Source organism: Fundulus heteroclitus, chromosome 1 (assembly GCF_011125445.2).
Source record: "Fundulus heteroclitus isolate FHET01 chromosome 1, MU-UCD_Fhet_4.1, whole genome shotgun sequence".
NCBI classification, from domain to species: Eukaryota; Metazoa; Chordata; class Actinopteri; order Cyprinodontiformes; family Fundulidae; genus Fundulus; species Fundulus heteroclitus.
In genome coordinates, this window is record NC_046361.1 from 38,877,052 (window position 1) to 38,949,140 (window position 72,089).

The window sequence follows — 72,089 nt, forward strand, 5'->3', positions numbered from 1 at the left end:
ATTTCAAGCTCTGTTGTCCTTTTGGATAAAGTTAAGGAACTGCAGTTGGATTTTGTGATGTTACGTAATGACCTTAGAGGACAGCTGTGGCCTGTCAGTGAGTTCTCAGGAGCAACACAGTAAAGCGTTTGCCACCTTATCTAGCCACGTTTGTTGGCTTATAGAAAAATGGCTCTAAAGGGGAAGAAACCTTTACTATGTGCAGCATTAGGTAATGTAATGTCTATGAGTGTGATGCTTTTAATGCACTCCTGTTTTGCGCAATTGATGCGTAACAGCATCATTTTTGAGATGGTGTCTTGTTTTATTTATTTTCAGATCACATATCTGTCAGGAACGGCATATGCAGGACCCAGTATTCAACCGGACAAGCAGAGGTTTGTATAAAGGTTATTTATTAAAGAGGTGATGAACAGGCAGAACAAAAATGGGCATCAAGCCAAAAACGGGATGACAGCATCCTAAACCAGAAAGAGTCTGGAGCCGACAAACGGCAAACTAAAAGAATCAAAAACAGAGAACAGGCTTGCTCCAATGTCCAAAGACAGGTCCGGTCAGACAACAGGCAGGCAGTCAGAATCAGGCAGGAGAAAACAGCTAATACAGGGATCAGGCTGGCTCAGATATCCGGAGGCAAATCGGGTCGGTATCAACAGGACAATCAACAATTAGAATGCTTGATAAGACTCCCCGAAAGGCTCGTAATAATCTGGCACAGAGCAGAGGATAGAGGCAAGTTTAAATAGGAGACTGAACAGGTGAACAGAGAAGAAAACAAATTGCTGGTAACAGGTGGAACTAATGAAAGAAAGGGTGGTAACTGAAAGTAAACTGAACTGATTGGCAGGTGACAGGGGAGTGACAAACTGACTGGGTGGAGATAGAGAGGTGAAATATTGCTGGCAGGATAACTGGCTGGTGAAAACAGGTTAAATAAAACACAATTTAAGAATAAATCAAGACAAAACCAAACCATGACAGAAACTAAAACTATGACAGAAACATAAATCGTGACAATATCCACCCTCGGCTGGAAGTTGCATGCTCCAGATGTGCAGCCTGAATAATCCAGTAAATATCTGGGGCGCTCGACACATAAGAGGAGCTTCATTACATTGTGTGGTGGTTAATTGCTGCTTTTCTAGGCATTTCTAGGAATCTGGACAATTTGCTGTATTAATTTATTACGCATTTTGAAGTATCATATTAGAAAAGGTTGATGGAAACTGCAAAATTCAAATTAACCCACAAAGTTTCTCAAAAGAGGTTTTACGCTCGCTCAAGGTGTTTTTTTTTTACTCTTTTGAAAAACATAAATGCGCCAAAAATTTTAGGGAAACACATTTGTCGAATAAGTTCTGATGTAGTGTACATTTCCCTCAAATGACTGATCAGCTGTTTCGGCTACCAGCGTCTTCCTGAATGTGTAACGTCCACAGCTCTGCTGTTGTGTGCTGTTGTATGTTGTGTGCGCCCTGCTCCCTGAGCTACGACTGCCTACACCTGTGGCAACTATAATTACTGGAGCTGTCAGGCCTGTATGAGCCCTACTTACACCTGGCTCTCCCAGTGTGTAGGTGCCAGATTCTCAAAAACCATTGGTGTGAGTAGACCTGCCAGCGTTCCTTGACTGCCTTCCTGGGTGTGACTCTGATCAATCAGTGGATTCCTGCCTGTTTGCTTCTCTCCTGTTGGACTCTCTTGTTTGGTCTACAGATTCTGGACTATGACCCAAGCAGCTACCCTGACTCTGCCTCAGTCCTCCTGTTACCTCTGCCTCTCTGAGCCCTTTCTGGACTGGACCCTGGAAAAAGATTTCTGGATTCCCCCTCTGATACCTCTGCCTGCCTCTGACCTCTCGTACATGACCCTGGACTGTTCCCTAATTAAATCTGCAGCTTCTGGCTCTGGCGGCGTGCTCCCTCAGCTGACAGACTAACAAACACCGACCACATGGATTCTGGCATGTGGGCATGTGGACCGGAAGAAGAGGCTGGAGGGTTTTTTAGGTTCATCCATGAAAGAAACAGCAACACATTTATTGAATCTCACTCCAATACCGATCTGTGCTCCATGCTAGTTTTTAACCCCGACTTCCTGTTGATACAGCGTAATGTCAACGTATGAAAATGCTTTGCATCGGCTGGTTAATTCACTACAAACCACCTGATGGAAACACGTCTGATTCGACATTTTAAAAGTTCCCTAAAAATTCAGACGAGAATTGGATGGAAACACGTTTTTGACAGAAAGTAAATTCTGCTCTCTACTAAAAGTCTGACAGTTTATGACCTGAAGCTCAGGCTCAGAAACATTAGGGGTTTTCGAGTGGCCTAGTTAAAGTCTGGATTTAAATACATTGATACTGTGTCACGACTTCCATCCATCCATCCATTTTCAGACCTGCTTAATCCCTCATGGGGTCACGGGGGTTGCTGGTGCTTAATCTCCCTAGGTCACGACTTCAAATTGATAATTTACTCTGAAAAAAAATCTGATGTGGTTGAATAAAAATAGTACAGTATATTTATATAAAAGACTTGCCAGTTATGCTTGATGGGAGTTGTTGCCACCAGGAGTGGAAATACTAGGTTGCTGCATCAATCCCCCAGACCACTCAGGTCTTCTGGTTCTGGTCTACTCTGCAGAGCCAGAACCAGAACCAGACATGGAGAAGCAGCATTTAGTTCCTATCCATCATCCAACACGTCTATCCCTTGTGGGGTTGTGAGGTGCGCTGGTGCTTATCTCCAGCTGTGAATGGGTGAGAGGCGGGGTACACCCTGGACAGGCCGCCAGTCTATCACAGGGCAGCATTTAGTTCCTATACTCCACAAATCCAGAAAACTGCAAAACAGCCAAAACACTGAGTTTCTTTAAATCCAGACTGAATATGACCTGTTTAAAGCTGCTTTCAGCCATAATAACAGGAACACTGACCAACATATTTGATGTTTATTGATGTTTTCACCTGATACAATAGAATGTTTGTTACAACCAGTGACTGTTTCCATGAGTTTATGTTTTTATGTTTTCATGATGTACAGCACTTGGAAACGCCTTGCTGCTGAAATGTGCTACATAATTAAACAGGAGGACGGGCCTCCATGTCCTAAAAACAGCAGCGCTCCAACTGCAGGTTGCTCAGTGTGAGCCACCGGGACTGCCAAAGACTCCTGGATAGGTGTAGAAACGTCTTCAGAAAACTGAGCGAAAGTCCGGTTGCCTCCGATTTAAACCAGTTTGCTATACAAATAAACTTGACTTGACTGGTTTGTGGGTTTAGGAGGCATTCACTTTTTTACACACCCAAGTTAGTTGGGATATGTTTTTTCTCTTAATTAATTCATCATTTGAAAAATGCACTTTCTATTTACTCAGCTTTCTATAAACAAGTTTGAAAAATCTAAGTGTGACCAAAAAAAAAAAAAAAAAAAAAGCAAAAGCTGATGGAATCTGTAAAGGGACAAACAACCTCAGCTGGTCTGTGAACGCCACATCACTGGTGAAGAGGGCACAGAAACAACTGTACTTCTTGCGGAGGATGAGGAAAGCCCACCTGCCCCCGCCCATCCTCACGACCTTCTACAGAAGCACCATAGAGAGCATCCTGACCTACTGTCTCTCTGTGTGGTGTGGAGGCTGCAGCGCCTCCGACTGGAAGAACGTGAGGAGAGTGGTGAAGACAGCAGAAGGGATCATTGGGGCTCCTCTTCCCTCCATCAAGGACATCTCATCACAGCGTTGTGTGTCCCGAGCCCGTAACATCATCAGGGACCCCTCAGACCCCCTCCATCGACTGTTCTCCCTGCTGCCTTCTGGGAAGAGGTTCCGCAGCATCCGCTGCAGGTCCTCCAGGTTCTGCAAAAGCTTTTTCCCTGTTGCCATCAGACTGTTGAACTGCTGAAGCCACAAAAGGGACTCTGTACCACATTCGTATATTACACGGTTTTAGTAATACTCACCTGTACACTGTGAATTGCACACTGTCTATTTCCCCTGCATTGTTTACATTGTTTACATTTCAATTGTTCACATAAATCACTGCTGCACCTTATCCTGAAATTTACTGCAACTTACTCTGATTTTTCAAGCTGTATGCAAACGAAATTTCGTTCTGTATGCACTTTGTGCATACAAAATGACAAATAAACTTGTCTGAGTGTAAATACTGTAAGAAAAGTGAGTCTCTTATTTTACATTTAATCTTCGACGAGGATTGAAGATATTTTGGCCTGCAGGAAGTGAATCAAGGATGAAAAACACAAAGAGACGCCAAAGGTTTGGTACATTAGCTGTCACACCTACAAACACTTACAGTAACTCTCAGCATAGACCCTGATGCTGCACACACACACACACACACACACACACACACACACACACACACACACGCACACACACACGCACACACTAATGACAGCACGCCTGAGACAACAGTGGTACGCGGGAGAAGTTCCTGGTTGGTTGAGCAGGAGGTTCTGAGACGCCACAGTAGCCTCCCATGGAGCTGGGCGTCGGAAGGGAAGTGTGTGTGTTTGTGTGTGTGTGTGTGTGTGGGGGGGGGGGGGGGGGGGGTCTGTTATATTGTAGCACTGGTAGGGCTTTGTAATAGTTTTATGAAGCTGAGCAGAAAGGATGGTTGAAACTTTGTTTTACATCAGTGTGCAAGAATGAATTCTAGGCGAAACTTAGAAGAAAATGTTCAGCTTTTATTATCCTCAGGGGATCCACATAAATGCAGCATCTTCCCCTTTCTGTTTTTATTTGACTTACCATTTCTGAGTGTTAACATGTAATCCATGAGGTTCCACCGTCCGCATGCGCACACAGCTGTTAGAACCAGCCGTCTGTTTTCACCCAGATAAATACTCGAGTAAATGAATCACACCCTGCAACAAGTTACCTTTTTCTTTACGACCAAATGTGCATTAAAATGAAAGCTGTACCATCAGACAACATAATGTCCCAGGCGTCATCACCGCCGTGGCCCCCTCCACCACCACCGCCCGCCTCCAGGTCCCCCGTTTTCCCAGTGAGTTGTTGTTAATCCCAGCCACTAATCATCTCGGTTGGGACTGTGGGTAGCTGTGACCACTGTCCTTCCCTCAAATACACACACTCACCCACATATTGGCCTGTAGTAACACACAAACAGCAGATTTACATGCCATTACTAAATGTGTCATTGTGCTCCCTGTCATTTGTTGGCAGGGTTGATTATAAATGTGACATCTGCTAGTTCTACGCTGCACATTAGAGGATGTGTGTGTGTTGTTTATGCCGTGCATGCGTGTGTGTGTGTGTGTGTGTGTGTGTGTGTGTGCGTGTGCACCCGTGCATGAGACGCTTCAGTCTCAGTTGGGCAGAAACAATAGAAACTCTCTGATTACATCTCCCTGAACGGGCGGATAGGGTGTGTGTGTGTGTGTGTGTGTGTGTGTGTGTGTGTGTGTGTGTGTGTGTGTGTGTGTGTGTGTGTGTGTGTGTAGTTCCTAGGGGGAGGAAAGGGTGGCCGTTGAGAAGGAAAAAGGGGGAGGCAAAAGTTTTGAACCCCCCCTTAACTGCATCTCACACTCAGACTCATTTCTTTCCCTCGCAGCCGCCTGGCATCTCATTGGTTAAGCTCCCCAGCTATATATTTATCTGATTGGTCAGGGCGGGGTATATATACACAGCGTGGGTCGGTTAAATCTGGCCACAAGTTTCAAAACTTTCAAACATGGTAGAGAGACGCAGAGACGGACTGTCGGACGGCCTCGCTGACTGAGTGAAATCAACTACTGAACCACAGAATCCAAACAAGAGCTGTTGTCTTTTGGGAAAGGAAGAAAAAAAAAAAGAAAGTGGACAAAAGGCAGAGTCACTGTGGATTTTTTTTTTCTTCTTCTTCAGAGGGAATATCCTACACCACAACTTGACTCTTTTTTTTCCCCTCCTTTCTTTCTCCTCTCCCCTCTCCTCACAGAGCTCCATGCTTTATTTTAGGATTTGTGCAGAAAATCCATCTTTTGATCCCTTAATCACTCGCCATTCGAAACATTCTGAGCACTTCTACCAAACCAAAGCGGACAGAAAGCTAACGCTGCACTGGGATGAATTTAACCGAGCCAAACCTGCCCAGAGAGACTTGTCTGCATCCCAGCCAGATGCCCTTTGGAGGCCGCTGGACGTCAGAGACCCCGAGTCCTGCTTCCGACCCTGAAATGGATTTTGAAGGAAGCCTGTCGGCGGACTGCAGCTCTCCCGACGCCCCAGGAGAACTGAGGAGAGCAGAACCGAGGATGGCTTTGACAGTCGGCTCGAGGGGACAGAGCCCGGATCGGAGCCATGGAGGCGGCGCAACGGCTGGGGCAGGTGATGGAAAAGCTTCAGGGGCCGAGCAGAGGATCCGCAGACCAATGAACGCCTTCATGGTTTGGGCTAAAGACGAGAGGAAGCGTCTGGCCCTCCAGAACCCTGACCTGCACAACGCCGTGCTCAGCAAGATGCTTGGTAAGACAAGCAGGAGCATCAGCTTTTAATAAGCCAAGCATCTGAATGCAAGTCTGTACTAATGTTTGTGTAAAACTCACAATTGATGGTTGAATCTCTGAGTGGATCATGTAGTTCATGAACTTTACTTTTTTTCATTCTGTGGGCTTAAACTGGTTTAAGAAAAGTCAGTAAACACCAGTAAAGGCCTGATTTTGCTGTTGTTCCGTTTTTCATATTTATTTGATTTCTAAACCTTCATTTCTTTGTGGGTTTAAAGATCTAACATGCCAATTCTAATTCTGACAATATAACAAGAAATAAGCCACACATAATGGTGACAGGGTCAATGACAGAGGTGGTAGTTTTGAGTCTAACAGAAAATAAAGGAATCACAAGATTATTCTTATTTATTCATAAATATAGCTTATATATAAACCCATATTTAACTTGCAGTGATCTCATGACATGTGAATTATTGTCCATGCTGCTGGTTGATGCATTTAGAGAATGCAAATTGCAGGAGTCCTTAGTTTGGAAACATTTAATAAAATATACATTTTCCCCTGTGACCTGAAGATGACCGATCTGAGCTGATGAAGGGAACACTGACGAAACATGTCTCTTTAGTTAATATTATTACTTTTTTGTGCTGATATATTTACATTAAAAGAGTATTTTGCGATCTTTTGTACATCTCACATTCTTTGATTTGCAGGCTGTTTCTGTGGTTAAAAATGTGAGCTAAAATAATGTTACAAAACTCCTCAGAGAATATTGACTAACAACTCCTAAATCAATGAACTGTTGTCCTTTACTATATTAATTATTACTGTGGATACTCAAAAGTAAACTATGGAACCCAGTGGAAGATAAACTTAATATAATCTTTGATTTAACTAACATTTTTTAATCACTCGGTAGGTGAGGACTGCTGCAAACAAACAACAGCAGGGTTGCTGGTTCATGTCACTGTGTTACGGACAGAGATTCAAACTATTTACATCAGCTAAAATGTTTTGTTAAAAATCTGTGTTTTATTGTAGACTTTCCATTTGTAAGCTGAACTTCCAATGAAAAACTTGGGAGTTGCTCAGTGCAGTCCCACCGTACAGCTGGAGTTCATCTACAGCTTGAAATGTTCAAAGTCACTCAAATACAAACCGCAAGTTTCTGGAAGAAAAAAAAAAAGTTTGTTTTGCAGATCTGGAAGCAGCCAGCGTTTGCCACCACAAGACAAACTGTAAATATGTACACTTAATGCACAGCATAAATACATGCAGCACAACGCTGGGAACAACGTTTTTAACAAACTGACATGGAGAAGAGGAGCGCGTCTTCCATCGAAACGACGTGAAAACGGTGCAGAAAGTGAACGGTAAAAAGATGTCTGCATGGAGACGTCTGCTGGTGTCTGAATGTGGTTGGGATTGATCAAACAAGCCAACCAGCCCTGCTTTCAGGGTCTTCGTTTACACCAGAAGTACGGCATTCATTGCATTTTTTATTGGCCCGACATAAATGGTTATTAAAAACATATCCATGAATTAAGTGTTTGTATGTTAGGCCATAAAATGATTGTAGGTTTAGGTGTAAAACGAGATTCAGGTTTCGGGATGTGAGAGTGAAAGTCTCCTGCAATGTGAAGAGGGCCTTCCAGATCAGCTACATTTCCTTAATTTGACAGTTTAAGAAGCCGTTCCCATGAAAGGTTTATTAATTTTCCCTTGTCCACATCTCGCAGGTCAGTCCTGGAAGGCCCTGAGCGCCACCGACAAGCGGCCGTTTGTGGAGGAAGCCGAGCGTCTCCGCGTCCAACACCTCCAGGATCACCCAAACTACAAGTACAGACCCCGACGCAAAAAGACCACCAAGAAGCTGAAGCGAGTGGAGCCTGGGCTCCTGCTGCACAGCTTGGCTCAGGGTGGGGCCCCTGGGCTTGGTTTGGGTCCTGGCGTTGGCCCCCTGGCTGCTGAAAATGTGTCTGGTGCTTCTGCTTATGGGCACGCCGCCCACCACCACCACCCCCACCAGCTGCTGCCGTCTTTGGGCCACTTCAGGGACCTTCCAACCCCGGGACACGCGGAGCTGGAGAGCTACGGCTTGCCCACGCCGGAGATGTCGCCGCTGGACGTCCTGGAGGATGGCGCCGGGGAGTCCGTGTTTTTCCCCCAACACGTGCAGGACGAGGCGGGGATGGGAGGCTGGAGCGGTTATCACCGCCTTCACCATCACAACCCCCATTACAGCCAGCACTACAGCAGCCACAGCCACCACAGCTCCATCAGCGCCGGTTTAAACGGCGGGATGAACGCAAGCCTCAGCCCAAGCAGAACTTCCAGACTTGATTCCAGGATAAGTTCTGTTGAATCAAACATGACCTCAAGCATTAGCTCAGTTAGCTCTAAGTTAACCCCGTCCCATGCGTTCAGCCATCAGGTCCCCTTAAGGACTCCTGTGAAGTGTCCCCAGCTTCTACCCGATTCCTCGCCCCCTGTATCGTATCCCCGTCCTTCCTTCAGCCTCCCTGAGCCAGTAAAATGCCAGCAAACAACTCTGAGCACAGCTCCGGCAGGCTACATGAACCAAATGTATGCCAGCGCTACCTCTAGTGCGACACATTTCCCTCCTTCCCATCTTGGACAGCTCTCTCCTCCTCCTGAAACGTCCTCCTCTTCCTGCTCGTCCTCTTGCATCCTCCCTGTGTCCTCCTTTGGCCGCTCGGCGCTCTCAGACCTCTCCAGCCTGGAGGCCGGTGGCCACATGGGCTCTTCCTCCGCTGAGTTCTGGTCTGAGGTGGACAGGCATGAATTTGACCAGTATGTCAACATGGCACGGAGCCGAGAGGAGCCCTACGGACTTGTCGGAGGGTGCGGAGGTGGGTCTAAAGTCCTGGGTGGGTGCACCAGCGCTGTTGGAGGCAGTAGCAGTAACAGCATTGTCAGCAGTATTATTAACAGGGACGGCAGCGGTATTATGAGTGGTGCCGGTGGCTGTGATGATGGGAGCAGCCCTCTGATATCCGCTCTCTCTGACGCCAGCAGCGCTGTTTATTACAGCGCCTGTATAACTGGATAAATGCAGGATCTCTGATGCAGTATTTTATTTGCATTTTGTTCTGTTTTCATCCCTATGAACACTTGGGACATGATAGGATAAAAAAGACAACGCTAACCCTAAAAGAAGACATTATCGTGTCATATCCCACTCTAAAATGAAATGGTTTAAGTTTTGTTTGTAAATTTGAAAAAAAAAAAACATTTCTGGTTTCATTTTGTTCTGAGCCTTTTATCAGACAAAATTATTCTATTATGTTCTAACTGATCTGTTTGTTAAAGTCTCAGATTAAATAGAAAAACACAGTCCTCATTGCAACAAGGTGATCAGAAAATAGAACAAAACCGTCCAAAATTGTTCTAAGAGCTGCAAAAACATTTAAAGACTTCCTACTTTACACAAAGGCCTCACCGTTTCCCTCACTCTTGTGTTTTTGGCAGATAAACTTTGTGCAAACAGCTAAATCTGATCAGTCAGTGCTGCTAAATTTGGGAACTGGAGTCACCAAAGATCAAAATCTGCATCCGTGTGTGGTTTGGAAATTGTCATAACGGCTAAACGTAACCTTCACTGAAGAAAACAGTTCAGCATGCGGAGGTAACGGCCTCATTTGGTCCACACGGCCAGGGGTGTGTAAGTGACCCACATCCACAGTGACCCCAAAAGGCATTTAAGTATCGGTGTTTCAAGCAGGGTGATAACGTTACAATCAGTATTTGACCGTCAGTTAAATCTGTGGTGGCTTCTCTGTGCCTTATTATTTCTTTCTGAGTGGGCAGTTCCCGTTTTAAAACACAGCTTTGCTGTCACTGCAATGTCTTTCAGAGGATTCCAGCGTCACAGAGCTGATACCACTAATTGTTTAATGACAGATCCTACCAGGACTCAAACAACATTTCACCAAAACTTTAAGTTTTAATGTCAGAAACTTGCCGTATGAACTGTAAAAGGAAGGAAAATAGATTCAGTGGGGGGGGGGGGACTCTGTCCTGTCTCCTCATATGTCTCAGAAGTGCCTTCAGAACGGCCTGGCCACTAACCCAGAACAGACCGCTGATGTCTCCCACAAACCTTCAGGACGTTTCACAAGTTAGGGTGGCTTTTCTTTCGCCATGTGATGCATCCCATTCCCGTCCTCGGCTCAGTTCATGTCGGGGTCTCGTACCCATAGAGGCAAATATAATATTTTAAGATTTAAAACATTTCTTTGTCCATCGACATACAGATATCCTCTGATGATGATTTAGAGATTTGCTTTATCTCACCACAAATTCTCTTCAGTGTCCCAAACAGATCACTTGTTCAAACAGAACACAGTTTTTCCAACTTAGGTCTGCAAATGATAAAAGCTCAGGATCTAAAAATACTTCTGGAAAAGTTTCAGAATAGTAGATTATGAAAATATCTCACAGAAAGTCCTGGTCTCTTTTGCCAATTAGTTAGAATCCTCCTCATGCAACCAGATATGAGCAAACATCAGGATTTTTCTTTTTCTGATTCTTCATTGTTTATTTCTTTTGGAAAGTTGGTTTCATGTTGTCATTACTGTGTATATTGATTCAGTGCTTTTTGTGAAAAGAGAGATTTAGACTATGAAATGTTCTCTTTGCACTGCATTAAATGTATTAGCTGTATAGAAGGTATAATACTTTCTTTAAGATAAAATGTCTATTGTTTGAAATATGTTTTTGTACAGAAAGGATTAGGTTTTGTTTTAATTTTTCTGAAAGGAAGCTGCCATCTTTCTCGCTGGAAGTGAGTCTAGCATGTCATTTTTTATGGATTTTTTTTTTGTAATTATGGTGCTAGTTAGCCTAGGATGGCTAAAGGACAAAAACTAGAGAAATAGCTGCACACACCTGCCTTTCAATATATATATATATATATTTAAAATTGTTACAAATACCAGCAGTGTGCCCTTGTTTTCTGAGGATTTAAGAATAAACAGGTCATGCAGAAATGCCCCGCATTAGCCAAGCTAATGGCTAACCACACTCTGAAGCTGTTTTTTAATGAAAATGTCTTATAAAGGAAATCTTCTTGAAACTTTTCAGCCCTTTTTGGCTTCATTGACTCACTTGTAACTCAGTAACTTTCCTGTTGTCACCGTTTGATATAAAAGATTAAAATATGTGTTTTTGTCAATTAAAAATCTGCAGTTGAGGCCACTTTAGCGTTTTCTCTGTCCTGCAGTAGTTTAGTGTACAAGGAAAGGAAAACAAGAAGTCTCCCGTGGAACTTTGAGCCTGCATCTGTTCTGCGTTAGTCTTGTCGACACTGCTTGTTTCTTGTTTCTTCATGTAAATGAAACGGTGGAACAAAATCAAGTATCTCTTACGGAGCCACCGGCTACATTTGCCATACCATTCCTGAGCAATAATTACAATTTCTTTTAACTTTTCTTTAGCAAGATAGACTTACTGGGAAGCCGGAGTTCGACTAAACTATTAAAAATAAGTTTCTACATCTGCATTTGACATTCTTCTCTGTTGACACCAAGCAGCCTTTTTTTTCCTATTTAATTTACTGTGACACAAAAAGACTTCAGAGAGAGACAGGCGTTTTTTTTTTTTTTTAGAATCGTGCAATAACTTTGGGCCTTTTGGTAATAATTATCTGAGAGAATAAAGAAAACACCCAGGACTTTGGGATTAAATCAAAGGAAATTTTCTCAGCAGTCATATAACAAATTAAAACCAGGATTTTCCCAGAAGTGTCACAGGGATGCTTCTAAATCTGCCTGACAGGGATCATTTTTAGATTTTCTACAAAGGAAAAAAAGGGTTTTCTTTATGTGTTTGAAAAATTGTGTCCTTGCTGTAAATTGATCTGTTTTGCTGTATACAAAAAATGTTGCAAATAAAAACCTTTAAGAATTTACTCTGGTTTCCGACTCTCTGCAGCAATAACACAAAAATCTAACTCTTTCATTTATTTCATTATCAAGGTAAATTCAAGATGGTTATCAAGAGGTTTTCAGCTATAGGTCAATATATTTCTAAGTCTGTGGTGTCAAAAGAAGAAGCTCTGGCATTGCGAGTTAAAAGTCCCTTTTAACTCCCCATGCTGTGGTGTTGAAATATAGAATAAAGCAACAGCAGCCGATATACCAGTACTGCTGCGGAAAAGCATGCAGCACATGAGATCTAACTAACGTATACTTCAGAGTCTCAGGACAACCCTTTTTGGTCAGAAAAAGCTATAAATGACCCAGATAAATACGAAAGTAATTTGTAAATAAATAGATAATACGGAAAATAAGAATACTGAGAAATACATCTGTTTGATTTCATATCTCTGGGGATCATTCTGGGGCTAAGGGTCTTGCTCAGGGACGCATAGTGTCAGTCAAAATACCAATTAAAAAGTGGGAGGGGTAGCCCAGTGGTTGGACAGGATTCTTCCTTCAAATCCCAAATTTGGGCCCTTAGCCCTGATACTCCCCAAGCACCACACAATGGCAGCCCACTGCTCCCTAAAGGGTGGGTTAAAAGCAGAGGACACATTTCATTGGACAGTATATTGCAATGATAAATAAAGATGATTGTTATTATATTTTCACATAGGAAAGGTACTTTAAGAAACCAAATCTGTGCATGCGGGGAGGCAGGTTTAACAGAAGAACTCCATATGTATTTTATTTCTTGATCAAAATAAGAACTTAGAGTATGACGTGAGAACAAAGCAATGGGCAGGAAAGAGAACAAAATAGTGGAATCTGACAATCAGGAGTGAGAAACAGGTGCTGCATTGGGTGTTCACTGGTTCACATATCACCTAACACCTTAAGCTTTATGATGTGTCTACCACATCTTGGAACAGGTTTACATTTCCGTTGTGTTATTTTGTAATTAATGATCCATATTCTCTACGTTCTTAGTCTTAGTGGAAGGACTTCAGAACCGGGTCCATGTTCTCTACGTTCTTAGTCTTAGTGGAAGGACTTCAGAACCGGGTCCATGTTCTCTACATTCTTAGTCTTAGTGGAAGGACTTCAGAACCGGGTCCATGTTCTCTACGTTCTTAGTTTTAGTGGAAGGACTTCAGAACCGGGTCCATGTTCTCTACGTTCTTAGTCTTAGTGGAAGGACTTCAGAACCGGGTCCATGTTCTCTACGTTCTTAGTCTTAGTGAGGACTTCAGAACCGGGTCCATGTTCTCTACGTTCTTAGTCTTAGTGAGGACTTCAGAACCGGGTCCATGTTCTCTACGTTCTTAGTCTTAGTGAGAACTTCAGAACCGGGTCCATATTCTCTACGTTCTTAGTCTTAGTGGAAGGACTTCAGAACCGGGTCCATGTTCTCTATTTTCTTAGTCTTAGTGAGGACTTCAGAACCGGGTCCATGTTCTCTACGTTCTTAGTCTTAGTGGAAGGACTTCAGAACCGGGACCATGTTCTCTACGTTCTTAGTCTTAGTGGAAGGACTTCAGAACCGGGTCCATGTTCTCTATGTTCTTAGTCTTAGTGAGGACTTCAGAACCGGGTCCATGTTCTCTACGTTCTTAGTCTTAGTGAGGACTTCAGAACCGGGTCCATGTTCTCTACGTTCTTAGTCTTTGTGAGGACTTCAGAACCGGGTCCATGTTCTCTACGTTCTTAGTCTTAGTGGAAGGACTTCAGAACCGGGTCCATGTTCTCTACGTTCTTAGTCTTAGTGGAAGGACTTCAGAACCGGGTCCATGTTCTCTACGTTCTTAGTCTTAGTGAGGACGCGGGCAGCAGGTTCTGGATCAGCTGCAGCGTTCTGATCCACTTTTTAGGCAGACCTGTGAAAACACTGTTGCAGTGATCAGTTCTACCAAAGATAAACGCATGGATTAGTTTTTCCAGATCCTGCTGAGACATCAGTCCTCTGATCCTGGAAATGTTCTCCAGGTTCTAGAAGGTCCACTTTGTCTTTAGATGGAGGTTCAGGTCTGAGTCCATCACTACTCCCAGATTTCGGGCCTGATCAGTGGTTACTAGCAGAAGCAGCAGAAACTGTGTGCTAACTTTTTATCAATTCTGTATTGGTTCAAAAATTATTACTTCAGTTTTGTTTTTTATTCAGTTGAAGAAAATTTTGGCACATCAATACATTGATTTATTCTGAGCATTTACTCAGTGCTTGAACTGGTTCATAGTCACCTGGTGACATGGTGATGTAGAGCTGTGTATCGTCTGCATAGTTATGGTACCTGATGTTGTTTTTTTTATGATCTGAGCTATAGGGAGCATGTAGATATTGAATATTAAATAGGAGGAAACTCAGGATGGACCCTTGGAGAACCTCACATGTGATTTTTGTCGTTTCTAATGTATAGTTACCTACTGACACAAAAAAGTCCTTTAAGTAGGATTTAAACCAGTCAAGTGCTGTACCAGAAAGGCCGACCCGGTTTTCCAGGCGCTCTAATAGAATGCAGTGATAGAGAAGGAGCATGACCAAAGATTGACGTCATGTGTACTGATTTATGATGGAAGACAAGTGTGCAGAGTTGCAAGCTGGCAGAGCTAAAGAAATAGCTGGAAAATGAACAGAAACCAAAGAAAACAACAAAAGAACTTCATAAAATCTGACATAAAACCTCAACAGCGTTATTAATATCTTAACTGATCAGAATAACCCACTTTTTAATTACCTGAGTATTTCTGTAGCAAACAGAAAGCCAGCTAGCTTTTACATCAGCATTTTTGAAAACCATTAATATATGTAAGGTAATCACAACCATACGTTCATTGTTTAGCTGGCAGCTGGCATTGATGACAACGATCAGAAAAGCGACAGAAAAATAATTGCACCAAAATATTCTGAATTTTCTGACCAAATTCTCTAAAGATTGAAGCTTTCAAGATGTTCAAAAGGCAGTAAACACTTTCTAATATTCCTGCTATTTTCTGGTTGATTTGTTTCCTATATTATTTAATTTTACATTTCTAAAACCACTGCAGTAAATTTTCATTTGAAAGGAACATTTGAACTTTGTTACTGGTCTGCAAGAGATTACCAAACATTGTGTGGTATGGAGTTTGGGCTTGTTTTCCTACAGTGAGTCATGTACTTGCTTAGGTAGCTGACAGGAATGTTAGTAACAAGGAGGAAACCCCTGTGGAAGTTTGGGATATTCGGAAAGGGTGTGTGTGCCTCTGTATGAGTGGAAAGTGAAAAGGGGAAGAGGTGTATATTTTTGTGAGAACACCTCACCCGGCTGCTTGTTGCCCTGACTGGAAAAGAAAACAGGCTGGATTCCCGTTCCTGAAGCTGGAAATGAACGAATGTCAGATTCGGTGGCAAGCGTGTGAAATTCCCATCCTCGAAGCTGAGGGCATGAAAGGTTTCAATCAGTGCTTTAAGTGGGGAAAAAAAGAAGTGCTGGTAGGGAAAGAAACATGGGTAACGTCTATATATCGATCTATAGATCAATAGGTTTATTGTACACAAATTAAAAAGCACAAAAGGACGGAGCCAGTTCTAAATCAAATCCACATGAGCCAAATTCAATGTCATGAAGTCACATTTACTAACTTTGTAAATACAGAGGAACTGATATGTGTGTTAATATCGAATAAAGTGTCACACATCGTCTAGTATGTGAACATATTTTCAGAAACATTGATATTACGGTGGCCAAGAGGTGCAAACACACTGCAAATAAATAAATGTGCTGCAAACACAAAAAAGACGCTAACACACAAAACACAACCAAAGGCTAAATGGTGCGAGTAGCATAAACAACTGATAATTAGGAAAAGCTGCAAAGCAGCTCCATATAACAGAAGTGCTCCAGACCACTAGGGGGAGTCGATCACCAGCCAAGTCGTAATGGACCAGACACGGCGGCCTACAGGATGCCCAAAGGAAACATGGATGGAAGAAAGAAAAGGTCCATTTACGTTTGTGTCTTTTTAAACACTTAGTCTTTTACAATATTATAGAACAATATTATAGTAGTTTGCATTTTGATGTGTCAATCACTGCAGTCTGAGCTCTGTAGACGGTAGACCATTGTTGTGGGACAACGCTGACAACAGCCTAAAAATAGAATAACCGATAAAGAAGGCATAGATGTTGAGGTAGAGTTGTTGTCAGCTACTTGTTGCGTTTTGACTTTGTGTTAACCTCTTTTTTTGTGTTTGGACTATGTTTTGTGTTAGCAATGCATGTATGCATTTGCAGTGCGTTTGCATCTCTCAGCCACTGTATGAGATAGATAAGAAAATAGACACAAGAATTAAAAAAAAAACCTGAAATCTCAGGATGTAGACAAATAACTTGTTGTTGAACATTAAACAAAATCAGCAAGGAGGGAAAGAAAGAAAGAAAGAAAGAAAGAAAGAAAGAAAGAAAGAAAGAAAGAAAGAAAGAAAGAAAGAAAGAAAGAAAAAGAGGGATTTTCCAGTCTTGCCATGTCTACCCTGTGTTTTATTGGCTGCATGTGGTTAAAAACTTAGATCAGTGACCACAACCACACACTGACACACCAAATGAGTGTTTGTACCTCTGGTCATCCATGTGTGTGTGATTTTACACAGTCTGATTAGAGATGACAGTCAGTTTATCCTGTAAATGTATTTGTGAGTTTGGGCTTTTTTGTGTATGTTTTGCTGTAATAGTGTTGGATAAGACTTTGTAAAATAGTTTTCTGTGAATGCATTTGCTCTGTTTGTGCATGAGATTGAAATAACTATTTTCTAAGAGTGAAAAAAGAAGCCCAGTACGGCCTACAGCTTAATGAAACTCTGAACTGAATCATTTTACTGCTGAATTTACATTGTGATTCATGTGCTAAACGTGTGAAATGTGTATTTCAATAGATTTAGCTGATTATACCAACAATAGTTACTTGAGTCATTTGTTGAGCCTACTTCTCAAACTCCAGCTTCCAATCAGGGGCGGCCTGGGACTCCAAACCAAGCCCCCGGGCTTTCATCTGATCCCATGAGAGACGCAAGTAGAACCAAAAAATGAAAACAAATACTTTATTTGCAGTATAAAAACTCATGTTTTTTCAAGTCAGAACTACTTGCCGAGTTTTGAACTGTAATTCTCAGATCTCAAGAGGTTTAATTCTTTGCAAAGACCTATTGCCAACCTGGTCCTGCATGCTACACCTGTACCTGGTGCTGTTCTTTTCTTCGTTCCTGCTCCACTTCCTGCGTCTTCATCGCTTTTTACTGCTGGGAGCTCTCTTTGGGCAGGAGCAGCAGATCCAGTCGGCTCCGTCTTATTTACAGCCATCTAGCTGTGGAAACAGAGTGGTAACCTCATTGTTCAGTGGGTTATAACAGTATATGACACTTGATTGCTCTCCTGTGCTATCCCAGCCTATGTGATTGTTTGAACACCATTTGCCTAATGTGAGGATGATCAGGTCTGTTTTAACTCAATTCAAATAAACGGCCTGGTGGTCCAGGTCTGTCGGCCAGCCTCGTTTATTACACAGAAAGGTTTGCAACAGAGGACATGGCTACATTTACTTGAAGCAGCAGCATTGCCAATCACAGAGTTGGAGCCTGGTGCGTACTGTGGAGCAGAGAGAGCAGGTGGATTGAGATATTAAGAAATTACTGGTCAAACCTAAATGCTGACTTCAAATTACCTAATTCTAAGTTAAAGCTCATTTCTTATTCAGAAGTCAGGTGGAGGATTAGTTTCTATTTTATTTTCATTTTATTTAGAATGACATGCTGAAATGTAGTTTTACTTGTCAATATTGAATATTAAAAGACTAATGCATCCTGGTGATAAAAACAAGGGTGCAAGAGAGGACAGAGATTGCAACAACAAACTTTACTTGAGCATTTTATCCGTTCATGGTCACTTGTCTGGTCTGTTCAGTCAAATCCAAATTCCTTTAGTCACTTTCTGTTCTCCTGCAAAAGCCTTCGGAATTTATTATGATTTAGATAAAACAAATTTTATTTTATTGTGCCATTCTCTCCTTTCCTTTGTTTCTGTCTGACGCTTCTGTTTGCATTTTAATGTTTGAGTGACATTCACACTTGTGTCACTAAGCTGCCAGGGCTGTGACTTTGATTGGCAAGTATCAGAAATTAATCATCCTGGATCAAGAATGACAAAAAAAAAACTCTGATTAGTCACAGGTGCAGAGAGCTGCACCCCACTGAGATTCTTTAAGTAAGTTATTAGAGACCAGCATGAAGTTACATGCAAGCCAAACATTTAAAAACATACACACACCCTCATCCCCATGGCGCTTAAAAATATGACTTACAAGGGGGGAAAAAAATCCTCAAATAAACCCAAAATGGAACACATTTTATGAGATAATTACTTAATTATGATCCCTTTCATTTCATAATTTATGTTTATTGTGTCTACACTTTTTTTCTTGCAACGTTTATGGTTCCAGCACCCTAGCGCCCCCTATTGACAAACTGCCACTGGTTTAAACTCTAAAAATGTAACCTATAAAACTGGTCAAACTTATACCAGATTACAGCAGCTGTTGTTTGTTACATTTTCCACCCAGTTTTATCACTTTTATAAATTGTATCATACAGGATATACTGTATGTCACAGTAGAGGTGGGAGAAGTCAGCGTGCAGACTTTCTATGTTCATTTCTATATTTCTATATATACCTGAGCATTGCATCCTTTATTGTGAAAATTCTCAACATCTTGCTGAACACAAAGATTACAAGCCTTTGAGATTGTTGGATAATGGATGTAATGGTGAGAGTGTGTGTGTTTTTGTACATGCAGCTGAGCGAGGACTGAAAAAAGATTCTCACTTTTTTGTGGGCTAGAGGTTAGGTTTAGGACTGCGGTATAAATTAGGTAAAGGTTAGGGCTAGGGTGATGAATAGGAAATAATAAGACTTGAAGATGAATGGAAGTGTGTGGCAGTCAGGGCACGGTCCTCACTATGTGCATTAAACAAGGCTGCGTGTGTGTGTGTGTGTGTGTGTGTGTGTGTGTGTGTGTGTGTGTGTGTGTGTGTGTGTGTGTGTGTGTGTGTGTAACAGGGAGCAGGGGTCTTTCCCTCTCGGACGCAGGATGTCAGGCTCAGTCTTGTGTTCCCCCGCTGCTTCCTGTTTCCTGCCTTTAGAGGAAGTAGCAATGTATTAATTTCCTCTGATAGGAGCTGCTAGGAAAGAGGACAGAGAAAAGGTTTGCTGAATTAAAATTGGACACGTCTTTGTTTTAAACCTTTTAAGGACATACGATGGTTTGTTTGCAACAAATTCTGAACGTAAATTTTTAAAAAATATATATATAAACTACAGAGCCATGTTTTAAAGAAAAACATGAAAGAACAGCAATGAAACATGAAAGGAAAACATCAAAGGTGAAGCTGCACCATAACTCTCAAAGCTTTTTCCAGACTCGCACTTACAACAAAAGCATCCAAATAATTTTGCTTCAGAAATGTCTTTTTGGCAACTGTAACCTGTTAATAGCTGGTCAGATTCCACATCAAGCAGGAAAGAAAAGTGTCCTTGGATCAAGGATCTCTGAAACTGTTTTTATTTTTAAGAGACACCAGGGCTTGAATAATATTATAAATTTGGCTTAGATGCATATTATCTAAGCCATTACAAGGCCTTTGTTGGGCAGTACTATAAAGCTTGCAACTCCACACTACTCTAGACATTTTGAATTGAGAGAGCTTTCTGGATAGGAAGTGAAACGTCTTCAAACTTCGGGAAAAAAAAGTCCAGTTGTTTTGTTTTTTTAACTTTTTTGGAATGACCATGACCTGGATGACTGAGAATCTTTACCAGTATATTTTCCAGGTTGCGTCATTTTGGAGGTTCTCAACCTATGTCCAATAGGGAGAAACATACTGGGAAGACTAAGTCCCTTCTGACCTGGAGAGACTTTGATATCCACTAGAACGAGCTACCATAACCTGATTTTGGATGTCATAAAGACGGACAGATGGATGGAAAAAATAATTGGGAATTATTGTATTGAGTAGCAAAAGGATTACCAAACCAAAGGGTTTTTGTTGTATTTTTCTTTTTTGTCAATTTAAGTCTTTTTTCTTTCCAGTCTTTTTTCGATCCAGGCATAGATTGTTTTGTAGCCTTTTGTTTGTTCATTTTTGTCAAAACTGCAACTACAGCAGAGCTATTCTGTCATAGGATTGGCTTATGATGTCATTGTCACATTTCATCTTGTTAATAATCTATGGCACTTTGATTCAGGAACACTGCAGCTGGTTGTTAGATTCAGCATTGTTTTGCAGATCAAAAATTAAATGTCTGTGTCGGATCCAGGAAAACACAAATAAGGACTGTTTTGGATACTCCTGCATCAAATGCAACATGGCAACAGCAAACAGGCTTAAATCTGGGACAACTGGACTTTCACACCTATCCAGGAGTCTTTTTCAAATGTAGGCCACCACAATTAACAAAGACTCCTGGGTAGGTGGCAAAACATATTCAGAAAAAGTGAGCGAAAATCCTGTTGTCTCCGATTTAAGCCGGTTTGCTGCCGACTGCTTTGGATGCTTGCATAAATAAGTCAGGCTAGATTCTCACTTCAGGCAGTCATATTGTCTGTTACCTTATTTTTATCACTCTTTTCCTCAGCTTCTTTGAGTCGTTTTTTTTTTTTTTCAGTTGTCTCCTCGCTGTTCTAGCCCTCCCTTTTCGGTGGGAGCCAAGGTGTGGGTGTTAAACCTCAGAGGTCTGTTGATTTGGTGGCCTTGGCTTGGAAGGGCTTGTGGGTTGTGGGTTCAGATCCCGGGCAGGCCTAACCACTAACATTCGGAGGTGGAACCCATCAATCAGCGTGGAAAGGGTCAATTCAGCCAATCCCAGTGCCAGATTGTGACTCAGCAAGAACCTAGGCCTCAGGTTCAGTTTTTATTCTGTCCTGATCATCTGTCTAAAGTGGTGCTTTGCACCTTGGGCCAAAATGACCATGTTGAAAGTACTCAAGAGGTATGTTTGTTTCCAATAATTAAAAAAAGCAAAATAATCTTACTGTGAATATTGTTTTACCTGTTCTCCAATAAATTAAATATGTTATATACAATGTTTTAAAGGAACAAAGGAGAAAAGAAGAAATAGCACAATTATTTGCTATTTTGTTGGTACTTTGCCAGCAACAAAAACTTTCTTCTTAAACTTGCTGAATTTAAGTGTTTTGCCAAGTTTGATAAATGTCCATTTTTGACTGAATTTCTGTGGCTCTACTCACTATGATATTAAAATGAAGGCACAGAAGCATGGTTAATTAAAGAAATAATGAAATGTGCATCAACACATTTTACATTTAAGGGAACAAATGTGTCATCGGAAATCTACAATATGACTAAAAGTATTCATGGATGTCAGTTCTATTTCCTGGAGAGACAAATATGTCCTATTCTTAAACTGCGGTTGTGGCCACACAAAATTATTTAGGGCCATAAATGGCCCCCAGTCTGCACTTTGGATAGCTCTGGTCTAAAGTGTTAGTGTCCACTATTTTAGGTTCTTGTTTTTTTCTTCTTGATTTTGTTTCTAATTTCTGATTTTAATCTGAAGCCTGCCACAGAGGTCAAAGGAACTAAATATTATCACATGAATTTAATGGGCAGAGCTGCATATTGTTGATAAACTTTGACATTTGAAATCCACCAGTTTCATTCTACAGGGGATTTTGACATCCTGTTTCTGTGATGGACCAATATGCACATTATTTACAAAAGTGAAAGTTTCACATTTTGTCCCATTATGCTACGAACTTTGAACATCTTGCAGAACGATGTCCAATCCATCATCTGAAAAAGGAAAGAGTATAACAAAACTCTGAAACCTGCCAAGACATTGGTGTCCACCAAAACTGACAGGCTGGGCAAGGAGATCATTAATCAGAGAAGAAGAAGAGAGCCACTACTCATATGTTAACAGAATAAGTATTACTCATGCACTCCTCAAATCTGGCTTTTATGGAAGAATGCATTAGAGTGGTTTGGGTTTGCTACAAGAAATGTAGGGTCCACAGCAAACAAGTGGAAAACGGAGCTCTGCACAGATGAGAAGAGGATTAAACTCTTTGGCCTACATGCAAAATGTTTTGGGGTTTTTTTGTGGAGAACAGACAATATTGCTCACAACCCTGAATGCACCACCCTCAAGGTGAAGCATGTTGGTAGCAGCATCATGCTGTGGGGATGCTTTTCCTCTACAGGGACAGGGAAACCAGTTAGAAGCTGCAAAATAGTTTATATTGGAGCCAAGGTTCCCCTTCCAGCAAGATGATGCTGAACGTTCAGCCAGAGCAACAATGAAATGCTTTAAAGCTAGCCTCGGGGATTTTCCCAGAAGTTCCCCAAGTCCCTGTTTGAATAACTGCCCATGCGCGAAAATGGTTTTACCTGCAAACTCAGTTTGCTTCTAGCGACTCTCAGCCATGTTCAAAGTCAACGTTGAGAGCAGTGTAGCTACAATGAACGGATAGCACCGAAGCTAACCATTAAGCTAACTGCTAAGCTAACCGGATACATAAACACTAGAAGTGCAGAAACTAACAAGGAACGTTCACGCACACTGGTGTTACGTGAGCGCATCAGAATGATGGCATGTGGGACAACTAATACACTGCAAAAAGGGAACTAAAAGTCTGTCCGTCCGTCCAGATAAATAAGATTATCTGATAATAGAATAAGATTTTTGTAGGAACAACTCATCTCCATCATCTTTTTTAAGTGCAGTATATCTAATTATCTTATTTTAGGGGTAAAAATGTTCATTACCTGCCCAAATCAAGGACATATACACTAATTTCAAGAAAATTGTACTTAATTTTAGTTCCCTTTTAGCTGTGTAGGCGATACCTTTGGGGGGGGGGGGGGTGAGCAGGAACAAAGCTCTGACATATCCATTCCTTTCGGTGCGAAGAGCAGGGATTTGTTAGAGTTTTTACATGCCAGCAGCTCCCACAGAGATCGATTTTTTTAATCTCCTTTTTCTGAATACATAATGCTTTATTACTTAAAGAAAGATTTTACCCAGAATAACAAAAAGTGTTTCTGAACAGGATTATCGACTTTAGCTTTACATTAAAGCAATTAAAGCATGTTCATATATAAGAATGGCCCAATTGAAGTTTAGACATAGGTGTGAGAAGCTTTGTGACGCACAGGTGTTTTATGCAGTCATGATATAAACAGCTTTGTTCGTTGTATTCAACTCATGAAATCAAGAGATGCAGCACATCATGATATTCTGAAACAAAGAGGAGTGGACTGAGATAAAGAATGACACTAGAAAGTGGGGAAAAGGACGAGGGTGATGGGATAAAGAGCAGAAAGAGATGAGGAGGGGTCCAGTTGAAGTTAAGGCAGTTAGAGTCGGGTGAAAAGAACATCACAGATCATGAATAAAGGCTGAACTGGGTATAAGTAGAACTCTGGGTGATTAGAGGACACTTTAGCTAATCTGTTTCCCACAGTTTTATTAACTTTTTTTAAATTAATATAATTACTTTTCATGAAGTTCATTTCATGGCCATTTTAGGTTCATCCCATTTTCTCCCCATTCTTTCCTCTGAAGGTCCAATGTGTGAGCTACATGTAAAAAAAGGTTCCAGAGTTTTATAAATAGAAGAAAAACATGCTGAACAAATGAAAAGGAGAAACACAGAAAAATCATAGCAAACAAGGACAAAGAAGAGATCCAAATTTAAGATGACAGCCTACAAGAGCAGATGAAGACATTTTTTTCTACAGCTACAGACGCTCTGTGGTCCCATGTGTCTCCTTTTTAACCCATGAAAAAAGTACCCATGCTATTTGGGGATGACTGTCTCCAAAACTTTATAATTCGGTGTATTTATCTTTCTGGCTCCCCTGGTTTTCCTGAAGCTGCATGGATGTCTAAACATAGGGTTTACGAGAGCAGCGCTGATGTGGAAATCTCCTGAAATTAAACAGAATTTTAGCCCACTTTTATATATTTGTCTGTTGTTGGTTTTGTTTGTGGCATTGTCACTATAACAGGCACTGACGCCGCGTGGGAGAGTGTGTGTGCGTTGGCCTTTGTGACCCAGCATGACATCGTAGTGAGCGTAACACATGGCTGCAAGCAGACAGAGAAAACAGGGGTGTGGGAAAATGGAAAAGAAAGAAGGGAGAGAAGGTGACGCTGAATAAAATAGAGAAGAAACAAGAAAGATATGGAATGAATAAATAGTTTAAAAGCCAAATATACACAGTAAGGAAGGAAAACTTTAATTCACCAAAGGGGGATAAACATCAAAGAATAAAAAATAAGAAAATAAATTTTATTTTCTAAAAGACACTTTTTATTACAAGCTTTTATTACAAACTTAAATCCAATGGTTCTGCATATCAGGACATGATTATAATGATCTGATTTGTAAAAGGTTCTAAAAGTGACTAAATTTAATCCCAAATATACAAAAAAAAAAACACAACAGACTCCACATCCAAATTCAAAGTCCAGTTTAAGGAGCATTAATGGGTTGCGTGAGATCTGCAGGTCTGAACATGTTATTAAACGGCATCAGTAGTGTCCAAACTTTTTGGCCGCCATCCAAAAGTGTCCAGCTGAAAGTACATACAGGCTACCAATTTTTTTATTCAATTACATTTTATTCATATAGCGCCATTTCATGATACACATCATCTCAAGGCTCTTTCCAATTAAATTTTATTCATATAGCGCCATTTCATGATACACATCATCTCAAGGCTCTTTCCAAAGTCAGACTCCATCAGATCCTCCAGGTTGGTCAGAAAGTTTCCTCTCTAAGGAAACCCAGCAGGTTGCATCAAGTCTCTCCAAGCAGCATTCACTCCTCCTGAAAGAGCCTAGAGCCACAGTGGACAGTCGTCTGCATTGCTGATGGCTTTGCAGCAATCCCTCATACTGAGCATGCATGAAGCGACAGTGGAGAGGAAAACTCCCCTTTAACAGTGTGTATAATGTTTTAAATTTCCTGCTTTTAAATTTTGACAAAACAGAAGTTGTAATCTTTGGACCAGAGTCCTCAAAAAATAAACTTCTTAATCAATCACTTAATCTGGATGACATTAACTTGGCCTCTCGTAATAAAGTAAAAAATCTTGGTGTTATTTAAAGACATATAATTTAAATCCCATAATAAACTGGTTTCCAGGGTGCATCTGAAATCCATGTTGAAGAAACAAGCACCTTGTTTTTATAACAGATTAAAAGCTGATGGGTCCGATTTCCGATACCTCGACCAGTGGTGGCATGCATTTGTTACTTCAAGGCTGGACTATTGTAATTATTTACTATCAGGAAGTCCACAAAGTGCAGTTCAAAGTCTTCAGCTGATCCAAAATGCTGCAGCAAGAGTTCTGATGAAAATCAACAAGATGGACCGATGCACCTTGTCCTACTTTTGGCACCTTCTTCTGATTACTGATTACTGAGCCGATGTGAGATCAATAAAGCCTATCTTATCTTATCTCTTATCTTATTTCTCCAATTTTAGCTTCCCTTCATTGGCTTCCTGTTAAATCAAGAATAGAATTTAAAGTTCTTCTTCTAACGTATAAAGCCCTTAATAATCAAGCTCCATCATATATCAGAGCTCTGATTACCCCGTATGTTCCTAACAGAGCACTTCGCTCTCAGACTGCAGGTCTGCTGGTGGTTCCTAGAGTCTCTAAAAGTAGAATGGGAGGCAGATCCTTTAGCTATCAGGCTCCTCTCCTGTGGAACCAACTCCCAGTTTTGGTCCGTGAGGCAGACACCCCGTCTACTTTTAAGACTAATCTTTGTGACAAAGCTTCTAGTCAGAGTGGCTCATGTTACCCTGAGCTATCTCTATAGTTATGCTGCTATAGGCTTAGGCTACTGGAGGACATCAGGGTCCATTTCTCTCACTCTGCTGAGTTCTCCTACTGCTCTCCAATCTGCATTGTTTGTTGTCATTTCAGCTTTTAACTTTATGTTCTCTCTCATTTTTCTCTTCATAGAAGGTACACCTGGTGTTCTGTTAGCTGTGACATCATCAGGGGAGGCAGATCATCCTCTATTACCATCTAACATAGAAAGTACTCCTGGGTCAATGTGAGCTTCTGTGCTTTCTGTGTCTCTGCTCTGTCTTCTCTAAGCCCCAGTGGGTGGAGGCAGATGAGCGTTTTCACTGAGTCTGGTTCTGGTTCTGCTGAAGGTTCTCCTCCCTGTTAAAGGGGAGTTTTCCTCTCCACTGTCGCTTCATTCATGCTCAGTATGAGGGATTGCTGCAAAGCCATCAACAATGCAGACGACTGTCCACTGTGGCTCTACGCTCTTTCAGGAGGAGTGAATGCTGCTTGGAGAGACTTGATGCAACCTGCTGGGTTTCCTTAGAGAGGAAACTTTCTGACCAACCTGGAGGATCTGATGGAGTCTGACTTTGGAAAGAGCCTTGAGATGACATGTGATGTGAGTTGACGCTATATAAGTAAAATTGAATTGAATTGTTTTAAAGAAAGCTTTTCTTTTAACGTTGAAAAGTTAAATCTATGTCTGTCCTTCCATGTTCCTTTATAAAAGTCATGGAAATGTCCTCCTGCTAGTGAGCAACTGAACATTAAGAGTACATAAACAATGCAAGAGTCTGAGTCAGCGTCAAAGGCAGTGCAGCAGACCGCAGCTCTGCATACATTTTAAACTTCAACAGTCTGCACAATATAAGCTAATCCTTAGAACGTAACAAACTGCAAAGGCAGAGGAGAGATCTTCCTGCATGTTCTCTGACACAAGATAACACCCTGGGCAGGTATGGAGCCAGGCCCCTGCCTAACCAAAAAACAGAAATGTTGAGTTTTTTGTTTTCTTTTAGGCTATACTTAACTCTGGGGCTTCATAATGTTTAAAGGGGTTAAATTACTGGGAATTGCCCGGAATAAAATCTGGAAAAAGTTGAGGTTAGACTATACTTTTTTTCCCAAATAGCCGCTGAAGGCAAGTCTCATGACGGCACAACGATCCCAAACGATCATCACTCAGCCAGCATGCTTGACAGTTTATTTGACGTGTTTGGTTTTCTCCAAATATGGAGCTGAGCATTATGGCCTGATCTGCGCAAAGGACATTGCTTCACATTTCCAGCAGTTTTTATTTAAATAGAACATAATAACCAATCGTTTATGTGCGAGTGGGCGCTGGTGCCTGCATTCGATTGGCAAGAGGCAAGGTCCACCCTGGACAGATCGCCAGTCTGTCGCATGACGACATTAAGAGGATCTAAGGTTGACCAAGTAACCTAACAGGCATGTTATTTGGACGGTGGGAGGAAGCCAGAGTACCTGTGGAGAACATGCAAAAAGACCCCAGGCTTGGATTCAAACCCAGGACCTTCTTCCTGCAAGGCAGCAGAGCTACCAACTGCTCCACCGTGAAGCCCCAGACTGAAATAGATGGAGGAAAAAAAGAAGAAATGAGAACAGAGTTTTGATCTTTTCAGGTTGTTCTTGTTATTGTGTTTTTTTTTCTCCACTTTGGTTTAGCTTTCCCCTTCTCAGGTTTCCCCCTCACTAGGTTTCCCAACATATCATTGGCCTTACTGTGTGTGAGTGTGTCTGGAGCCATTGGATGAAGTGTGTGGTTACCCACTGGTGTGACCAGGGACACAGGGGCACCTCTCTCATGGCTCCCCAGTCTGTCATTTGTGCAGCCTCCATCCCTCTCACTCTGTGATGTGTTAGGTTTGCTGAGGTCATTGTGATTCTGTGCAGACGGGAATGCATCAACCTTCAAACAAGAAGGTTTTTATGACAAAACGCAACATATTGTTGACAAAATGATTGGAAGCGATAGTTCAGATGGGTTCGGCGGAGTTGTTATCTGTAGTCACTATCAAACCCGCAGATCAAGGCAGTGGCTAGTTGGAGCTGGGGCTTCTCCAAAGCATATTTCTGCCATCTTAAGACAATTCCTGTATCACAAATATAACATAATTATGATTATTTATTTTTTTGTATGATGCAGTAGCCACCCGACAGAAGATATGTAGTCTCCACCTTAAATTTGAGTTGATAAGGCAAAGATTTACAATATAAACAAGATATCTGCAGACACAATATGAAACACTGTGTGGAATTTAATCAGCCCAAACCGTTACTGTTTTAGCTTACGTGTGATTATTTCTGTTTGTTAAAAGCAAGAACTACTCCTCTATTGCTCCCCGTCTCCTCCATTCACCCTCAAAACTGTCTGCAGAATGCTTGCAACTGTTACTATGCATTTGGCAAATATAGGGATGCAAGCTTCCCAGCGCAAACATCCCACCTCAAGCTTCCAAACACTCAAACTCCAAATTAACTATTTCTGAAACCGACGGTTCGACCTGCTGGAATGAAATTTGCTCTTGGGAGACCACAAACTCCAGGTTTCTGGTGGTGGGAACCTTTAACCAGTGAGCAGAAGTCTAACTAAATCAGCAGATCAGGTGGGAGAGTCTGAGATAAGAAATACAGCTTATTGTTTTTAAAGAGGCCTGTTTTTTGCTCTAGTTCCACGTTTTCTGTTTACTTAATGTTTCGGATTAGGTAGTACAAAACAAAACTGAATACTGTTATAATTCAAACTTAAATTGATCTTTTTCATGGAGCTGTTGCATTCTCAGGGAAAAAAATTAAACATAAAGGAAAAGTTGGTATTTCTTCAAATAATATTGAAAAATTAAATAAAGCCCTAACATCTAAAGCTCATACATTACAATGCTCCAGGTGACACATATATGGATGCAAATTTATCAGTTTATGTCTTAAAATAAGTTAATAAGGTAAGAAATCAAACCTACAATGACTCGTACTAAAAAAGGCTCGGGTTGCATCTTGAACCACGACAACTTTTTCAGATTCAAGATCAATTTAATCAATTAAAAGAGAAATATGAGAAAATGTTAATGTTTTTTTAGATTACGCCTCTAGGAAATCAGACGTTGTTGTAATATTTTGGGGTTTCTGGGTTTGGTCGACGAATATTTCAAAGTACAGATTTGAGGTGCCTCTTTATTTCTAGAGAAGGATGTGAATTCAGAGTGGATGATTATTTAAAGTATTTTATAATTCCTTAACTGCTCTTTCTTATCGGCCAGAATTTCCCCACTCTTTAGAAAATGGAAATAAATGAAAACATCCTTTCTTTAATGTTTTTTTATTATGATTTTTAATCAAGGTTTTTTTTTCTTTTTAGCCAAACAGCATCTGTCCTGTTAGCTTTGATTTATGACGACATAAAAGGTTCTTGAAACCCAAAAAACCTGAAATCCTGCAGGAGCTGCTGTGTTCCTCCTGTGGTTCTGAATGTGTGGTCCGCTGCTTCTTTTGGCAGAGAAACGAGCAGCAATAAAAACTTGGACCTTTCAAGAAGCACAACACAGAGAGCAGAAGAAACCAAACCAGAACCAAGCAGCAGCTGCTGCATACCAGCGTTCAGCTGTTTCACTAAATGCTTTGCTCTGAAACTAAATGGGATCAATTCTCCAATATGCGTCGATTTATTTATTGCTTTGGAGGAAGAAATGCCACCGCAGGCTGCAGTGGTTCCACAGGCCACCAGCTGACTGCTGTTTTAGCGCAGAAAAAGTGAATTAATGCAGTAATTCTGAAATAAAACAACACTTTTATCTATTTGCAGTTTTTCCAAAATAAAAATTCACTGCAATCTGACAGGAAACACCTTTTCTTTTCTTTTTTTAACAACTACCTTAAACAGTGGCGTCTCTGACATGATAAGTTAAGTGAGGCACAAAACTCAACACCAATTAGCAACAACTAATATTTTGTGATGCATACAACCTGACTTTGATCAATGTTAAATTAAACAGACAGATTAGCATAAACCATCACACTAGAAAATCCGTATTATATAAGATAAATGTAATTTAATGTTTGTACATAAAATTACAAATAAAGGCTCACTAATAATATTAGTTTATTGAACAGAAACGATTCACATCGATCCTTCAATGATGCAGCAAGGACAACCAACACCAGATTAATATTTGCTTTTAGTTTCTATTTTCCTATGTTTTATTTTGATGTAAAGAACCTTGAGATGATATGTGTTGTGAATTGGTGCTATATAAATAAAACTGAATTGAATTTATAATTGAATTTTCAATACAAATTTAGTAAATGGAAATAGAATAGAAATTTGCCCAAGCTATATGACTGACCAAAAAGGTTTAGTTTGATTTAATCTGATTTGTTTTGCAGAGGTTTAAAATCCACCCACACACACTGGGGGGATGGATCAACTTAACCAAAATAGCATCATGACTTAGATGAAATTTAATGAAAAATATTATTGTATTCAACTTTTGCCATGACAAGACTTATTTCCATACCTTTTCTGACAGCTAGCTTTTAAGCTAATTAAAAAATGTAAACCCAATTTTTTCTCTCACCAGTTAATCTTGTTTTTCATTTAGAGATTGATTCTTTCTATTTTAATGATTTTGTTTTTCAAAGAAATGACATTGCTCTCTAATCTGGTTCTTAGGAGGGATTTCTAAACACTTCTAGGTTTGAGAGTAACCTGGAAAATCGGTAGTACACAACATACTGCATGCCGGGCCGCATCCGCCCCACAGCACACAAGCCTCAGCGCAGACCTCTCTGCAGACCCACAGCTGTTATAGCAGGTTTCAGGTTCTGAGGGTCATAATTCTCAAGTCCCAAATCATAAACTATGGTTTGAAGATCCAAACAAGTAAAAGTCGTGTGGTTTGAGTCCACACCTGCAGATGTGTGACTAAAGAAGAACGTGTAAAAGCAACAGTTCGATTTTTACGTTTAGAGAAACAAATCTGTCAACTTGACTCTTTCCACTTAGCTCCAGTTTGAGAAGCTTTTAGCTCTCATTTCAGCACATTTGACTTCTTCAGAGGGTGCAATTTAAACTCGTAATTTCAGGCAGCAGGGAATAAGAAATACCAAACAAAATGAAAGCACTTAAAGTACTTTCAACTGGTATTTTGGTCCTGGTTTGGGCCCATCCAAAGCCCAGGGTTTGAAGCCATAAGAGCTTCGAGAAAGATCCAGGTTTTTATTGCTACTTTGCTGAAGCCAAGAGAGATCCACCAGACCAAAAAGTGACCGGTAGACTTGGCAGTAAATGACAGAGGACGGTACAGTATGAGGTAGGACTGGTTTAGGTCATGGGGGTTTTAACATGAGCTTTCAACTTAATAATTATATTATTAATACTGACAGAAACAAATATTAAGAGTCATCCAATCAATCGATAAAGGCGACCAAAGTGGTTTACAATTAAAATGTGATACTGACCCAGACCGAGAACCAGATATTCCGGACAGACATGGTATTGTGCTTAAAATAATTGTTAAAAATAAAACAAAATGCAAAAACTGGATGCAGGCAGTCAAAAGTCCAGAAAGGAGCAGGAGACCAGCAGGTGATAACCGATTGAACAGAAGGCAGGAATAGGTCTGAAGCAGCAGACTTCCCCAAACACCAGTCAGGCTGAGCAAATAGAGACCAGAGATTAGATCTTTGAGACAGGCTTGAGTCATATACACAGTGACAGACAGAAGATGGCAAACAGGTCCAAATGGCTGGGCTAGATGCTGGACCGAAAACGACCCTGGTTGTTTCCAGAAGTCAGAGAGCCAATGAAAAGGCAGAGCGAGGGCTAAGTGGGACTGGAAAACTCAAAAACCAGAAAACAGGGTCATGAACAGGCAATACAGACAAATAACCATATAGAGCTACTGGCAGAGACTGGCTGTGAGAGGCAGGTATGTAAATCAATGAAAAGCATACAGAGATAAATAGAACAAAACATAGAACCAACAGAACAGGCAACAAAGATTAAAAATGAGGAATAGAATCTCAGATGGCTACTTGCTTTTAACTCAGCCTGAATAAATTGGTTTTGAGAGCCATTCATCCATCCCTCTATCCATCCACCCACCCACCCACCCACCCATCCATCCATACATACATACATCTACCCATCATCTTCCACTTATCTGAGATAGGGTTGTGGGATCAAAAGGATAGGAGAGAAATCCAGACCTCTATTCTCCCCAGTAAAATCCTCCAGTTCATTCTGGAGGATCCCAAAGTCCCCAAAGGGAGGCTTGCTCCTTTCAATGTGGAGAAGCAGTGGCTCTACTTTCAGTCCCCGTCGATTAAACGAGTTCCTCACCTCTGTTCCTACGGCTGAGCCCAAACACCCACCGCATGAAGCTGAATTTGGTCGCTTTTACCTGGGATCTCGTTCTTTCGGACAAGATCTGGACCTTATGACCGTAAGTGAGGGTCGGAACGTACACGGACCAATAAATCAGGAGCTCTGCTTTTTGGCTCAGCTTTTTCTTCACCACAACAGACCAGAGCGGTGCCTGCATTGCTGCAGATGCAGCCCCGATCCACCTGCCCATCCCTGGTCCCATCCAACCATCACTGATGAACAAGACGCTGAGATGCTTAAACTTCTCCACTTGAGGAAGAGACTGACCCCCAACCCAGAGAGGGCAATCCACCTTTTCCAAGTATTGAGATTTGGTTTAAAATGACTTAGATGAGTGGGGGAGCGTAGATCCAGAGGGAGCTGGTACCACAGTCTGGGTACTGCCGCTGAGGAAGCCCGATCCTCCCAGTGTTTGGACATGTTCCCTGGTATGTCTCATAAAAAAAACATCTCAAGACCCCAAAGACCTGCCGGGCACATGAAAACATATTGATTCAAACAAAAGGGGAGGGGTAACCAAGACAGGCAACCAAGGTAAAAAGGAAAATCTCGTTTGGAGGAGGTGGTTAGAAGACAGGCTGCTGTATTTTTGACACGCTGAAGACGACTAAGGGATGACTGAGAGAGACCAAAATAAAGGGCACTGCAATAATCAATTAGAGCAGATAAAAACCTGGATAGCCTTCTCCAGGTCAGGCCGATTTAGAAAAGGTTTAACTTTGGCTCAGACTCTGTTTTCCCCTCATAAATCTTAATCTTTATATTCCAGATTGATTAAGCATCCTGGAAACTAAGACAGCACTGTTGCTACTGAATCTTCATCACGTGATGTGATATAATTCTAAGTACAACGAGTACAGCAAGGCCTTGCATCAAAACACTGAAAAGGTGTTTTTATACTAAAAAGCAGGTATAAGATTCTGTAGACCTCATTTTCACCAAACAAGATGAAAATTGCCATTTTGGCAAGCATGAGAGAGGAAACATGAAGCAGCATGTACTGCATGTCATTGTGTTAGAAAGCCTCCAGGTGGCAGTGCCAGTTACAAACATCCCAACATGTAGCATGTTTCATGTCTAAGTTAAAAAAGACAAAGTTCTGATTCAGATATTTTTAGGGAGGGATTCTGTTGAGCAATTATGAAGGGTTCCTGTCTTACCTGCAGTTGATGAGCTTTTTAGCGTCTATACTGGTGATACAGATTACTTTCACAGCTAATGGTCTAAAGACAGACTTCTGTTATGTTAAAACAGCATTACTCTCAAGAATTTCAATTTAAACACTGTTACATAGACCTTTAAAAGCGTCTTCATATTTGCAATGGGCATTTTTAAAACTCTGTGGTCCATGATAACTTTCCCTTGTGAAACGCAGTGTAGAAAATGTAATGCTGGCTGGCTGCAGTGGGTCTCTATTGAATTCAACTGAACAAATATGTTGGAAGGAAAGATTTAAAACTTTGAATATTGATAACATAATTTCAGTTTGCAAAGGCTCTTGAGCCAGAAAACACTGTTTGAAAAGTACAGACTTTGGAAAAACTATGGAAATGCTGATTGTGAACGTTTCATGTTTATGCCTTCATAATTATTGATTTTCTAGCACTAAAATATGAGCAGTTATGCACTTTCAAATGCAACTTATACATTCACATTAAGGAAATCCAGCAGAGACGGATAGAAAGAGCAAAACTATTATTCTGAAAAAGTGTTTTAGGTCAGCAAAGTCTGACGATACAAAAACAGCTACAGTCTAAAATAAATCAACACTCCTTTTTGTCTTATAGCGGCTTTGTTTATAGAGATACTTCATGTATTTTCATAACTTTAACTTTTGAGAAACTCTAAACTATTCAATGGGACAAACGTTTTGAGTTATTTACATAACTGTTTCAGTCACGTTTAGAATGTAATTTCAGCTCCTCACCACCAGATGGCGGCAGATTAACGTTTGTTTGCTGCTCCTCGGTGACGTCAGCATAACCAGTGAATATTACAGCAGCTGCATGGTTGTCTGTGAGGAAAGCTGTGAGCTGAGCAGTTTTCAGGCTGCCTCTGCAGGGATGCGCGCTTGTTTAACTGCTGCTTCCGCTTGGATCAACTACTTCAGCCTTTCTCTCCTCAGCTGATTTAAAATAACATTCTCTGGGCTTGTGTCCTGTTCAATGTCATTGTGCTTTTTCCTAAATTAAGAGTGTGCGTCAAAGCCAGGGCCATCCAAGTGTCCATGGTGGACGTGCTCCAACAGGACCAATGGCATCCCAGAATTCATAGCTATACAAATGGAGAGATTAAAAACCAAGACTGCAAGTGTAAATTTATAAATCTAAAGTAAAACAAACATACAGTAAAAGAAGTAAACTACGGATTTCAAGTCGCATATAATGTTGTATTTTTTTAAGATTTAATCATATGTTTTGCAATATTAGCTGTTATTTTTGTAGAATTGGTTCAACCGGACCGGATTTTTACTGCGTGGCACTGTGATGGCTGAAAGTAATTATCCTAAATAAGTATGTGGAAGGATTGTTAGGAGAGCGGACGCTATCAATGTTGTGTCATCATGTAATATTTAACTGCAATGTTTGTTTGTTTTTTATTTTCACATTTATGCTGCAGCCAACAATTCAACAATTCAGATTTCCATTAACAACTTTTATGCAGTCAGTATTGTGAGAAATAGTTCATGCAAGACGTGCAGGACTCCATCGACAATGAAAGCTTCTCTTCGCAGGGCAAGAGGAGTAACCTAAAGGCTTTGTGAGTTAAATGTTCAAGAAAAAAGGCACATCGTTATTTAAAGGAAGTAAACATATTCATATTCTAACACATTTATATTTTCTAAAAGTGTAATAACTTAATAATACAGATACCTGTATTTGCAGTAACATAAGGATTCTCAAAAGTTCAGCAGAAGTTTAACAGTTTTCATTTTTTGACAGCGCCTTACATACATTAGGTCCAAAAATAGACATCCTTCTAGATAATGCAGCCTTATAAGCCAAATACTACTACTACTAATATTATTATTATTATTATTATTATTATTATTATTATTATTATTATTATTATTATTATTATTATTATTATTATTATTATTAATAATATTAATAATAATAATCATATTCATAATCATAGTAGAGACTATCTTGCACATTCTGAAGCACACGAGTCTCTATTCTAACTATAATCCTATAATAAAATTATATTTCGCCACATCCAAGGAAACACAGGTACCTGCTGGCGATTAATTCTCATGGATTCCAGCATGAGAACAAAAACATTTAGTTCACTGACCGAGCTGAGATGGAGAAAACACAAAGCGAATACAATTAAGAGAAAATGCATCTAAATATCTACAAAACAATTCATTAATTTCATTCCTGGGTGGATTTTCCAAAGTTTATCGTCTCCATCTGCAAATTCTGCAGCCAGGAGACAGAACATTGCTCCTTTTAATTGATTTTTGACTCTAGCTTACGCTCCCTCTGTATCATCCATTTCATTAGGCTTTGCTTTCAGTTTATTGGGTTTAAGGCCTGAGGCTCGCGGGGAATATGTGCTCGTCTTATTGCTTTGGCGGGTTGATTGAGATGAGCCTTATTGCTGGAGACTGGAAGTCTAAGTTACTCCTAGAGCTCCAGTGGTTCTGCCTTTTAATAGACTCTATAGAAAGCATTTCAGTACAAAGCACTCACCCATCAGGAATTTTCTAAATATACTGTTTAGTTACACTGTATAAATATACATAAATTACTCGCATTATATACCACCGTTTTTCATAGGAACTCTGATTGCAGTCATTATGCTGATTTATTGTAATATTTTATATTTGATTTTGCTGATTTATATGTTTATAAAATATTTTTCTTTGAACACCTGCAAGCTCATTTGAAGGATCAAGATCCATGAGCAATACTGTGTGCGATGCATTATCTGGATCATACTGACCCTCTGCTCAGTACATCAAACTGTTCAAATTTATAGATATATTTAAGCTTCAGACATTCCAAATCATGTATATCATGAATATATTTTAAAAAAAATCCCTTTCCAACAGGAAGTTTATCTGTTAAAGCAAAGATTTGAATCTGAAGCACAAATGGTTCACACCACCAGGAGACGATGCTGCTTACAGCCTGTGCTGTGAGATTATGGAGGAATCCTAATGTGGAAATGAAGCAAAGTGCAGATATGAAGTGGCAAATCATTGTGCAAAAATATGATCATCAGAAAGAGCGTAGAGCCACAGTGGACAGTCGTCTGCATTGTTGATGGCTTTGCAGCAATCCCTCATACTGAGCATGCATGAAGCGACAGTGGAGAGGAAAACTCCCCTTTAACAGGGAGGAGAACCTCCAGCAGAACCAGAACCAGGCTCAGTGTGAACGCTCATCTGCCTCCACCCACTGGGGCTTAGAGAAGACAGAGCAGAGACACAGAAAGCTCAGAAGCTCACATTGATCCAGGAGTACTTTCTATGGTATACGATAATACCCTGGATAACGTCACAGCTAACAGAACGCCAGACCAGGTGTACCTTCTATGTAAAAGAAATGACAGAGTTAAAAGCTGAAATAACAACAAACAATGCAAATTGGAGAACAGTAGGAGAACTTAGCAGAGTGAGAGAAATAGACCCTGATGTCCTCCAGCAGCCTAAGCCTATAGCAGCATAACTATAGAGGTAGCTCAGGGTAACATGAGCCACTCTGACTAGAAGCTTTGTCACAAAGGAAAGTTTTAATATGACAGAAAGCTTCATCCTGTCAGTTCGCTTGTGGCCTATTCATTAATTAAATTAGTATTAAAAGTTTTGTTTACTTCAGTAACTAAGTTCACTAAGGCAAACATTTTATAGGTTAAATACATACTAACTTCTCAAAGCCTTTAGTTCTCTTAATTATGATGGTTTTCTGATTACAGGTAATGAAAATACAACATTGTTGATATAAGAATACCTTTTAATAGAGAAACATGGACTTGATGTATGTATATGTAGTATGTTTAAATATGTTTAATACTAAAAGGTAGTTTTAATCTGACAAACGAGCCCCCTGGAACACATTACTTTTCCCATTTTCAGCAGCTTAACTCTCAAAAACTCAACCGCTGCCTCTGGTTCTGAGCGGGGAGCAATAAAATGTTTTCACTGTAGAAAATCACATCTGGAGGGTTTGTCCACTCAAATTGGTTTTTAGGATCCGGTTAGCGGCGGCTCACCTGAGATTGGTTTCCTACATACCGAAGAACCTGGATCTTTACGTTGCTCCTCACAGACATATCCATCTGCCCAACAATAAGTTAATGTCGTCTGAAACTGTTTTATTTCCCGTAGAACGCCGTCTTATAAACAGATCTACGTAAACCTTTACAACTTTACCAAAAAAGACGTATATTTTTCATAATATGCAGCACAAAAGGCCTTCCTGGGATAGAAACCACAGCAGCAGAGCCATTTTGTGGCATTTTACAGATCTTTTCTGCTTTATACTAAACCTAAATCATTAGCTAAATATGTTAATAAGTAAAAGTAAAGAGCAAATGACGTAAATACAAAAAACTCAAAGTATAACGGTTGTGGGATAACCTTTAGTCTAATTCTTCTGTTGAACTATTAAGGTGTAGCATGAGTTTTTCTGTGTTTTCCGTACGAACAGATCATGGAGGGCCCACTTTGTCTTTCGGAAACTCCCGACCCAAACCGGTGCTTTTTCTCCCCTTCCTGGTTGGTGTGATATCCTCAGTGAGGCTGGTGGCTTCCTTCGCCGTCTCTGGGTCATCTCCATGTATCCAGATCTGCAGCTCTGGGTTATCCATTCTAAAATCTGCTCCACAGTTATCTTTTTGGCTATTTCTTGCATTTGATTTTTCAGGTTTAATGAAAAATAAGACTTTCAGTCCTACATAGAATAAATGATTCTTAGCCCCTTTCCCAAAGCCTGGGGTTTTGCAGATCACGGGTAACGTTTCATACGGCGGATCTCATAATATTGAGATCAGGATCTTGTAATTATGACATCTTTTCTCATAATTATGACATGTTATCTCGTAATTATGAGATAAATAAGTCTGTTTTTCTTTGGTAAATGCATTACGCTTCCATAGTGGAGTAGGGAGCAGAAGGAAGAAGAAAAAAACGGAGGAAAAGATTTACCTTTTTTAAAAAGGATCATTTGATAACCAAGATATTTTTTGCTTTTGAAAATGTGTATTTTTTGGTCAAAAACACAAAATATAAATCATATAATGAAATACATCGTCACACCCGTCAGTCCTGACAACATTTGACCGATCCGATGGCTGTAAGACCTCAAACAAGCTATCATAAAGTCGTTTTGTCCACCATGACAAGAATGGATTTATATTGCTTTTTAATAACTTCTCTATTCCTGCAGTCTTTAACCATTTGCTTCATATGGATAAAACTTAATTGTCTTTCAGCCTCCCCTGTGTGTTCGCCTCTCATTTCCTCCTCGCTCACCCAGACATCAGCTCCAACTTTTATGCCCACCTTTTCCTTTCTCCCAGCCAATCTTTCTCCACAGTCTCCAGAAGCTTCCATCAGTGATTACACAAAACCCTTTAGCAATTAAGCTAAGAACGCTGATGGGCCTTCAGGTCGTAAATAAACCGCCGTAAGTGACATTAAAGTATGGGGGTGAGCATTGGCAGGGGAAAACATGTTGTCAGGAGTTTTGGATAAACACTGACCCTGCAGCACGTCTGTTGTCTCACAATTTAGGCCTTGGCAGGGATTTTTATTTTTGAGCAGGAGGTTTATGACCAAGATGACAGCTGCACAGCTTTGAATATATTTTATCTAAAATTGTTTTTAGACACAATAACTCTGCTTTCTTCTGAAAAATGACTGGAGACAAACGATTACATTATTCTTTATTTAATCGTGTACCAAATTCCTTCGTTTCTTTCCTTTCTGACTTCATTAGCTTTCATATATAGCAACAGAACTCTGAGTCAGAAACAGTATCGCTACAGTGCTCAGAAAAATTAAAGGAAGACTTTGAAAACTCATCCGCTCTACATTGGGGGAAAGAAACCTGCTGGATGTCCATCCTGATGTAGAGCAGGTAACATGTTAGGAGCACATTTTGGTGAAAATGACCAATCCACAGAGGACTTAATCTGAACAGGAAAAGTGAAAGTGAAAATGTCTGCACACTGCAAAACCGATCTAAAAATAAGTAAAATGTTCTTAACGCTAGTGTATTTGTCCTTGATTTGAGCAGGTTAAAGAATATTATTTGCCAATGGAATGAGTATTTACACCCCTAAAATAAGATAATTAGACATCCTGCACTTGAAATAAGATGATTGAGATGAGTTGTTCCTATTTTAAGTGCAAAATCCTTATTCCATTGGCAAATCATCTTATTTACCTGTTCAAATTAAGGACAAATACACAAATTTTAAGAACATTTTACATTTTTCTAGTTCCGTTTTTGCAGTGCATGCCTGATAACGTCGGGCTCCTCATGAGTTGGCCGATGGTGTCCTGGAGTGTCTCCTCCTGGATCCTGACCAGGGCATCGCTGAGCTCCTGGACAGTCTGAGGTGACCCTGGTGGAGTTGGATGGACCTAAACATGATGTTCCAGATGTTCTGCTGGGTTTAGGTCACGAAGCGTGGAGACCTTCATCCTGCAGGGACTGCCTGAATACTCTTACCACATGATGCTGGGCATTTGGATCCACCAGGAGGAATTCAGAACCCACTGCACCGGCGACGAGTATAACGGGTCAAACCAACAGTGACCCACCACCAAACCACACAGAACGATGGTTCAGGCTGCATAAGGTTCCCCACAGCTTCTCTTGACCTTTTCACGTCTGTCACACGAGCTCAGAGTAAACCTGCTCTCATCAGTGAAAAGAACGGTGCACTGGTGCTGGACCTGCCAATTCAAACTTTAAACGTTTTCTACTAAAGGAAAATGTACAAAAGCAAAAAGCCTAAAATTGTTGAACAGTGTGGGTTCCTGGTTGGATTAAAAAGAGGGATGTGGGGGAACAGGGGGGGCTCAGTTGGCAGACGATATCCAGAGGATACAGTCCTCGACCCGGTTGTCCTGGGTTTGATTCTCAGCCACGGGCCATTTGCTGCATGTCTTCTGCTCTTTACTGTCAAATTACTGTTCAAAAAAGGCCGCAGGTGCTAAAAGATTATAGCAAAGTGGAATCTGTTGATGTTCAGACAGCAAAAAATTGTGTGGGCATTCTAGTTGTAACATGTATGTACAGTGGGAGTCTTTATCTGATAAGGTGCCGAAGACAAATGAAAGTATATTTTAGGGTTAGCTCTGCAGCCCTGGGTATACTGGAGCACCATTAGCCAAAATGCTTTGATAGCACCATTCATTTTGCGAAGCAAAGATTGAAAGACAAAAATAGGTCAGGCTGGTTTAATTGGGGCTCTGTCCTGCTAATGGGAAGTTTTCCTCTCCACTGTCACCACATGCATGCTCTGTGTGAGGGATTGCTGCAAAGTTAACAATGCTTTGTCGCCACATGCTCATCCAGGAGGACTGATTGCAGCATGTCAATTATTCTGTCTGTTTCTCTGTTTTCCTGTATGGTAGGAAAGGTGAGTTTGATATGAATAAATATTACATGTTTTGAATAAGGTATGGGGCTTTTTGTATCAGAAGTGGCGAAAACTGAAAATAGATGAGCACTAAACCTCATCTTATCACCAAAGTGTCCTGATACCCAGTTATAGAGCCATTATTTTATGGAAAACTAACCTTTTTTCCAATTTTGTAATTTAGGTACATAGGCCCTTGAACTGCTTCTGTGATTTTGTGTGATAACGTGTTGGCTTTCCTGCATTCAAGCAATCTCTTTATAACCAAATGAATTAATAGTTTAAATGGTAAAATGGACTGAACTTATATAGCGCTTTTCCAGTCATGCTGACCACCCAAAGCGCTGTACACTATAGCCACATTCACCCAGTCGCTCTCACTAACGCTCACACATTTATACACCGAGACGCAGCTCGGTAGGCAACTTGGGGTTAAGTGCCTTGCCCAAGGGCACATCGACATGTGGCAAGGGGAAGCTGGAATCGAACACACAACCTTCTGGTTGCCAGACAACTACTCAACCCATCAAGCCACAGTCGCCCCAGTATTTCTAGTATTTCTTTTTTAGTATTTCTTTACATGATAAATAATTGATTGTTTCTAATTGAATGATTTGACTTGAACATGTTCCAAGCCGTGGATATGGAACAAACCACGTGACAAGAAATCAATTAAAAGAGTAAAAATATGTCCTCCCAGAAATAGTAATGTAGGTTTGGTGGCGACACTTCCCTCTCACCTATCCATTCATCTTTCTTCTCTCCCCTCGTTCTTCTTCAAGCAGGCCTATTAAAATCATAATGAGACAGTTGCCGTTTTTGGGGACTGGGTGCGGGGGAGAAAAAAATCATCCTCATTGCTGAAGCTAAATAATTAAAAGGATGAAAAGAAAAATTATTCTAGTTAGAGAAGGATTATTATAATTAGCCAAAAATATCCTGAACTTGGCAATGTCTTCACTAAACTTATTCATATGGGTCCCATGCATATAATAATTAAACTAAAATATGAACAGAAAGATTGGTGAAATGTATTTTTGCTGCTCGGATCCCAGAAATAGCGGAAAATGTAGAATAAAATAGAACCTGCATTTGCATCCCTACTTTATTTAGCCGTTAGCTGTTTTCGTCTGAAGCTGATTTTCTTGTTGAGAGTCACTTAAATTTACATCATGTTCTTCAGATTCTCCAGACTGACATTGACTGATGGGGATGTTCTTTACCATGCAGCTGTAGCACCAACTGAACCCATTTCGGACTCACAATATTCAGGTGTTTAACATGGCTGGTAATAAATACAGAGCAAACATAACATATTTTTAGACATTGATTTAAATAATGTTTATAGTAAACACAAGTCATTTGTTGTGTACAAAGGTTAAATAGCAATCATCAAAAAATGAGCTGCAGGGTCATAACTTTTCTATTTTCCAGCATGAAACTAAAGCTTGGGGTAGCCATTTTGTGTTGCACATCTGTATTATTTTGTCTTTGATCGACGTGTTTCTCTTTGTGTTTGATCAGAGCAAGCACTACAAGCACTAAAAACAGAAGTTAAACACTGATGAAACACAATTACATTTGATGTACAGCAGAGATTTACAGTGTGGCTACAACTGAGTAAACATTTCCAAATGGTTAATTTCTAAAATCCGAAACCTTTTCTCATAAACAACAACAATAATACTAATACTAATACTACCACTACTACTACTACTACTACTACTACTACTAATAATAATAATAATAATAATAATAATAATAATACCAATAATAATAATGATAATGATAATTAAAAATTACAGTAAAGCCCAACATTTTCCATACCCCGTGATGAAAAATTAATTTATCAGTCATTTTCCAATAATGATTAGGTTTATGCTTGCATTTGAATATGCAGCATTGTACATTATTGCATTTTTCTATGTCAAATCATCTGTCAAATAAATATCTTACAAATAAAAATAGTCTTTTGTAAAGTAGTTAAGTTCAAATATGGTTTTGTGTTGCCAAACCGTGTAGCTTCCCCACTTTTGCCCACATTCAGTCATGCCCGACTTTGTGCTGGAGGAGATGAGAGCAGATGCAGAGTGACTGACTGAAAGACTTGAGAATAAATCGCAATAAAACTGATCTGTGAGTCTGAAAGCTTTGCAGTTACTGCACAATGCTCCCTGTTCACTAAATTTGAGCTTTATGTCACTTTCTGCTGGCAAGTAATCAGTTATGAAATTGTTTTGCGGTTTTGTGTGAGAAAATGGATCTGTGGCGTGCAGAGAATTCTGAGGGTGTCATGCTCAGCGTGTGAGAATTAGCTACTCTGGAGTCTGCAACACATTCTCCCTTAAATACCTAAAAGCTGAGTGCATTAAATTACAGGCCAGCTCCAGCAGTCGCTGATGCTCTGCGCACTGAGGTGCTACAGAGGACCAGCACCCTGGCTCTAACTCCTGCTTGATTGATTCGATGCAATCTTAAAAGCTCTTTTGTGTTTAAATCTGACAGATTTGCATTCCTACCTGTCTCATCATTCTCTATCATATATCCTGGTTCGTTTTAGGAAGTACTTGGAAAACTGTTGAGAGAGAGGAACGGCCTCCATTATTTATAGCACCGTACAAGCAGTCTGCCCAGTTTAGTATGAGATCAGTGTTGTGAGCCAACAGCAGCTCTCAATTATGCAGGCCCCTGGTGGAGCGTCAATCAGCCTTTAGACAGTGTGTGATGGATTTTCCCAGAGCCTGTTCAGACGCACCAGTCATGCCAAGATTTACTGAGTCCTTTGACAAAGGTTTAAATGAAGGAATACCCAGAGCTCATCCTTTTTCACTTTGCCCGATTAAAGCATCAACAGCAGAATGTTTCCTCTAGTAAAGTTTCAAACGTCATTTTTAAAGGTGCCATGACATCACTGTATAAACCATTTCATGTGGTGGATATTGCTGCATATGTAAATTCTCCAAAGAATGTCATTAAAGAAATAACGTCGGGCCAAATGTCCCTCCTCAGTAAAACGGTTGGTCAAACGAGCCCCCCACCCTCCACACCACTTTCCTCCTCCATCCACATAGGGGTGGGCGATATGAAGAAAATCTAATATCAGATTTCCTGTGTTGGCCCCTCCTGGGCGCCCTGCTTTAGGGGCCCCTTTGGGAGTCCGGGGTTATGGGTCCCCTGACCCCTGCCTCTGTGCTCGGGGAAGGCGGGCCTTTGGTTCTCCACAATCACTATCGAACTATTTCCTTCTGGATAATTTTCACCTAAACTAGTGCTCTCTCACAAACTCCCACAGGTGCTGGGTCCCTGGTATTAAGTGTTTACTTATATACAGAAAGCCTGTAATTTATTTATTTATTTATTTTCTTTCACTTTCTTTTTTCAGGTATCACATTACACATGTCAGCTTAAATAATAATACATATGATTTAGCAATGCATCAAGGTGTTATTCGATTGTATCTGTTGCTTTATGTCTGTTGGTTGTGCTGTTCTTTTTGCGTCTCTTTCCAGGTGATGGAGCAGACAGAGAACGTTTTATCATTCTCTCCCTTTTATCACTTCTTTCTTTCACCTCTTCTCTTTCTTTTTTTTCTCTTCCTTGTTCTTCCTTTACTCTCCAATTGTAGTGTTCATATAATTTGAAATTATCCCTGCAGGAATCACAATAAAGCTATTTACATGCACAAATCAAGCGGAGCACTATGGCGAAAGCTGTTTGCTCCACTTGTGAAAGCAAAATATGTTGAACTCTATTTGGCATTGAGATATCAATTCCTATTGCCACATTGCTAGACAGGACACTGGGGAAAAAAAAAAAAGAACAAAGTAAATGTGAAATTATTAAAATGCAAAAATTCATACTGTAGAAAGTGATAGAAACATCTACCATGAACAGTATTTATGCATTAATTTGTCAGCTACATTTTGCCAGCCCTCTCTCCTGGCTTTAGCAGACTTTGAGGTGTTCCCTGTCGTTTTAATTAATGACTCAATGTTGGCATAACCTTTCATTAAAAGCTCTTGTTCTGCTTGGGAGAAAAACTATGGGCATTCTTTGGCCATGCTGAACAGCCAATAGTAGCGTTGCTGATCAATGTTTCTACTATCGATACATTTCCCCTTTTAAACAAACGCATGAACGCGCAGTTATTATCTCAGATAAATCAATCCAGCCATACTAATCGTAAACAACAGGTGTGTTAGAAGAACCCAATTAGCCGGATCATGATTGATGATCGATTAAATCATCTTGGATGTCTCATTTGATCTCGGATGTTTTAAGCAACGTACGAAGAACGGGCCCCTTGTGCCACTCTGGCTTCAATTGTTTGTGTCCAAACCAAAAACGCTTCGGGCCAATCAGGTTGCAGCATTGTGGTTTAAGGCGGGACATACTGGTGCAGTGAAAGCAAGAACGGTTGAGCCCACAGCTGAACCAACACAAACCTGGCAGTGCAGGAGGACGCACATGTAGCTGCTGCTATCACATCTGATTGGTAAGAATCCACAATTTCATCTTTGAAGGAAGAACAGCAAGAATTGCCTTGACTAGCTTAGCTTGTGGTTATTTCTCATGGCAGCTGCTGTTTAGGTTTTAATTTGATACCATGATTGGCTAAAACCAACCTTTGGTAGGGGGGCACTTGGTGTCGCTTCACTCAATCAGCTTGGAGATTTCTGCTCCTTTCCCCTATCGCAGGGGTGTCCAAAGTGTGGCCCGGGGGCCATTTGTGGCCCCTATGCTGATTGTGTGTGGCCCTTCAACTTAATTTCACGAAGAATTTGCCAAGCAGTGCTGGGGGCTTTTTGCAGATGGAAACTTTTTATTTTTAATTATTTTTTTTATTAGAATCTTACAATTGAATGTTTAATTGAATGTTTGGCACAACACAAAACATTTGTCTCTTAATAAGCACACTTTTTACATTTGCTTTAGTTTCATAGTAAATAGGAAAACTTTTACTGAAATGCAGACATTGGGCGCATTAAAATCTGATTGGAAATCATCTAATAAAATAGGCTAAATACAGTTTAATATCTTTTCTTAAAATGGTCATATTTCGTTGGGCAGGGTTAGTAGTTTTGGTTATGTGATTTATTCATTTTTTGGCCCTTGAGCGCTTTTGATTCAGCAATTTTGGCCCAATAGCCAAAAACTTTGGACACCGCTGCCCTAACGAATTTGATAGGAGTAGTCCCAGATTGATGCTGGGCAGAATGCAGAGTGCTACACATTATCAATCTGGCTGGCCAGGTTGGATTAGACCATGAAACCAAGGAGCTTGTCGTAGAAACCAGGAACAGCTCTAACAGGTACCTTTAAAGAAGACAAACATAAACCGGTCAGGCCCAATCACGAGGAGAGACCGAGGATTCATATAAATGATTCTGGGGCTAGAGATACAACTGATGAGAACATTCAGACATCCAATGACACGCAGCCAGCTCCTGTTAAACTCTAGCTGTTATGCTCCAGATCAGGTGTGTAGAAGGTTCAATCAAGCTGGATCCACTGTGCGCCCCAGTGACAACCTAGCTGGAACACACAAGTATTACCACAACAAACCCTGACCATAAGTCTTAATGTTTTTATCCAAGATGTAAGAACGGGGCACCCACTGTTGACTCTCCGGATCATATCCTATCCAGGCCAGAAGGATATGATCAGCTTCGAGCATCCACTATGTTCTGTACCACGACACAAGAGATAAACTGAGGTCCATGGTCCAACAGCATCTCTGCCATGGAGTCTGAAAACATCCTTCACAAATGGTTGAGTGGTCTGAAGTGATGTGGGCAGCTTCCTGAGAGGAATCAGACGGCAAGCTTTACAAAAACGGTGATCGATGATGGTCAGGATGGTGGTCATACCTTGGAATGGTGGGAAGCCTGTAACAAAATCCAAAGCGATGAGGGACCAGGGTTGCTTGGGAACTGGGAAAGGCTGCAGAAGACCAGCAGAAGGTTTATTGCCAGACTAGTTGCGGGCGCAGATGGTATTCCCTCACATCTTAATGGAGATAAGGCCTCTAAAGTCTGCGGCATAGGAGGGATATGGTACAACTGACCCCCGGATGACAGGAGAACTTGCTGTTTTGGGCCCAGTGGTGGACCCAAGGTCTGACTGCTGAACAAACAGGGAGGACATGAGAACAGCCAGACATGAGATAAATATCCAAATGAACTAAAATAATCTAATAAATGACAGCTAACTAGACAGAAACTGCATCTAACAGATGCCAAATTTAGCTATAAACATAAATACTGAAGCTAAACTAATAACAGAAGCCCAGATCTCAAGATAAACAATACTAGAGGTGAAAACATAACAGACCCCCAACGAGCAACAAGAAATAATGAAACCCCTGGGGATCCTGACATGTTCCGCCTCAGATGTCCACAGGAAGGTGACTTTGGAGGAACTGAGCGCTGTGAGAGGTGCAGCGATTTTTCTGTAATTCTGGACAAAGCGGAGGTAGAAACTGATGAACCCCAGGAAACTCTGTAGCTGTTTGAATCGGCCATTGAATGGACTGCCTTCACCTGTCCGCCCTCCAGAATGTAGCCCAGGAAAGATGGTTGGTGGAATCTGCAGTTTCCTTTGTAGTGGAAAGAAAGGGAAATTAGCCCCATTGATATGCAGTTTGATACATCTGCAGCAGCTATGTGATGCTATCATGTCAATATCGACCAGATTATCAGAGGAATGACTCTGACACCTTGTTAAATTTATGCTACAAGGAATTAAGACTGTTTTAAAGATAAAAAGTGAATGGGTTACCTTTTTGTCGAGAGGAAAAAAATTTATATTTTGCTATTGAACTTCCTGATGATGCAGGTGATGTGTATGGTGCTCATAACATGGTGAAACCTTTGACACACATTGTTAACTTAACAATAGAAACGTGAACAATAACCAGTGTAAGGAATCTAGGAATATGTCACTGTTTATTAAAGCAGTGACTGGCATGTTGAGGTTTTGACTATAGCGCGGGCAACTATTCCGGAGATTGTTTAACAGATTTATTGAATAACGAAATCTGGAGGGTGACTCCTCTAGATTTAAGAGAAACTTTGTGGGGAAAGAGGTAAGCGGTTGTTGTTTTAACGTTATATGGGGTGGCTGTAAGATGGAAGGAGTGAGATGAGTCCTTAGACTGAGACTGAGTTTGGCAGGTGGTGGAGAGCATCGGTTTGATGGGACTGTCTCTGTTACTTCATTCTGGGTGTGCAGACTGGATGGCGTTGAGGGTGGAGAGGCAGGCGAGCTCCAGTGAGACTGCAGCATGGTGTGAACAGCTGGCACCAGGAGGACAGCCAGAGGAACAGCGAGCAGATCAATGGAGGGGATCTTGAGAGAATTCCTCCTGTAGTCGAAGGAGTGAGGAAGAGGAGCACCGGATTGTGGGAACTTGAAACAGGCATGAATAGATTTCCTGGGAAATGAGGACAAAAGAGAAACTCTGATTAAACTCAGAACTTGAGAACAGCGTAGTGTAGAGAAGGTAGGCCTGATTACCACGCTGGGTGAGCAAACAGTCTGGTGTCTGTTCCTCTTCATGCTCTCTTCCTGATTGGTCCCAAACGATCTGCAGCACACCAGTCTGCACACAGCTCAGTGGATCTGACAGTGACACGTAATTATTGTCTAATTAAAAAAAGTCTCCTTAATAAAAACTAAAACACTGCAGGCTTAAGTAGATTTTATCACATCTCTTTTTGTGTGAAGGAAAGACATTAAGGCAATATTTTTCTATATTAGGTGATTATGGACATCCAAGCAAATGTTGTTTATCTGACCATGTTCGGTTCAGTGTATCTTGCAGCTTTAGCATTTGTAACTGATTGCTAAAGGCCCTTTAAACTATGAGCACCGTCCAACTACGGCTCATTTTAAAAGCAGGTTAAAGGAGTATTGGCATCTGAATATACTAAAGTTGCTGGTGATTATAGTATTTTTATACTTATATAGTATATTTGAAGATGTTTGTTTCAGCTTGTTGCGGCGCTATCATGCTGCTCTTTTGGCCAGGACTGTCACGATCCGTGGGTCTGTATTTTTTATAAATGTAATTATTTATTGCCAGATTGATTTTTTTTTTTACTTTGATCACTTTGCATTCGTTTTTTTTGTTTTTTTGTTTTGTTTTTTTTTTTTACTTTTTTTGTGGCCCTCACAGCCTTTCCTACTTGATTCAGTCTTTTGCTATGAGACTCTTGGGCTGCGTCCAAAAAGGTCTAAATCAGGCATGTCCAAAATGCAGCCCGGGGGCCATTTGCCACGCCTGGACTGATTTTGTGCAGCCCCCCCAGCTGTATTTCAAGAAACATTTGGTCCACCAGCACACCTTGGTGTAATCATTTTGCCCTAATTAAAAATAAGATTTCCATCTTCATCAGACAGGTTTTGACTTTACAATTGAAAATGTTGGGTACAACAAAAGGTATTCATCTTTTAATAACCACACTTTTTACAGGACTTTAACTTAATTGCTACTTTTGTGAATTAAAATCTACTTTGAACTCATTTATTAAAATTAGCAATAGGTTTTCAAAGAAATACCGACCAAAATCCTGTTCTGATATTGCTAGACAAAAACTTTTTTTGTTTTGCTTTGTTTGTTTTTTGTTCAAGCCTAAAATAATTTGCAAACTGGATGACTATATTTTAATAAAGCAAATGAGCAAAAACCTATTTTTTATTTTGTGTCTATGATGATTTACACATCCATTTCCAAAAGTAAATCTGACAATTTTTTAAATAAAAATGATCATGTTTTGAAGGCCAGGTAATTTTTTTGTTTATTTTTTTTATAGTTTTCATTAAGTTTTTTGGCCCTGGAGTATTTTCGACATGACAATTTCGGCCCACATGCTAAAAAGTCTGGACAGCGCTGGTCTAAAGGGTACGCAGTCTTTAGCCAATGCAAAAGTGCGAAAATAAAATAAGAGTAAATAGGATATTTTAAAATTGTAAGGAGTAGAAAGTACAGATGATTGTATGAAAATGTAAGGAGTAGACATAAAACTAAAACTAAAAATAAAAAATATTACTCCAGTGAAGTATAGATGACCAACATTTCTACTTAAGTAAGGTGACAAAGTATTTTTACTTCTGCTTTCTTGTATCCAGTCCTTTCTGTTTAGGTTTAGATTCTCTTTTAATGTACGTCTTTAGCTTTTAGTGTAATGAGATCATTTTGTCAATAATTAATTGGACCTACCTGCTTCCTATTCCTGGCAGGGGTGTCCATAGAGGGTCAGGGGTCATTTCAGCCCCTGGACTGATTTTGTGCAGCCCACAATCTAAGAATGATTCGGTGGTTGATGCGTATAAAGACTTTTTATTTTATTTGGGGGGGGGGGGGGGGGGTTTTATAAGCAAATTAAAATATCTTCTTCCAATTCAAAATGTTTGGTACAACACAAATTGTTTGTCTTTTAATAACCACACTTTTTTAAATGTATCTGTAATTTTATGGTAAATATCTAATGACTTTTGCTAAAATGTAGATTTTGATGCAACAAAATCTGTTTTTTATTCTTTTATTAAAATTGGATAAATACTACTAGCATTTTCAAAGAAAGGAGGTCTCAAATCCTGCTCTTATTGCTGTGAGTAGGCACACACAAACAAATCAATGCAGCCCAAAGGAATTTAACAAACTGGATGATCATCCTTTAATCAGGCAAATGTGCAAAACCTTTTTGAAGCTTTGGATATACCATGATTTACATATCACTTTCCTTCATAAAATCGGACTTATTTGTTTAATTAGAATATTGCACATTCATATTTTGAAGAGCAATTAAAAAAATAATATACTGATGGGATATTTTAGTCTTTTTTCCACATATTCTTGGACCCCCAAGTACTGTACAGTTATATCCCACATCCCTACCCTAATACATTCCCAAACTTCCTGGTTATACATTTTTTTTCATTCTCTAAATGTTTTTTATATTATTTATTTAGTATTTTTATTTACTAAACACCTTTTTGATACTCTACTGCTTCTCTACTTTGGGATCTTAGTTCAAATCATGACATGAGCACTCCTGCAAAAGAGATTCTGATTCTCTACTGGTGGTTTTCTGCTAAAATAAATTAATTAATACAAAAATGGGGCCTAACCCGGTACTACAGAGTGCTAACAAAATAAAGTGGCCAATGAGTTTAACATAGAAATTATCTATTCAAGGTGTAAACAGACAAAGAAATGAATGTGCAACTTTTGCCACTTTTGAATCCACACCTACACACCGTGTGTTTTGGTAAGTCGGTTGTTTTCTCATGCACTATTATTGGAAGATTCAAGGTGTCGATATGTTGGAGAATACATTTTACTGGAGCCTCCATGTTTCATCAGCTTTTCTTTCCAATAAAACATAAGCTGTGTAAATCAGAGCTGTACCTTCTGTTTTCTTCACCCTGCAGAATTAAAGCGGTCTATTCAACATCTCTCCTCGCTGTCCTTTGCTCTCTCAAGTCAAATGTTGACTTCGTCTCCAGGGAAATTCAGCTTTTCCAAACATTTTCTATATTTCCTCACATGTATGTAACCAAACTGTTGCATAGTTCTTACAAATGGAGAACAGTAATTAAAGGGTCTAGGAAGGTGATGCACCTGCTGATGTCTGTTTCTGGTCATCTGGACCCTGAAATGTTTGCCACTCCATCAGCAGATTGAAGCAAGAGGTCGGCTCCAGCCTCTATGATGCATTCAAAATGACTTAAATCTCCGTTCTTCTCCATTATGATGCTCCTGTAACCCAGGTTAAAATTCCTTGGTCCCATTTTTTTCTCAGTACCTGAACACACCACAGGACACACCCTTTTAGTCTAACCAATCATAGAGTTCAGGTGCATTTTATAAGCTGAGGTGAGTTTCCCCAATCAGTAGTGAGGGGGGACCCACTGGAGAGTTGCACTCGGTATGTCTTTATACACAATACCTTTATTTGCTGATTTTCCATCTTAAATGCTCGTCGACTCTGGCATGCAACTGTGTATTTGTGGTGTCTGCTACCGTGGTGTTTAGAAATCAACTGGTGCCGTGGTGTGTCGAATATCTGCAGGAATTGGTGAGTCTGTTTGTTGTTGTTCACTAGATAGCCATGCTATCTTTTCTGCTGAAAATGCTCAATGCTAATAGCGTTAGCATTCCCAATGTAATTCTAGTGGGCTGTGGTGGCTGGTAGCGTTAGCAATGCTAGTGGCATTTGTGCTCCATTTGCTCCTATTGAGTTTTTGTTGGAATTAATGAATGATAATACAAACCTAGCACTTTGTTCCCAATACTATGGTTTTCTTTTAAGTATTTAAGTTTATTTATATATTGAATTACATGATTATCAATTGTATTGAATGAAATATATTGTAGATACTCCTAATGTGTACACAGAACATAGAATATAACTCTAGCTCAGGGGTGTCAAACTCATTTTGGTTTAGGGGCTGCATTCAGCTTAATCTGATCTCAAGAGGGCTCATTGCAAGATTAAATAGAACTAGTAAATGTGGACTTGTTGTTTTTTTTTTATATTAAGTTAATTTTACTTTTACATAATATATTATGAATAACCTCAGTGTTTTTAAGAAATGTGCAATTTCAACAATACTTTTACTCAGTTAAACATTTATTTGTGCATTATGCATAAGAACTGATCACAGTGATTATACAATGTTGAAAAACATTTATTCACATTTTTTGGAACTTAAAAACACTGTTCTGCATGACAAAATACATCAAACAGATAAAAATTAAGAAGTGATTTGAATTTTTCCACACCTGAAGCTTAATCTAATTAAAACACAGCGCCCCTCGTGGACAATATAGGAACTGCATATTTTCGAAGTACGTGTTTTTTTTTTCAATAATTGTTTTATCATTCTCTTTTTATCTTGTCCACTTGTGAAAGTCAACTATGATGAGCTCTTTGTGGCATCTTATTGCCACATTGCCAGACAGGACACTGGAAAAGAAAAAGGATTATATATATATATATATATATATATATATATATATATATATATATATATATATATAGATATATATATATATATATATATATATATATATATATATCTATATATATATATATATATATATATATATATACTATATATATATATATATATATTTAAAAAAAAAAAAAAATGCATTTAGCCGCAGGGCCTGACTAAATTGTTGGGCGGGCCGGATCCGGCCCGTGGGCCGTATGTTTGACACCCCTGCTCTAGCTAGTAGATAAAGTAAATGAATAGTGGTTAACTCATGGGTCCTGGTTATTTAATACAGGCCAGGTGAGCCCAGCTGTGGGTCAATTAATGGTGAGCTATTACCTGGAACAGAACCTGCCCTATACATCCTCATCCTGTGGGTCTGGTAGGAGGCTGCTGCAGCTTTGCTCAACCCCTCCACTCTCCTTTACACACCTGTCCAATTACTAAGACTTGGATAATGGACTAATTGCATCTCACAAGTCATTCTTTTTATTTGGATGCAATGTTTATCTTTAAGTACTCTTAAATTAGTTGCTTTATTTTGTTAAATTCTGTGAACTACAGAACTGAATTCTCTCAAGTGCACTGTTAAAACCAACTTGTCTGCCGATTGTAAATATTTTGGGTATTGTTTGTTTTCATTTCTTGTTTGGCATAATATATACCAACACCAAATATAAGAATCTGCCTCTGTCATTACTGTATTTCCTCTTTCAACACCTCCTTAACCCGAACCATTTGTCTTCTGATACCCCATGTATATGTTACACTCCGTTTAAACTCAGTCATTTTCTCCACATCTAGGTGACTAAATATATGAAGTTGTGACTGACTGGTTCACTTTTTGCATCCACAACGTCTATTCCTATAAACTCTTAGGATGACACACTCCATAGTGACAGTGGCCCTAAAGGTGCAACTTAATAGGACTAATATTGTACTTTATATGATAGTATCTGTGTATAATGGCCATGGGCTCAGATATATTAACAATATAACCATCAATAAAAAAAACACATTTTATTACTGTAATTACATTGCAAAGCAATCTGATCTTGATTGTTTAAATGTGAACAGAAAAGTGACACATTTCTTCTCCTAGTAGGAGAATATCAATTATTAAAATCATAACGCTATCTATATTATTTAGGTTGTAGTTTTCAAGGGAATGTGTGTATTGCAGTCATTACAAATTTAGTCACTGCACCTTTTTGAAAACTAACCGGTTGTCTCAGCATTATGCAGTAGGATTTCATAATGCACCTTAAGAACAATTTAATGAAAACTTTCAGCAGTAAGGACACAGCGTAACCTTCAAACTAGAATATGCCCATACCTAATGCATAAAACCAGTAAACTGGTGTCTTTTGTTTGCAAATGTTATGGTGTTCAAAATGCCAAAGTATGACAGACTTTATGCAAAAATAGTAATAATAAAAACTGACATATTTTATGGCCTTTCAGAAAAGTCAGTTTTGGTGACTAAATTAAGATGCCTTCAAACAGGAGACATAAAAGAAACAAAGGTCTTATATTAAACTGACAATAAGGTGGAAAAACATTATCCTGCCCTAAAAATGCTGCTGACTCTGTTATACAACTCAAGGTTTAACAAGCTATCCTAGTTATGAACACATAAAGAAGAAATTATATATATATATATATATATATATATATATATATATATATATATATATATATATATATATATATATATATATATATATATATATATATATATAAATAAAAACACGAGTTTCAAATGCATTGCAACATTTAATCAAAATTTTAAATGTGGTCAGTTGATAATAAAGACTGGTAGAGCTGTACAGAATGGAGGTTAATAGTTCAATCTGGCAGTTTATATAGTCTTCAGCTCAAGGTGGTGTTTGCAAATGCAGTCAGAGAATCCATCCTCTTTCTAAATGTGCTTGTCCTTGCAGGGATGTTGCTTTTTCTGCAGTGGTCCTCATCGGGCAAGAGGCAGATCTGAAGGCGGTCACAGAGACTCGCAGGACGGCATACCTTACACACTAAAACACCTGAGGGTAGATTAGAGGGGCACACACACATGCATGGGGGGGACATTCAAACTGCATACAGGTCCAGGCTGGGATTGAAACCCAGAGCCGTTTCGCTGGAGGGCAACCGCGCTAACGACTGTTCCACCGTGCAGCAATTTGTCACAAAATGGTTAAAAAAAAAACTCAGATCCAACATTTCTTCAGTGTAAACCCAACCAGTGTCTGCCAACCTGGTAAATGACTGTCGCTGTGCTCTCTAGTCCTCTCTGCCCTGCAGCAAGTTAAGAAACCTTAATGGTTGAGTGAAAACTTCTCTTTATATAAACAGAACAGGATTAGAACGACCGCGTATCCCCCTCCCCGGTGTTTCTGTCACCCTGGAAGCCTTTCCGTCTCTCCTTCTGTGTCTTTCTGCCTGACTTTAGCTCTGCGGTTTGCTTGTTATGTCAGGCTGTCTATGTGAATCTGTCACTAAGGCCGGGCTCTTGAGTGCCAGCAGGGTGGACGGTGGTTGGACCCGGCGTGTGTACGGGCGTGCTCACAGCAGGCAGAGACTTTCTGATGTGTGCAGCAGGTGAAGGAACTTGAACGTTTCCTTTTATGTCCCTTTCTCTGTGCTCAGTGTCCTTGTATTTGTGTGTGTGTGTGTTTGCACACACTGCAGCAGAATGTGACTAAACAACAGAAAGTGAACATGGCAGCTGCCACGCCACACAAACTCCCACTCCTTAGACAGACCCCCCAGTAACACGCTGGTGCGCCCAGAATCTGAGCCATTTCTTCACCAGACTGGAGTCTGAGAACACGAAACAGTCAATAAGTTGACCTTTACCTGTTTTGCATGGCGACCCTTAAATATCTGGGTGCTGTGAACTTCTTCATCGTCCAAATAAACTTAGTATTACACCTTTATTGAGCTGTGACGTTATTCGGCTGTACAGTTATGGGTTAAAGGTATCAAATAAAGTTAATTATTCAGTCTCTCTCCTCACAGTCTCCCTTCCATAAAAGGATAGTTCAGATTTTAAAAATGGTTTTCTGGGAAATCATGACAGCTCTGAGCTTACTGGCTGAACTGATGGAAACGCAGCTCTGCTAAATTAACCCAGTAGTACGGTCATTCAAATGTAGACAATGGATGATAAGGGTAATTACTGTTTATTTGTTTTTGACAAAACTGAGATTCAGATAACAAATTAAATTTAATTTAGTTTATTTCGTGCCAATTCATGAAACATGTCATCTCAAGGCTTTTTACAAAGTCAAATTCAGATTATACAGATTGATCAAAAAGTTTCCTCTCTAAGGAAACAACGTAGCACAAATTTTAGTGCTAGGGCCTAAACGTTTAATTTTGCACAAATGATCAGTGTAATAGTCTAAAATTAGTTTTGCTGAGGACAATAAAACATTAAACTCGTCTATTTGGAACAGTTTTGAAAGCAAACTGACAGTTTGTATGAATTGTTTTGACAAATATATTAAAACTTGATTATTACTAAGCACAGTTTGTAATATTTGCAATATTTTGTAAAATAGTTTGTAATATTTAGTAAAATAGTAGAAAAAGCCCTCTAACACATGACATTTAAAAGTGTGGATAGATCCCTGTGTTTGGGAGTGATAACTAATTTTTAAGTGACATTAGATGAAGACATCCACCAAATATATAAATACTTTTGCTGGGAGCCTAATATAAACTATGTGAAAAGTACGATAGTCAATTTTATTTAATTAAAAAAAAAAAAATTTAACTGTTCGTTAATAGCGCCATAAACCTTTATGACTTATAGTTCAGAACTAATAAATAAAAAAACAAGACTAAAGCGATTCATATGCAGCAGTAGAAAGCTGTTAGGATTATGAAAAGTTCAGATCACTATTATAAAACTGGTAAAACCTTCTGTAAATAGGATTCCTTAAAACAATAAGGTTTAGGGGACTAAATTCTGTACTTTTAATGTAGAAACGACACAAACGTCACCGTCAACTCTACATTAATCTTTTAACTTCACAGAAACTTATTTCCAGCTGTCTGAACTATCTGAGGAAAAAGCTAAACTACTGCAGTTCACCAGCAGGTCATTGTACAGCCTGGAATAGATTTTTCTCAATTATTTAAAAGAGCTTTTAGATGTTGACATAAAAACAACCTGGTTGTGTTCATATCAGCGATGCGAATGGTCTGCAGCACGGGGGGGGGGACCAGTTCGACCTCCCCATCAGGAGAAGGTCTTAGCATGAAGGCTTCAGAGCAGACTCTACCTGCTGAGGAGGCGGAGGTCTGCTGGAGAGCAGGGGACAGTCCTGAAGACCTTCTTTCACTCTGTGGTGGTTTCAGCCGTCCTCTGCGGTGCAGCTCGTTGGAGCAGCAGCCGATCTACGTCTGAGAGGAAGCCGTTGGATAAGATCATCGTGAAGACGAGCTCTCTTCTAGGAAGAAACCTGCGAACTCTTCCTCCCAGCAGCCGATAAGCTTTGGAACCATCACTGCTTTTAACAAATGTTCCTGCTGATTTTGCATTTTGTCGGGTCCTTTGGTGTTTTTTGTACATTAATATACATGAACATTTTTAAATCACCCTACTCTGTTGTAAATCAAATCAAATTTGTTTATTTATGTAGTTCCAATTTACAGCAGATGTCATCTCAAAGCATTTTACAGTCAGCTCAATCAAATCAAAGAGTGGTCAGAAAGTTTCCTCTCTAAGGAAACCCAGCAGGTTGCATCAAGTCTCTCCAAGCAGCATTCACTCCTCCTGAAAGAGCGTAGAGCCACAGTGGACAGTCGTCTGCATTGTTGATGGCTTTGCAGCAATCCCTCATACTGAGCATGCATGAAGCGACAGTGGAGAGGAAAACTCCCCTTTAACAGGGAGGAGAACCTCCAGCAGAACCAGAACCAGGCTCAGTGTGAACGCTCATCTACCGTGACCGACTGTTTGAGAAGACAGACCCAAAAAGAAAACAGCAGCACAATAATAGCTTCATCTAGGAGAGAAACACGGCCAAGCAGACAAACTCGTTTCTTTGTATTTTTTTCTTTATCTGAATAGGCTATTATTTATAAGTGTAAGGAATTATTTCTTTCTTTATATATTTGACCTTACTGCACAGTCTCTTATTCCTTATGTGTGCATATTTTTACCTTTGCATGCTTTTCAATTTGCTGCTGGGACACCTGAATTTCCTCACTGAGGGACAATAACGGTTATTTCTATTCTATTAAAGAGTCTGTGTACATTGCTGTCTAAATTAGCCGTCTAAAAGAAGAGGCAGAGCAGCTTGAGGGACCTTAGGTCCTTCAGTGTTTGCAGCAAGATGCTGCAGATCTCCTATAAACCTGTTAAGGAGAGCGAGACTCCTTCTGCCATCACCTCATGCATCAGAGCCAGTGACTCAAAAAGCTCAATTGATTTAAAAAAAGGCTGTTTTTTTTAGGAGGGGGGGGGGCTCTTTAGAGCGTCTTGAGATGATTGTGCAAAGAAGAAATATGGGCAACCTTGAGCATCCTCTTCATTGTTGTATGACAACAGATGGACTTCGGTGAGAAGCTTCATCCCTCCTTCCTGCAGCCATCAGCATTGTCGTTGGAGAAACCTGCATAATATGAGTTACACCAACATTTAATTCCCCTTTGGGATCATTAATGTATTTATGGATTGAATTGTTTAGAGCCACAGTTTGTTGTCGTTTTTAAAGAACAGCCATTTTATTTTATTATATTTTATTTCTATTTCTGTTTTAAACAAAGAAAACCATAATAAATAGAGGGTGGGTACAATTTCCTCAATGGGATGTTTCTATTTATGGAAAATTCTGTAAGAAACAAAAGACAAGAAAAATAGATGTAAAGAATATTACTGGTACTTGTGTAATTCTGTTTTGGAAATCCAATGCAAAAAGAAAACCTGGATTTATTCCCATATTTACTGTATATTCAAAAGCATTAGTTGGTTCTCTATCATTTTTAGCAAATGTTATGATGAGCCCCTGCAGACTGTCTAAATGAGACACAATGAAGTTCTTGGCTGTAATATTAAAAAATTAGAAATATTTCAACGCCTGTCGTTACATTTGCAAGGCACTGATTGGGCCAAGACCTAATAGGGGTATTCTCCATCTACTGACCCATCTATCCACTCATCTATCCACTCATCCATCCATCCATTCATTCATCCATCCATTAATCCTTTCATCCATCCGTCCATAAATGTTCAATCTCTGTGCTCCTGAGCTCTTAGTCTTGCAGACTTTTCACACTCTGCTGTTTGCGGAGTCTTCCTGTGTTGTTTCATCCGCCTACATCCCTCTGCTGCGAGAAGCCATTTTTAAAACTGTGTTAATAGAGAAATATGAAGGAACTACAGAGAAGCCAAGTCAAGCAAAGTCTTGTTTTTAAGTTGTATCAAAAGATTTGACCGAGGTCGTCTCTCAGTGTCAGTCAGTGCAGTTAACTCTGATCCTTTATCGCCGTGAACAGTAACTCCGTTTTTCTTTTACCTCAATTGTAATTTTTGTAAGTTACTGTCTTGTCTGAGCGCTTAAAAAAAATAAATAAATCTGAGTTTGTTAGGAAATAAACTACTTTCACGAGGCGGAACCAATCGTAAATCACATCCTGGCGGCTTGTCAGCGAGAAACTAAAATTTGCAAAGAAAAGTCTCCAGACTGGCAGCATTTGATCCAGAAACACTGAAATTAAAATAAAACAGAAGCGTGCATTTACAGAGAAATATCTGCCAGAATTAAGAAACACATGTGGAATTCATATGAAGGAGAATATTGTCTCTGTGAGAGTAGTTAAAGAGGAGCACCTAGTACCAACAAGAGCTTCAACATGGCAATGTCATAATAAGAAATACTGCAGGTTCTTAATATCACAATGATTCATTTGACAACAGGCTGACACACGTTTCATGATGTCTAAATAAAAAATGAAAAAACTTGGGTGTCCTCTTTAAATTGTAAAGACTTAGGGAAATAAATAATAAGGATGCATGATCATCTGAAAAACATCCCCACTTCAGATCAGCTCTTTGGGAAGCAGCAACGTTTTTATGGCCTCACATGAAACTTATGGCAGAGAGGTTTAAAATAAGACGGACCTCTGTGCTGCCTTTGAGAGCGTGTGGATTAGAGTTGTAGGACTTGTGTTGCTTTACGTCTGGCGTGCTTTTTTAACTGCAGATTTGTTTCTATGGGTGGCTCTTTCTGACATCAGCATCCCTCCATCCTCTCCATGTTTGCTCTCGGCTGTCGCTCGCTGTCCTTCTTTGCCATCAGCTCCTCTTTTGTTCTGAGACGCGGCAGACGGCCGCCCACCCTGAGCCTACTCCTCTCAGAGTTTGCAGATTTTGGCCCCAGCGTTTTAGGCACCCTGAGGAGACAAACATTTTAATAATTTCGCAGCGTGTGAATGAAAACTGATGTTGCACAAATGTTACGTTAGCCACAACCATATATTTTCGGCAGAGAGCTTCACGTTGTTCTGAATGTCCTTGCTACTTCTAGACAAATGATAAAAGCTGTTGTAATAAATGCACGGCCAGCATTCTTCCTAGAGAGCTGTAACAACTTCTTCATGAGAATAATGCATGCTAGTTTTTAAAAATATCTCAACATGGTCCACCTCAGCGCTAAAAGTGCTAAGCTGCTTGTTTATCTGTGCTGTCTGTCACTCTGCTCTCCTGTTCATTTTCCTGTGAGCAACGTACTGTTACAAATGATGATTACCCAGTAATTAACCAGCGGTAGACCTTCTCAGATGCTTTAAAACCTCTCTGAGCATGTCTGTATATTCATCAAAGTCCATCCCAGCAGAAACACCACTGATCTGAGACCAGTAATTAGCTCCCTGTGCTCTCCAGCTCATGATGGCGCTCAGTTGTCCAGAGATGCGCTGCTCTGGCCTGATGCGCTGACAGGTAAGGTGAAGCAGGGAGAAACCGTTGATTCTCAGTGGAAACATAACCCTGAATCAGAAAAAAAGCAGCAATTCCTAGCTTAGACATTTTCTCCCAACCAGAAAAGGGCCGATTGTTCCTTCGTTGTATGGTGTTGTAAAGGTGGAGGAGTTCAAGGATGGATGGATGGAGCAGTGAAAGCTCTTTTAATCACGTTTCTTTGTTGTTTACTCCTTAAAGGACCGAGTCATGTACGATGATTTTATGAATTTCTGCTCCGGTGTCTGACTCTGATTGCATGCGAAGGTTTTCAGATTGTTGGATTATTATTCATAATTTCTGTGTTTCACACTTTGTTTTGTCTCTATTTGCCTGTAAACGAAGCACTTTTATATTTACCCACAATCACAATGTCAGCAATGAGAGCAGAGGTGCAAAAACAAAAGGTAGAGCAACTATGACCCTGTAGATCTGGCTGGTCCTAGAACACACCTGGCTGCTGATCGCCCCGGTGCAAAGCTCTTTTAAGGCCGAACTCTTGGCATAATTTCTTTATTTGAAGATAAATTTATGGTTTGTTGTGTTTTTTTTTAATGGTCATAATATATTACAATGACCCTTTATAAAGAAAAGCTAATGCTTTGATTAGACTTGCAGCTCATCCTGATTAAATATGTGACAAGCGTCCGTACCATAACAGTGAGGAATTTTAACTTTGAATTGTTTAACTGATTAATTATTATTAATTGTATTTGAAATATTTTAAAATTTTGCTTTTTTTAATAACTATAGAAGATTCTGTGGTTAGTAATGTTTGAATTTATAAGCCATCCTATAAATTTTAGTGCACCAAAAGGGGAAAAACTACCGCATTTTGACTAAATCTTAATTCTAAACATGAAAATGCAACATTGAGCTGCATCACCAGACGAGTCCTTAGAATGTGTGAAAAATCAGATGTTTCTCTCGAATGTGAAGCAGAAAGGAGGCCATGATGGCCGTTTAGGGCAGCAATGGTTCACAGAGAAGCAGTGCTATTCCAACTGGAAGACCGTCGGTTCAATTCCAGCTTTGCCATGTAAAAGTGTCTTTGGGCAAGGCACTGAACACCATGTTTTTCCACAATCTACAAATCAGGCTGACTTCTTCAGTAAATGAGCTTTGATTTGTCAGAAAGACTAGAAATATAATCGTAAATCACAGCAGTAAATCACAAAAAGGTATCAAAAAGGTCAGCTTCTCAAAGATATGCTTCAGAAATGTAATCTAGGAAATATTTTATGTACAGTTTCTAAAAAGCCTGTCTAGGAAAAAAAACCATTGTGGTTTTCAGCGAGCAGAGACTCTTCAGTGGAATACTTACAGCGCAGATATGACAGCTGCCGACGTGCTCTCTGAAAGGTGAACCCCGAATTAACAACCTAGATGTCATCTCTTGATCTGCGAGCCTTTTGGATTGACCCCCAGCTTGAATAAGCTCTGCTCTGCCTTGGTGTGGAAGCACAGCAGCTGATTGGTTTATCGAGGGCACTGAAGCGCAGAGCAGTAAGTCACCAAAGGTTTTTACGGCCTATTCTGCCCAGAGTTTATGGGATCTTATCAATTAGCATGCTTGCTGCTGTAAACAGGCCAGTCGCTTTGTGTTCTGTCAGCTTCATGCATCACTGCCTTGTTAAAATCAGAAAAAGCACTTTAAAGAGCCAGATAATAAAAAGGAAGCACTCCGTATTTAGAGAGTTACTGGTCTGGCACCAGTTCCAGAATTGGGTGAGTGTGTAGCGCCCTGTCTGGTTTCCTACCTGGAAACCTGAATGTGAAAACATGATTAATGCTTGAAAAGATGAACGTATGCATCTCTAAATTTTCCTTCACTATGCAATCATTGCGTGTGGATTTCTTGTGCATTATGCTTCCTTTAAAGCTCTTTTCACATTATTTTTCTATCGAAGAGAAAACCTTCAGTCATGGTCCCGTCTGGGCAGAGCACCTTCTTCCTCGTGTTTCTTCTATGGCTTGTGGCAAAGTGTCTTCCAGAAGACATTGTCTGTGTTTTGCCTCAACGTGGTTTTTATTTGACGATCCTGCATTTTAGCCCTTCAATAAAACACGTCCTTTTTCCTCCCGGGAACCTTCCATAACACGTAATTAAATGATTTAAAGGCATACACAGTGTACACACTGTCCTCCCCAGGGTCTCACCCTACTGTCGCTGTCCTGCTGAAGGGGAACGCTCCGCCTCTGCGTTAAGCGTTGAGCAGGCGCTAACGGGGTTTCTTCTAGGATCACCATCAACTCTAGCCTGCTTCTATGCTCCTTTTGAAGAAAGACATCCCAAAGCAGATGTTAAAGGGAATATTTAATGTAGTTTGCCAAATGTCACAGTTTGGTTTCATCTGACCAGAGCATCCTTTTTCTCTGGTTGTTGTCTTCCCTAAATGCAAACTGCAAATGTAAATGTGACAGATTCTTCCGCCTGAGCTGTGAAACTCTGCAGCTTCTTCAGAGCCTCTTGGTTGCTTCTTGAATTCATGTTAGGCTGACATGTTAGTTTAAGTTAGAAACGGCTGCTGTGTCTTGGTAGGTTTAAAGCCATTCTCCTTCCATGTTTAGATGATGGATTGAACAGAACTCCTGGAGATGTTTAAAACTTAGGATGCTGTTTTGGAACCTAACCCTGCTTTAGACTGAACCAGAACGTTCTCCTTGACATATTTTCTGGGTTCCTTGATCTTCCTGATGAGTCAAGAGTGATGAAGCAAAATACATGCAGCCCTTTTGTGATTTTTTTAAAACAATTTTTACTCATCCTCACAGTTATGCACTAATGTATAAAGGTCTATGTCCCATGTGTCAAACTCCAGGCCCATGGGCCAAATCTGGCCCATCAAGGCAATTTATCTGCCCCTCAAGAGCCAAAAATGATACATCATGTCGTAAAGTAGAGGCATATATCCTTTTAAATTGCATAAAGTGGCTAAAACTGTGCCTCCTGTAGCTAATGTTGTTTTTTTAACTGTGTAGTAACAGCATCCTGCCACTAGATGTCAGTTTTTCCACAACACATTAAAACAAACCAGAAATGTCCAAAAAGAGAAAAAGTGATGCGGAATGAGTTTAAAGTGTAACTCACCCCACACTGCAAAAAGGTAACTAAAAGTGAGTAAATCAATTTTGAAATTAGTGTATTTTCCATTGATTTGAGCAGGTACATAAAACTATTTACCAGAAGAATTAGTAGTTTTACCCCTAAAATAAGATAATTATATTCTCTACCAACCCTAAGTTACGTCACTGAATGAAGAGCACGCATGTTTTAACGGAAAATGCAGCAGACATGGACAGCTGTGGTTTATGGTAAAGTGAGCTTGTTTATACAACAGCTTTGTTGTTCTTATGTTATTTTCTATCCAGTGAGCCTGCCATGCTATATGGAGGTCAAGTGAATATACAGTAAACAGTAGTTATTGCTGGAAACAGCTTTTACCTGTTCCAACAACTTAATATCACCTATTTTATCGTTTTATGTTGAAAAATAAGATTTGAAAAAGGTTTTCTTCTGCCTGAATTGTGTATTTAGCAATTATGTTATCTTTTTTTTATTTTTTTAAAACATTAGAATTTGCACATACCATCCTATTTTTCTCTAACCACGTTTAGAATATTAAATCAAATGTTTTAATAAATCACTCAGTGCTTGAGAAGACATTTTACCAAATACCTTTTTTTTTTAAATGCTACTTTTTACTATATTGCAAAAAGGGAAGTAAACGTTCTTGAAATTAGTGTATTTGTGGTTGATTTGAGCAGGCAAGTTTAAAGGATCTGCCAATTGAATAAGATGTTTTTCACTTAAAATGGGAACAACTCGTCTCTATCATCATATTTAAATAGCAGTATATCTAATTATCTTATTTTGGGGGTTAAATACTCCACTGGCAGATAATCGTATTTACCTGCTCAAATTAAGGGCACTCACAATTTATTTTACTTACTTTTAGTTCTGTTTTAGTATAATAGGCTGCTAAAGAAACTTCATGTGAAATTAGTAATACTCTTATTGAAGATATTTGTTTAGTTAATTTGTCTGAAACAGTTCTCCTGATTCTAGTTTTTTTCTGATAACTGAGTTAAAACATAAGGGACAGTTTGTTGATATATGAGTAGAAAATAAGGCTGACGCCGCTTGTGTTGAGTGCATACAGCCAGAGAAGAAACCTGCCAGAAAGGACAAACAGTGTTAGCCTTTAACCCTCAGCAGACAGTGGTTCCACCGATGAGCTCATGTGATTTCCTACCTCTGTCTGACTGGGGAGCGCAGCACCGCATGCGGTCTCTTCCCCTGGATGAACAAACCAAACCGTCTCTGCAAGCAACTTCTAAATTACTCTGATTTTTTTTATTATTATTATTATTTGCCATTCTTTGGAAGGAGGCGTGTGCATGGGGCAGCATTTTATGACGATGATGCCTTCTCTGACAGTCTGCATGGATTGATGAGCAGGAGCTGAGTGCAATATTTAGAAGTTTAAAACGGTGTCGTCATGTGCGCTGCAGCACGCTGCAGAGAGAGGCACCAAAGTCTGGTTAAAAAAAAATGTCCTGATGGATGAACTAACACCTCCCTGCGGGATGCAATCGCTTATTTTCGTCCCCTTGCATGCTGGATGTCCTGAAAACATCTCGCTGGTGACACGGTGTTAACGGCGCTCTTAGTTATGGTACCTCACAATTATTGGCTGATGATGAGGCTAGTTATGATGTAATCTTTCTCACTCCCTCTTCCTTGCACACAGCTACAGCCCCCTCCCTTTCTTTCTGTTTCCCCAACCTCTTCCCTGTCTTTCTCTCCTATCCTAACCAACATGGCCGCTAAGTCGGATGGAGCAGCGGTGTCTGTGGAAGATGACAACACGCCCAGGAGCCTCTCGGAGCCGGGGAACCCCGCCGCCCCGTCCCGCTGCACCGCCGCCGGTGGGAAACCCTACACCCTGCTGGACTGCTGCTGGGTGCTCTGCTCGCTGCTCGTCTTTCTCTCCGACGGAGGGACCGACCTGTGGCTGGCCGCAGTGTACTACCTGAGAGGCGAATACTGGTGGTTCGGCTTGACTCTCGTCTTCGTCGTGGTGCCCTCCACGGTCGTGCAGGTGCTGAGTTTCAGGTGGTTCGTGTATGACTACTCTGAGCTTAGCGGCGGGGAAGGTTCCGCCAGCGGCGGCGGGGGCTGCGCGGCGGCGGCAGGCGCGGCAGGCGCGGCAGGCGCCGATGCCACAGCTGGCGACGGCACCTTAAGCACCAAGGACAGCGACCAACGCGGCGGGAACGCGCCGGCGGTGAACGCCGCCAACGTTACCCCGGTTTACACGTCCTCTGGGCCGGCTGCCGCGGCCGGGAGGGTGGGCTCCCCGCGGAGGTGCTGCACCATCTCTATGTGGGTCTTTCAAACCGTGCTTCACGTGCTGCCGCTGGGACAAGGCTGGAGGTAAGGTGTGCGGAACAAGAGGGGCGTGCTCGCATCTGTGTCCACGCGTGCTCAACGCGTGCGTGCGTGTGTGCATGCGTGTCGGGTTGCATTAGATGAACGCGCTGGGGTGCAGATACAAGCATCGCGTCCTGCACGGTGCTCTGTTCATTAGGTAGCCTTTAAATGCTTGTGCGTGCGGCTCCATGTTTGGCCACTTGCGCGTGATTCCCCGGCACAGCACTGGTGTGGTGACCGAAATGTGCCGGAGCCGACCAGACCGTAGAGCGATACCTCCCCCTCAGAGCCCATTTGTCTCCTGGACTGAACCTTTTTTGTCCAGCTGCCATTCCTGCTCTGGTGACTGAATGTGGACGGATGCATACAGCTGCTTGAGCTCCACTGGGAGCTACTCTCTCTCCACTGCTCCCATATGTCATGGTCTAGATATGTTGACAGGAGCTCTGTGGTTCAGACCCCCCTGCTCCTTTTCAGCTGAGTTATTTATGTTGATGCTGAATATCCTTATTCCCACATTGCGAAGGCAGCATTTTGGAAGGGAACTTATCAAATGAGAGTATGCATGAACCGAGAGCTCCAGGAAATTTCCACACTAAATTGTTACAGTTTTTAACACGGCATGAAAAATCTCAGCAGGCTTCGGGTTCACATAAAATTATGTCTTCAGTCTGCATATATTAATGATGGAAAAATTTCAGTGCTGCTTTTTAAACCTGTTCATCACCTCTAAGTTAAGGAAGGATTTAATGCTTCCTAATGAGCGTGCAGAGGATTTTTATTAAGAGTTACACTTTGTCATGTTTTGCTTTTCTTTTTATGCTTCATGTTACCTTTGCTGAGAATTGGGGTTTTGTTATGGTCTGCAGATTTCCTCTGCTGCCTTAGTTTCCCTCTGTGTGCTCTACTCACCTCTCCTGGTATACCTGCTGTTCCAGTTACATTTTCCTTTTCCAGATCCTCTTGTTGAACCAATGTTGATCCTCTCCCGTGTTTGCTGTGTTCTGACTTAGACAAATAAATACCTCCTGGACCTCCTGGCTAGCTTTCTGGTCTGTTTAACTCCAAATTGATGAGCATTTTTGGTTCGAAATGCAGGATCCAAACTTGCACATTTTTGATCAGTCACAGAGATTTACTTTGCAGGTATATATATTTTTTCCAAGGTTACAAACCTGATTTTTCATTCCTAGCGCCAGGCCTGTTTTAAAGTCAGTTTTGGACTTAAAACTGATTGCACAGCCATCTTCAAAAAAAACCCAGAAAATACAAACATTGCACACAAATGGAATACCTGTAATTAACAATTAATGCAAAAAGATCTCCGAATCCGCAGAGGAATACCTCCATTGGAACAAGCTAGAGTTTATTTTTATTTTTCTGTACTTAAAAAATTCAGCCACAGTCAAGGCAGAAGGATCTCAGACGGTGTTGAGTCTAAAACTGCTGCCTCCGAGGGCCGATGTCGTGCAACTTTTAAATGTGTATCTACATCAATGCCCCTGAATACATTAATAGGCTGATTAGCAGAATGTATTGCATGCTAGAGAGGCCATTTAGCCCTTTGATTCAGGTCCAATGGATCTGCGATGCCTCCAAACGTTGCAGGACCCCGCAGCCCCAGAGGACTGGAGTTTGAGACACGTTAAAGCTGCATTGTATTTTAATGTTGATGTCCTTCTCTTAAGTCCCACTAATATTTTACATGTAAGATATTCTGTAGTCATTCCAACCTCCTTCCACCAAGTATGGGTTCATGCTACAACAGATCACCTGAAGCTGCAGTCTGTTGCAACTTTATTTTATATACTTTGTGAAAGACAGGCGCTAAATTAAGCCTTCAAAAACTGTCAATTTTTTTTCCTTTTTGACTTTGTTGAAAACTGAAAAAAAAAATCTTAATTTCGGATTTTTTCTCCACTCAATACATTTACTCATATTAAAATTAGGATTTTTCTTAAATATTGTAAGTAGAAACAAGGGATCCAATAGGTGTGGAGGTACATGCTGGAGGAAAAAAAAACACAGAAGTGATTTTAAGTGAAAAGTCTATTTAATCCTGTTTGTGGTTGCCATGAAACAAGTGACTGAATTTGCACAGGCACGATTTTTTTAAATGCCTTTTTATAATGTGGGCAGCTTACTGTTGGTTAGGCCATGTGTTTTTCAGATGTAGAATGTTCCCTGTAGGTCCATAACCAACTAAAACTAGTTTTCCAGCAGACAAACAAGATTTTGAATCCAAATTAGGACTAGCAAGTTTTATACATTCACAATGAAGCCAGTTTGGCCACTTTGTCACATTTCTCAAAAGCTTTTGGCATCATCCTGCTGCTTCAGAGCAAAGACTCTAGTATGAAAGAATTTTTATAAAAATAACCAGAATTTTTCATTAAAATGTTAGATTACATTATTTTTAAGTGTCTTTACCTTTAGGTGATGAAAGCAAGAAACGGTTTCATAAACTATTGCTTTAGGGAAATATCTGCAACAGACAAATACAATATTATTTATCTACATCTACCTTCTCTCTAGTGCTAGAGACCATTGACCATTCCTGCTGTTCGTTTATTATCAGTAAACTTTGATTTAAACAAGTGATCAGATTCAGACAAATTTACAAGAGCAACCTGTTAATAAATGATGCATTTATAAAGCATGTCCAGAACAGAAAGGTTCATAAGGACCTTTTTACAAAGTTTATGAAGTCTGCAAGTCTGTAGTGGAAACAACAAAAGGCACAGAAAACCCAAAATATTAGAGAGAACAATTAAGAAGGTAGAAATATGAGTTGGGTGATGAAAATCATTTGTTTTCTTAATTCAGTCTTTTCAAGGAGCACGCTGCAACAATGTGTTGCTTTGTGTTGCATGATTACAATTTAAGCTTTCAAAAAAACCTCAACTCAGGTTCAGCCTTACAAACAATAAAAATACGTTTTTCATTAATCGATAAATAGAGGAATTACAGTTGAATGTCCTGAAAACAAACAAACAAACAAAAAAGTGTTAGGCTAACTCTGAAGAGGAAGTCAAAAACAGCATATCATCAGATGAAGATTTACATTACATCAGCATATCCCAAAAATAGAAGATGAGGTAGTCTTATAATCACATGCAGAGTCCGTAATGAACAGCTTTAATGAGACAATAAGGAGCGCAGAGCTGGAGGAGAGGGGCTAAATGTGGAAGCTGCTGCCTGGAGAGTTAGATTGGGCTCCGAGTTGCTCTGGTTCACGGTTCTGATATCCAGCAGCAAAGCTTCCCAGATAAGCACATGTGGCTGGGAGGGGGCTGAAAACTCCCCTCTGCGATTGTTTCCCTTCACCGCTGTTCAGATATTATTTCCTCACTCATTTCTGCCTATATCACCACGCCTTTTCTCTCGGTTTTCCACTGGCGTGCAGATAACATGTGGAAGTCAGCATGTCTAATAGGCAAACACATTTCCTTAAATACCCCGACACATTTCTCCAGAAGGTGTTGTGGGCATCACCTGGTTCCAGTGGGATTTGAAGACTTTGCAAAGTTTTCACACCCTTTTAACGTTTTTTTTGTTTTGTTTTGTTTTTTCCATCCTCCTGTTTCATGCATTGAGAGTTTTGTGACTGAATGCTGCAGGTTTTGGGGAGTTAACACTTCAATCTCTGTCTGGGATGTTTTCAGGGATGCATTTCCCTAAACACACACACACAGATGTTCCAGCTGTGCTTTACCTTTCAGACGGCTAGTGGTCGGTTAAACTACGCTCATTCATGCACGCTTTAGGCTCCGCTGAGCTACGAAGTACAGTCTAAATGTCCTCACCAGACAGCGTCTGTTCATCTCCATGCTGATATCCATGAATCTGTCCATTCTTCTTTTTTATGTGTAAATTGTTTTGTGAATTTGCTTGCAGAAAGAAGATCCCTGGTTTAAATCACACACCTATTGGAGTTTGTTTGCATGTCCTCTCTGTGGATGCAGGGGTTCTCTCCAAGTACTTTGGCTTCATGAGTAAAAAGAAAATATGCATGTTAGGTTAATTACAAAATTGTCCTTAGTAACGTGCGTGTGAAAGGTTTAATGGTTTGCCGGTCCTGGGATTGCACAGGTATTCTGTCCAGGGTGTGCTTTGCAACTTGACCACTCGCCTCTCCTCAAACCCAGAGAAGCTCTTATCAGCCTCAGCCAGCCTCTTTTTCCTGTGGTTCCAGAGTTTGCTTGAGCACACTTTGCACCAAAATCTCTCCATCTCTGGAGCGCAGCACCGTCTCCTTCCTGTACAGTACACTGGCAGGACCTCCTCATGGTGTTTATATGCGTGTATAATTGTCCGAACAAATGAACGTGGCATCTCCAGACTTCTTTGTACCTGTGATCAGTCAGAGTTGTGCAGGTCCACACTTGTTTTCAGGATATTTTGGCAGATTTCTTTCATTTTTCCCAAGATTCCATTCAATTCAATTCCAATTTTATGTATATAGCGCCAAATCATGAAACATGTCATCTCAGGCACTTTACAAAGTCAAGTTCATCATGTTATACAGATTGGGTCAGATTATACAGATTGGTCAAAAATTTCCTATATAAGGAAACCAGTTGATTGCATCAAAGTCCCGACAAGCAGCATTCACTCCTGGGGAACCGTAGAGCCACAGGAAGAGTCATCTGCATGTACATGGCTTTGCTGCAATCCCTCATACTGAGCAAGCATGAAGCGACAGTGGGAAGAAAAACCACCCATTAACGGGAAAAAAAAACCTTCCGGCATAACCGGGCTCAGTATGAACGGTCATCTGCCTCGACCGACTGGGGTTACAGGAAGACAGAACAGAGACACAACAAGAGAAACAAAAAAGCACAGAAGAACACATGATCTAGTAATCTGTTCTACATTAGATGGTAGTAGCGGGTTGAGCCGTCTTCTCTGGATGATGTCACAGTTAACAGAACGCCAGACCAGGTGTACCTACTATGAAGAAAAAGAGAGAGAGCAAAAAGTTTTAAAGCAGAGAAATGACAACACATAATGCATAATTGAAGAACAGTAGAACTCAATATAGTGAGAAAATTAGATCCTGATATACTCCAGTAACCTAAGCCTATAGCAGTAAACTATAAGGTAGCTGAGAGTAACATGAGTCACTAGTTATAATTTTTGTCAAAAAGAAAAGTTTTAAGCCTAGTCTTAAAAGTTAGACAGTGGGTGTCTGCCTCACGATGTCACAGAAGAGAGCCGTTTTGTTTGGGGGTGTTGCGGTAAAAGCATCCACGGGTTCCAGCATTAGTGTAAGCAACAGGATTTGTGTCGCTGTGTGTTGACCTAAAGAGGACGTTTCAGGTCAAGCTGTCATTTCTCTCCCCCCCTGTTAAATAAATCACACTGCAGAAGAAAACACTTCTTAAGAGAT

The 72,089-nt window shown here is 40.3% G+C and overlaps 2 protein-coding genes across 2 annotated transcripts in view; both read left to right on the forward strand.

Annotated features, from left to right (window-relative positions):
• Window positions 1–5,693: 5,693 nt before the first annotated feature.
• On the forward strand, window positions 5,694–12,411 carry sox18 (SRY-box transcription factor 18). Its single transcript, XM_012880029.3, has 2 exons — window positions 5,694–6,495; window positions 8,219–12,411. The coding sequence occupies exons 1-2, from the start codon at window positions 6,096–6,098 to the stop codon at window positions 9,550–9,552; spliced, it is 1,734 nt and encodes a 577-aa protein (XP_012735483.2). The 5' UTR covers window positions 5,694–6,095; the 3' UTR covers window positions 9,553–12,411.
• A 53,650-nt stretch (window positions 12,412–66,061) lies between these two features.
• Window positions 66,062–72,089, forward strand: part of xkr7 (XK, Kell blood group complex subunit-related family, member 7) — a 62,633-nt gene continuing 56,605 nt past the window's right edge. Inside the window, exon 1 of the mRNA XM_021319852.2 lies at window positions 66,062–66,700. Within this exon, the coding sequence (XP_021175527.2) occupies window positions 66,084–66,700 (617 nt within the window). The 5' untranslated portion in view covers window positions 66,062–66,083. The remainder of the gene's footprint in view (window positions 66,701–72,089) is intronic.

What these genes read in the sequence shown, in the direction of transcription:
- sox18 (XM_012880029.3), top strand. Translation starts at nt 6,096, where the DNA reads ATGAATTTAACCGAGCCAAACCTGCCCAGAGAGACTTGTCTGCATCCC. An exon ending in CGTGCTCAGCAAGATGCTTG is followed by an intron (nt 6,496 to 8,218) that starts GTAAGACAAGCA and finishes CACATCTCGCAG; the next exon opens with GTCAGTCCTGGAAGGCCCTG.